Source organism: Procambarus clarkii, chromosome 2 (genome assembly GCF_040958095.1).
Source record: "Procambarus clarkii isolate CNS0578487 chromosome 2, FALCON_Pclarkii_2.0, whole genome shotgun sequence".
In the NCBI taxonomy this organism is placed as follows: domain Eukaryota; kingdom Metazoa; phylum Arthropoda; class Malacostraca; order Decapoda; family Cambaridae; genus Procambarus; species Procambarus clarkii.
In genome coordinates, this window is record NC_091151.1 from 60828058 (window position 1) to 60900146 (window position 72089).

At 39.1% G+C, this 72089-nt stretch overlaps 1 non-coding gene across 1 annotated transcript; it reads right to left on the minus strand.

Annotated features, from left to right (window-relative positions):
- Positions 1-30379: 30379 nt before the first annotated feature.
- On the minus strand, positions 30380-30498 carry LOC138367357 (5S ribosomal RNA). Its single transcript, XR_011229324.1, has one exon. It is a non-coding gene; the product is annotated as a 5S ribosomal RNA (ribosomal RNA).
- Positions 30499-72089: the final 41591 nt, after the last annotated feature.

Sequence of the window (72089 nt, forward strand, 5' to 3'; positions counted from 1 at the left end):
GTAAACAACGTCAAACAGTACGTAAAACAGTGTCATACATGTCAGATGGCAGGCAAACCGAACGTCTCCATTCCCAGAGCACCACTGATTCCCATACAGGTGCCTGCGGAACCTTTCCACAGACTCATAATAGACTGTGTTGGTCCTTTACCTCGGACCAGTTCAGGTAACGCCTACATCCTAACCATCCTGTGTCCTACCACCAGATTTCCCATAGCAGTTCCAGTGAAGAACATCACGGCTGCTACGGTTATCAAACATCTATTGAAGATCTTCACTCAATACGGATTTCCCAGGGAGATTCAAAGTGACTGTGGCACCAACTTCACCAGTGATCTCTTCAAAAGGACACTGGAGGAGTTCAACATCAAACAGGTATTGTCCAGCCCCTATCATCCTGCTTCACAGGGTTCTCTTGAACGTAGTCATCAGACCATCAAAGCACTCTTGAAAAAGTTTTGTAGTGAAACCTCAAAGGATTGGGATAAGCAGATTGACCTAATAATGTGTATTTTCAGAAGTCTCCCCAATGAGTCCCTAGGAGTATCTCCTTATGAGATGCTCTACGGCCGTAAGTGCCGTACTCCCCTTAAGGCTTTCAAAGACTCTCTCAGAGATGCCACCTTCAGTGAGCATCAGAATGTGCCCCAGTTTCTTCAAAACCTTCAACACATTCTAGAGAGAGTCCACCGCTTTGCCCATGATAATCTATTGAAAGCCCAGGTGAGAATGAAGACTCATTACGACCAGACCAGCAAAGTAAGAAAATTCAAGCCGGGAGACTTCATCCTTGCCTATTTTCCTATCCCAGGTTCACCTTTACAAAACAGATTTTCAGGACCCTACTGCGTCAAAGAGTGCAGGAATAATAATAATTATGTGATAGAGACTCCTGATAGGCGGCGGAAGACCCAGCTGTGCCACGTCAACCTCCTGAAGCAATATAATGGTACTCCTCCCACTGTCTTGACTAATTATTCCACATTCACAGAACCCTACATCCACAGTGAGACCTTCCCAGCTTCTCCTCCCGAAAGCACTGACAAGGAGTCAGCGCTTTCTAATTCCGAAATCCTTAATGATCTTCCCAAATACTTTCAGGATAATCATAGTGCACCTCTCGTCAAGATCTTCAGAGAACATCAAGAGTTGTTCAGAGATGATCCCCAAGAGTGTAATGTTACCCAGCACGACATCCAACTGCTCCCCGACACCCGGCCGATTCGTCAACCCTTCTACCGAATCAGCCCGAGCAAGAAGGAAGTCATGCGTGCTGAGGTGCAATACCTCTTGGATCATGGACTGGCTACACCTTGTGAGTCCCCCTGGGCCTCACCCTGTATCTTGGTGCCCAAACCCCAAGGTAAGGTGCGGTTGTGCACCGACTATCGTAAACTGAACTCTGTCACTGTCAAGGATGCTTACCCCTTGCCAAGGATAGATGACATCCTTGATGCCATTGGTAGTGCCCAGTACTTGTCCCAAGTGGACTTGCTTAAGGGGTACTATCAAGTGTGTCTAACGGAGCGCGCTAAAGAGATATCTGCCTTCATCACTCCTTTTGGACTTTTCAGATATGAACGCCTTCCTTTCGGACTATGTAATGCCCCGGCCACCTTTCAAAGAGCTGTCAACCGTGTCATCCAGGGCTTGGATAACACATACGCCTACCTGGACGATATCGTCGTAGCCTCCAACTCCTGGAGTGAACATCTGCTCCAGCTGCGACGTCTGTTCTCCAAGCTCCTGACAGCCGGCCTCACCATCAACCTGGGCAAGTCCACTTTCGCGAAAGGTAAAGTGCGTTATCTGGGTCATGTTATTGGGAGTGGCAGCATAGCTCCGTTAGACTCACACACTCAAGCCATCCTACAGTATCCACAGCCTACCACCAGGAAGCAGCTCCTGCGCTTCCTTGGTCTTGCCTCTTACTACCGTAGGTTTGTGAGGAATTTCAGTACAGTCGCCACACCTCTAATTCTATTAACCAGTCCCAAGCAACGGTATAATTGGACCATGCAGCAAACCGTTGCTTTCGAACAACTCAAATTCCTCCTCTGTTCTAACCCCATTCTCGCCTCTCCAGATATCACCAAGCCTTTCGTCCTTCATGTCGACGCCAGTGGTACCGGCGTTGGTGGTGTCCTGATGCAACTACGAGGCGAGGAGGTTCTACCTGTCAGCTACTACAGCTACAAACTGAAACCACACCAGAGGAACTACAGCACTATTGAAAAGGAGCTACTATCCATCATCCTGAAGCTTCAGCACTTCACTCCACACCTAAAAAGTGCTCGGTCCACCATCAATACGGACCACACCACCCTACACCTCCTGCAGCACGCCCACTTCTCATCTCAACGTCTTCTACTATGGGCTTGCTACCTGCAGAAATTCAACCTGGAGACACGCTATACCAAGAGTCTGACAACATCTTAGCCCATGATCTCTCCAGAGTTTATGAAGTAGAAGCGACTCCATCCATTACTCCACCACATAACGACGTACTTCTTCCAGAACCGCAGGCTTCGGGGGAGAGTTGTGACGATAATCTCCTTCAAGAGATTGAGCCTGCTCTTCCCTCCATAATTACGTCTTCACAATTAGATAAAAAGACAATGGAAGAAATGTTGGCTACTAGGTACGACAAATATATATATATATATATATATATATATATATATATATATATATATATATATATATATATATATATATATATATATATATATATATATATATATATATATATATATATATATATATATATATATATATATATATATATATATTATTAAATATGACCGAAAAAGTAAGATTAATAATTCTAACACGAATTTTCTCAATCTTTCGTACATTACGCTTCACTGTTGGAGGTAAATCAAAAATCACTTCTCCAAAATTCATTTTTATTTCTAGTCTGACGCGACACGGGCGCGTTTCGTAAAACTTATTACATTTTCAAAGACTTCACAAATACACAACTGATTAGAACTTGCATATCTCTGGTTTTATATCTACATTTGAGTGAGGTGGGAGGGGTGATGTGGCATTAACACATGACAGAACAATAGGGGATATTAATAGGGTATTAAAAGTATCAACACAAGACAGAACAGAAACAATGGGTATTGAATAGAAGTGTTTGTAGAAAGCCTATTGGTCCATATTTCTTGATGCTTCTATATTGGAGCGGAGTCTTGAGGTGGGTAGAATATAGTTGTGCAATAATTGGCTGTTGATTGCTGGTGTTGACTTCTTGATGTGTAGTGCCTCGCAAACGTCAAGCCGCCTGCTATCGCTGTATCTATCGATGATTTCTGTGTTGTTTACTAGGATTTCTCTGGCGATGGTTTGGTTATGGGAAGAGATTATATGTTCCTTAATGGAGCCCTGTTGCTTATGCATCGTTAAACGCCTAGAAAGAGATGTTGTTGTCTTGCCTATATACTGGGTTTTTTGGAGCTTACAGTCCCCAAGTGGGCATTTGAAGGCATAGACGACGTTAGTCTCTTTTAAAGCGTTCTGTTTTGTGTCTGGAGAGTTTCTCATGAGTAGGCTGGCCGTTTTTCTGGTTTTATAGTAAATCGTCAGTTGTATCCTCTGATTTTTGTCTGTAGGGATAACGTTTCTATTAACAATATCTTTCAGGACCCTTTCCTCCGTTTTATGAGCTGTGGAAAAGAAGTTCCTGTAAAATAGTCTAATAGGGGGTATAGGTGTTGTGTTAGTTGTCTCTTCGGAGGTTGCATGGCTTTTCACTTTCCTTCTTATGATGTCTTCGATGAAACCATTGGAGAAGCCGTTATTGACTAGGACCTGCCTTACCCTACAGAGTTCTTCGTCGACTTGCTTCCATTCTGAGCTGTGGCTGAGAGCACGGTCGACGTATGCGTTAACAACACTCCTCTTGTACCTGTCAGGGCAGTCGCTGTTGGCATTTAGGCACATTCCTATGTTTGTTTCCTTAGTGTAGACTGCAGTGTGGAAACCTTCGCCCATTTCCATGACTGTTACATCTAAAAAAGGCAGCTTCCCATCCTTTTCCGTCTCGTAAGTGAAACGCAGCACGGAACTCTGCTCAAACGCCTCCTTCAGCTCCTGCAGATGTCTGACATCCGGTACCTGTGTAAAAATGTCGTCAACATACCTGCAGTATATGGCCGGTTTCAAGTTCATGTCGACTAAGACTTTTTGCTCGACGGTACCCATGTAGAAGTTTGCAAACAGGACACCTAGGGGAGAACCCATGGCGACCCCATCTACTTGCTTATACATGTGCCCATCCGGGCTCAAGAAGGGTGCCTCTTTAGTACAAGCTTGGAGTAGTTTCCTCAGAATACTTTCTGGCATGTCAAGAGGAGTACAGGCTGGATCACGATACACTCTGTCGGCTATCATTCCGATTGTCTCGTCCACAGGTACGTTGGTAAACAGCGATTCTACGTCCAACGAGGCTCTTATCCCTGTGGCCCGTGCGCCCCGCAGTAAGTCCACAAATTCCTTTGGAGACTTCAGGCTGAAGGCGCAAGGAACATAAGGAGTCAGCAGGCCGTTGAGTCGCTTCGCCAGTCTGTACGTGGGTGTGGGTATCTGGCTAATGATTAGCCGAAGTGGGTTTCCAGGCTTGTGCGTCTTGACATTTCCATACGCATATCCAGGTTTATATTCCCCAATGATCTTTGGCAGGTGGAGTCCGGATTTCTTGGCGTTCACAGTTTCGATCAGTTTGTTGACCTTTGCTTTTAATTCGGCTGTAGTGTCCTTCGTTACCCTTTGGAACTTAGTTTGGTCAGAGAGTATGATGTTCATTTTCGCCAGATATTCGTCTTTTTTAAGAATGACATATATTGGCGACTTGTCACCTCTCCTGACAACTATCTCCTTGTTCTCACGAAGGCTTTTAGCTGCCGCTTTAAGCTCGGGGGACAGTATGGTGCTTCTGTAGTTGCCTCGATTCTTTCCTCCTTCTGCAATAAGTTCTGCTTGTAAGGTATCTTTGGTAGTGACCTTCTTTTGTGTCTCGAGGTCGAATATGTCGTCCAACAGAATTTCCAACTCTACTTTCCGGGCCATTTCACTCGGTCTGGACATAACATGACAGTTTATGCCCAGATTTAGGAGAGTGACTTGGTCCTCAGTGAGGTTAATTCCTGCAAGGTTCAGGAAGCCATCTCTTGGTCGTGGAATTGCCATAGGTCCTCCATATAATGTTGTTAGTTTCTTGATAATCCTTGTTTCAGTGCTGAGGTGATGTTGGTCTGTGAGGATGTCGAGGTGTTGTTCAATGCGGGTACGGATACTATGGTCGATGTTGCTATTTCTCCACTCGTTTGTAGCATGAAGTAGTTGCGTTTTGTTGTCTTTGATTTCATTCTCTGCCTTGTATATCTGATCACGAATCAGATCCTGGCGATATTTTATCGTGAAGGCTTGATTCCTTGCTGCTGGGTCGTGCACTTTAACATTAGTATATTTTGGTAGCAGTCTTTCCTGTAGACATATATTATTAAATATGACCGAAAAAGTAAGATTAATAATTCTAACACGAATTTTCTCAATCTTTCGTACATTACGCTTCACTGTTGGAGGTAAATCAAAAATCACTTCTCCAAAATTCATTTTTATTTCTAGTCTGACGCGACACGGGCGCGTTTCGTAAAACTTATTACATTTTCAAAGACTTCACAAATACACAACTGATTAGAACTTGCGTATCTCTGGTTTTATATCTACATTTGAGTGAGGTGGGAGGGGTGATGTGGCATTAACACATGACAGAACAATAGGGGATATTAATAGGGTATTAAAAGTATCAACACAAGACAGAACAGAAACAATGGGTATTGAATAGAAGTGTTTGTAGAAAGCCTATTGGTCCATATTTCTTGATGCTTCTATATTGGAGCGGAGTCTTGAGGTGGGTAGAATATAGTTGTGCAATAATTGGCTGTTGATTGCTGGTGTTGACTTCTTGATGTGTAGTGCCTCGCAAACGTCAAGCCGCCTGCTATCGCTGTATCTATCGATGATTTCTGTGTTGTTTACTAGGATTTCTCTGGCGATGGTTTGGTTATGGGAAGAGATTATATGTTCCTTAATGGAGCCCTGTTGCTTATGCATCGTTAAACGCCTAGAAAGAGATGTTGTTGTCTTGCCTATATACTGGGTTTTTTGGAGCTTACAGTCCCCAAGTGGGCATTTGAAGGCATAGACGACGTTAGTCTCTTTTAAAGCGTTCTGTTTTGTGTCTGGAGAGTTTCTCATGAGTAGGCTGGCCGTTTTTCTGGTTTTATAGTAAATCGTCAGTTGTATCCTCTGATTTTTGTCTGTAGGGATAACGTTTCTATTAACAATATCTTTCAGGACCCTTTCCTCCGTTTTATGAGCTGTGGAAAAGAAGTTCCTGTAAAATAGTCTAATAGGGGGTATAGGTGTTGTGTTAGTTGTCTCTTCGGAGGTTGCATGGCTTTTCACTTTCCTTCTTATGATGTCTTCGATGAAACCATTGGAGAAGCCGTTATTGACTAGGACCTGCCTTACCCTACAGAGTTCTTCGTCGACTTGCTTCCATTCTGAGCTGTGGCTGAGAGCACGGTCGACGTATGCGTTAACAACACTCCTCTTGTACCTGTCAGGGCAGTCGCTGTTGGCATTTAGGCACATTCCTATGTTTGTTTCCTTAGTGTAGACTGCAGTGTGGAAACCTCCGCCCTTTTCCATGACTGTTACATCTAAAAAAGGCAGCTTCCCATCCTTTTCCGTCTCGTAAGTGAAACGCAGCACGGAACTCTGCTCAAACGCCTCCTTCAGCTCCTGCAGATGTCTGACATCCGGTACCTGTGTAAAAATGTCGTCAACATACCTGCAGTATATGGCCGGTTTCAAGTTCATGTCGACTAAGACTTTTTGCTCGACGGTACCCATGTAGAAGTTTGCAAACAGGACACCTAGGGGAGAACCCATGGCGACCCCATCTACTTGCTTATACATGTGCCCATCCGGGCTCAAGAAGGGTGCCTCTTTAGTACAAGCTTGGAGTAGTTTCCTCAGAATACTTTCTGGCATGTCAAGAGGAGTACAGGCTGGATCACGATACACTCTGTCGGCTATCATTCCGATTGTCTCGTCCACAGGTACGTTGGTAAACAGCGATTCTACGTCCAACGAGGCTCTTATCCCTGTGGCCCGTGCGCCCCGCAGTAAGTCCACAAATTCCTTTGGAGACTTCAGGCTGAAGGCGCAAGGAACATAAGGAGTCAGCAGGCCGTTGAGTCGCTTCGCCAGTCTGTATGTGGGTGTGGGTATCTGGCTAATGATTGGCCGAAGTGGGTTTCCAGGCTTGTGCGTCTTGACATTTCCATACGCATATCCAGGTTTATATTCCCCAATGATCTTTGGCAGGTGGAGTCCGGATTTCTTGGCGTTCACAGTTTCGATCAGTTTGTTGACCTTTGCTTTTAATTCGGCTGTAGTGTCCTTCGTTACCCTTTGGAACTTAGTTTGGTCAGAGAGTATGATGTTCATTTTCGCCAGATATTCGTCTTTTTTAAGAATGACATATATTGGCGACTTGTCACCTCTCCTGACAACTATCTCCTTGTTCTCACGAAGGCTTTTAGCTGCCGCTTTAAGCTCGGGGGACAGTATGGTGCTTCTGTAGTTGCCTCGATTCTTTCCTCCTTCTGCAATAAGTTCTGCTTGTAAGGTATCTTTGGTAGTGACCTTCTTTTGTGTCTCGAGGTCGAATATGTCGTCCAACAGAATTTCCAACTCTACTTTCCGGGCCATTTCACTCGGTCTGGACATAACATGACAGTTTATGCCCAGATTTAGGAGAGTGACTTGGTCCTCAGTGAGGTTAATTCCTGCAAGGTTCAGGAAGCCATCTCTTGGTCGTGGAATTGCCATAGGTCCTCCATATAATGTTGTTAGTTTCTTGATAATCCTTGTTTCAGTGCTGAGGTGATGTTGGTCTGTGAGGATGTCGAGGTGTTGTTCAATGCGGGTACGGATACTATGGTCGATGTTGCTATTTCTCCACTCGTTTGTAGCATGAAGTAGTTGCGTTTTGTTGTCTTTGATTTCATTCTCTGCCTTGTATATCTGATCACGAATCAGATCCTGGCGATATTTTATCGTGAAGGCTTGATTCCTTGCTGCTGGGTCGTGCACTTTAACATTAGTATATTTTGGTAGCAGTCTTTCCTGTAGACATATATTATTAAATATGACCGAAAAAGTAAGATTAATAATTCTAACACGAATTTTCTCAATCTTTCGTACATTACGCTTCACTGTTGGAGGTAAATCAAAAATCACTTCTCCAAAATTCATTTTTATTTCTAGTCTGACGCGACACGGGCGCGTTTCGTAAAACTTATTACATTTTCAAAGACTTCACAAATACACAACTGATTAGAACTTGCGTATCTCTGGTTTTATATCTACATTTGAGTGAGGTGGGAGGGGTGATGTGGCATTAACACATGACAGAACAATAGGGGATATTAATAGGGTATTAAAAGTATCAACACAAGACAGAACAGAAACAATGGGTATTGAATAGAAGTGTTTGTAGAAAGCCTATTGGTCCATATTTCTTGATGCTTCTATATTGGAGCGGAGTCTTGAGGTGGGTAGAATATAGTTGTGCAATAATTGGCTGTTGATTGCTGGTGTTGACTTCTTGATGTGTAGTGCCTCGCAAACGTCAAGCCGCCTGCTATCGCTGTATCTATCGATGATTTCTGTGTTGTTTACTAGGATTTCTCTGGCGATGGTTTGGTTGTGGGAAGAGATTATGCCAACAGTGACTGCCCGGACAGGTACAAGAGGAGTGTTGTTAACGCTTATGTCGACCGTGCTCTCAGCCACAGCTCAGAATGGAAGCAAGTCGACGAAGAACTATGTAGGGTAAGGCAGATCCTAGTCAATAACGGCTTCTCCAATGGTTTCATTGAAGACATCATAAGATGGAAAGTGAAACGCAATGCAACCTCTGAAGATACAACTAACAAAACACCTATACCCCCTATTAGACTATTTTACAGGAACTTCTTTTCAACAGCTCATAAAACGGAGGTAAGGGTCCTGAAAGATATTGTTAATTGAAACGTTATCCATACAGACAAAAATCTGAAGATACAAATGACGATTTACTATAGACCCAAGAAAACGGCCAGCCTACTCATGAGAATCTCTCCAGACACAAAACAGAACGCTTTAAAAAGATACCTACGTCGTCTATGCCTTCAAATGCCCTCTTGTGGACTGTAATCCTCAAAAAAACTAGTATGTAGGCAAGACAACAACATCTCTTTCCAGGCATTTAACGATGCATAAGCAACAGGGCTCCATTAAGGAACATATAATCTCTTCCCACAACAAAATCATCACCAGAGAAATCTTCGCAAACAACACGGAAATCATCGATAGATACAGCGATAGCAGGCGGCTTGACATCGTCGAGGCACAACACATCAAGAAGTCAAAACAAGCAATCAACAGCCAATTAATGCACAACTATATTCTACCCACTTTAAGACTCTGCTCCAATATACAAGCATCAAGAAATATGGGCCAATAGGCCCTCTGAAATTACTTCCATTCTTACCTTCAATACCCATTGTTTCGTGTTCTGGCTTGTGTTGAAAGCTTATTTTCACCTCATCCAAAACTGTTGTAATATATATATATATATATATATATATATATATATATATATATATATATATATATATATATTTATATATATATATATATATATATATATATATATATATATATATATATATTTATATATATATATATATATATATATATATATATATATGTATATATATATATATATATATATATATATATATATATATATATATATATATATATATATATATGTATATATATATATATATATATATATATATATATATATATATATATATATATATATATGTCGTACCTAGTAGCCAGAACGCACTTCTCAGCCTACTATGCAAGGCCCGATTTGCCCAATAAGCCAAGTTTTCCTGAATTAATTGTTTTTCGACTACCTAACCTACCTAACCTAACCTAACTTTTTCAGCTACCTAACCTAACCTAACCTATAAAGATAGGTTAGGTTAGGTTAGGTAGGGTTGGTTAGGTTCGGTCTTATATCTACGTTAATTTTATCTCCAATAAAAAAAATTGACCTCATGCATAATGAAATCAGTAGCTTTATCATTTCATAAGAAAAAAATTAGAGAAAATATATTAATTCAGGAAAACTTGGCTTATTAGGCAAATCGGGCCTTGCATAGTAGGCTGAAAAGTGCGTTATATATATATATATATATATATATATATATATATATATATATATATATATATATATATATATATATATATATATATATATGTCGTACCTAGTAGCCAGAACGCACTTCTCAGCCTACTATTCAAGGCCCGATTTGCCTAATAAGCCAAGTTTTTCTGAATTAATATATTTTCTCTAATTTTTTTCTTATCAAATGATAAAGCTACCCATTTCATTACGTATGAGGTCAATTTTTTTTTATTGGAGTTAAAATTAACGTAGATATATGACCGAACCTAACCAACCCTACCTAACCTAACCTATCTTTATAGGTTAGGTTAGGTTAGGTAGCCGAAAAAGTTAGGTTAGGTTAGGTTAGGTAGGTTAGGTAGTCGAAAAACAACTAATTCATGAAAACTTGGCTTATTAAGCAAATTGGGCCTTGCATAGTAGGCATAGAAGTGCGTTCTGGCTGCTAGGTACGACATATATATATATATATATATATATATATATATATATATATATATATATATATATATATATATATATATATATATATATATATATATATATATATATATATATATATATATATATATATATATATATATATATGTCGTACCTAGTAGCCAGAACGTACTTCTCAGCCTACTATGCAATGCCCGATTTGCCTAATAAGCCAAGTTTTCCTGAATTAATATATTTTCTCTAATTTTTTTCTCATGAAATGATAAAGCTACCCATTTCAATATGTATGATGTCATTTTTTTTATTGGAGGTAAAACTAACGTAGATATATGACCGAACCTAACCAACCATACCTAACCTAACCTATCTTTATAGCTAGGGTTAGGTTAGGTAGCCGAAAAAGTTAGGTTAGGTTAGGTTAGGTAGGTTAGGTAGTCGAAAAACAATTAATTCGTGAAAACTTGGCTTTTTAGGCAAATCAGGCCTTGCATAGTAGGCTGAGAAGTGCGTTCTGGCTACTAGGTACGACATATATATATATATATATATATATATATATATATATATATATATATATATATATATATATATATATATATATATATATATATATATATATATATATATATATATATATATATATATATATATATATATAACATAACCAAAACACCTAACTTTCGCCAAACTATACATACTATTTTAATGTTTAAGAGTATCAATTTATATGTGAAGAAACAAATTTTTATACACAGTATCTTGAAATTGATGAATGTGTCTAGGGAAGTCGGCCGCTGCTCTAAACAGCCTAGTGTGAGAACTGGTTGGAGAACGGGTCGTCCATACACACACTCGTGGACGTTCAATTCGCAATCAATAGATTGCTCAGTCAATAAACGGTGAAGTATATTGTAAATACCGCAATCTATTCTACAGTTTATGAAGAAATTATACATAGTTGCAGCCCGGGCACCCAATACTACTTCTTGTTATAACTTATTTTTGAAACGTCTTATCTTCAGCAATGAGCAACCTCATATAGAAATCTAAATGTTTTGTTCCAGGAGATATTCAGAAAACTGTTGACTTACAAAGAGATTGGTAATTTTCTTATGATAACCTATTAGTCATTGATAACATTTATTTTGATCTGCATTTGTTTTTAATATATATTATTACATATGCTATTATAAATTTTGAAACATAAAATTTAAAATTTTGTTAATATTTTTTAGTATGTGTTGTGAGACATAATTTTTTTTCCAGATAAAACAGCAATTGATCTCCTTTCGGTCAATGGGTCCTCAAGAAAAATTGAAGAACCAGTAAAGGAACTGATGTTGCAACTGTTTGCCGGTTAGTAGATAGTAAGGAGTAAAATTAACAAGTTGCTATATATGTAAACAATGACGTTACGGAACTTTGTAAACACACAAAAGACTCCAACCACACGCAAGAGACTTGAACCTAGAAGGCCCATGGTTATGTCTGGGTTAACAAACACCTGGGCCTTATAGATTCGAGTCTTTTGCGGGGGTGGAGTCCTTTGTGTGTTTACCTAAGACTTGGGAGATTATGCAAGTATCCGTGTATACATGTAGCTCGCGTTGTACCTAGTAAATGCAATTGACTGATGAAAAACGAATTCTGATCTCTTACCATTGCTGGCGTTGATGGGAGATCGAGATGTTAGGTAAAAACTCCAGAGTTTCGATCTCTTTTAAGGATCTATGTAGTGGAGAGGTCAGAGTACTGATTTTATCTGGGTGGCAAACACCTGGACCTTCTAGGTTCTGCAGTTCTCATATAAAATTTATACCCATTGTTCCCTGTTCTGTCTTGTGTTTGTCATAAGTTTGTTCGCCTCATCCAAAACTTTGTACCATGTCACCTCACCCAAAATGAATATAAGTTCGATGAATCTGTGTGTAAATTAAGTCTTTGGCAATGTAAGAAGCATTACGCAATGCCTTCAGGCGTCAGACAATTACAAAATTAATTTTGGAGAATTGAGAAAATTATTGTCACCGACAGTGAAGAAAAACATTAGATATATTGAGAAAATTCGTGTTAGAATTATTAATCTTACCTTTTCGGTCATATTCAACAACATTATATATATATATATATATATATATATATATATATATATATATATATATATATATATATATATATATATATATATATATATATATATATATATATATATATATATATATATATATATATATATATATATATATATATATATGTATATATATATATATATATATATATATATATATATATATATATATATTCATTAAATATATATATATTAGGATATTTTAGTAGCAGTCTTTCCTGTAGACATATATTATTAAATATGACCGAAAAAGTAAGATTAATAATTCTAACACGAATTTTCTCAATCTTTCGTACATTTCTTTTCACTGTTGGTGGTAATTCAAAAATCAATTCTCCAAAATTCATTTTTATTTTTAGTCTGACGCGACACTTGAGCGCGTTTCGTAAAACTTATTACATTTTCAAAGATTTTAGTTAACACATACACAACTGAATAGAACTTACACATCTCCGATTTTGTTTATATCTACATTTGAGTTAGGTGGATGGGGTGAGGTGGTATTTAATAAGGTATTAATTTCATCAACACAAGCCAGAACATGAAACAATGGGTATTGAATACAAGTGATTGTAGAAAGCCTATTGGTCCATATTTCTTGATGCTTCTATATTGGAGCGGAGTCTTGAGGTGGGTAGAATATAGTTGTGCATTAATTGGCTGCTGATTGCTAGTGTTGACTTCTTGATGTGTAATGCCTCGCAAACGTCAAGCCGCCTGCTATCGCTGTATCTATCGATGATTTCTGTGTTGTTTACTAGGATTTCTCTGGCGATGGTTTGGTTGTGGGAAAAGATTATATGTTCCTTAATGGAGCCCTGTTGCTTATGCATCGTTAAACGCCTAGAAAGAGATGTTGTTGTCTTGCCTATATACTGGGTTTTTGGAGCTTACAGTCCCCAAGAGGGCATATGAAGACATAGACGACGTTAGTCTCTTTTAAAGCGTTCTGTTTTGTGTCTGGAGAGTTTCTCATGAGTAGGCTGGCCGTTTTTCTGGTTTTATAGTAAATCGTCAGTTGTATCCTCTGATTTTTGTCTGTAGGGATAACGTTTCTATTAACAATATCTTTCAGGACCCTTTCCTCCATTTTATGAGCTGTGGAAAAGAAGTTCCTGTAAAATAGTCTAATAGGGGGTATAGGTGTTGTGTTGGTTTTCTCTTCAGAGGTTGCATGGCGTTTCACTTTCCTTCTTATGATGTCTTCGACGAAACCATTGGAGAAGCCGTTGTTGACTAGGACCTGCCATACCCTACAGAGTTCTTCGTCGACTTGCTTCCATTCTGACCTGTGGCTGAGAGCACGGTCGACATATGCGTTAACAACACTCCTCTTGTACCTATCTGGGCAGTCGCTTTTGGCATTTAGGCACATTCCTATGTTCGTTTCCTTAGTGTAGACTGCAGTGTGGAAACCTCCGCTCTTTTCCATGACTGTTACATCTAAAAAGGGCAGCTTCCCATCCTTTTCCATCTCGTAAGTGAAACGCAGCACGGAACTCCGCTCAAATGCCTCCTTCAGCTCCTGCAGATGTCTGACATCAGGTACCTGTGTGAAATTGTCGTCTACATACCTGCAGTATATGGCCGGTTTCAAGTTCATGTCGACTAAGACTTTTTGCTAGATGGTACCCATGTAGAAGTTTGCAAACAGGACACCTAGGGGAGAACCCATGGCGACCCCATCTACCCCATATATATATATATATATATATATATATATATATATATATATATATATATATATATATATATATATATATATATATATATATATATATATATATATATATATATATATATATATGTCGTACCTAGTAGCCAGAACGTACTTCTCAGCCTATTATGCAAGGCCCGATTTGCCTAATAAGCCAAGTTTTCCTGAATTAATATATTTTCTCTAATTTTTTTCTTGTGAAATGATAAAGCTACCCATTTCATTATGTTTGAGGTCAATTTTTTTTTTATTGGAGTTAAAATTAACGTAGATATATCACCGAACCTAACCAACCCTACCTAACCTAACCTAACCTATCTTTATAGGTTAGGTTAGGTTAGGTAACCGAAAAAGTTAGGTTAGGTTAGGTAGGTTAGGTAATCGAAAAACAATTATTTCATGAAAACTTGGCTTATTAGGCAAATCGGGCCTTGCATAGTAGGCTGAGAAGTGCGTTCTGGCTACTAGGTACGACATATATATATATATATGTATATATATATATATATATATATATATATATATATATATATATATATATATATATATATATATATATATATATATAATATATATATATATATATATATATATATAATATATATATATATATATATATAATATATATATATATATATATATATATATATATATATATATATATATATATATATATATATATATATATATATATATATATATATATTGTGTTCCTCACGTGTGCCCCTAAGAATGAGGTGATTTGGTAAAATGCTATGCCCAAGATAACTATCCGAGTGCCGGCGGTGGGGTGGTTCAAATAGCCTCGGCTATCACCTCATTATGTCCGGTCGTGATGGTCAAGTGGATTAAGGCGTCTTGTACATACCAGTTGCGTTGCTTCTGGGAGTATGGGTTCGAGTCACTTCTGGGGTGTGAGTTTTCAGTTGCATATTGTCCAGGGGACCATTCTGGCTTGTTCGCATATATATATATATATATATATATATGTATATATATATATATATATATATATATATATATATATATATATATATATATATATATATATATATATATATATATATATATATATATATATAATATAATACCTGACCTAATGCGGGTATAAAATCAACTAGTATTGTAAGATCTGTTCACTTGAGAATGAACCATGGAGGTTCGAAACGTCGTGCAAATTATACAAATAAGTGTAATACACTCTATAGTAAATCACTTCTTTTCTTCACCTTAAAAGTACGAAAATGAGTTTTGGAGAACTCCTATTTCAATTAAGCCCTGATGCTAAGAAAATAGTTAGAGGGATAGAAGCCCTTAACCAGAAAATAATAAATACAGAATATGCGGTCATATTCAATGAAACATGTTTGAAAGAAAACCTGCTGCCAGTATACACCAATATATATATATATATATATATATATATATATATATATATATATATATATATATATATATATATATATATATATGTATATATATATATATATATATGTCGTACCTAGTAGCCAGAACGCACTTCTCTGCCTACTATGCAAGGCCCGATTTGCCTAATAAGCCAAGTTTTCCTGAATTAATATATTTTCTCTAATTTTTTTCTTATGAAATGATAAAGCTACCCATTTCATTATGTATGAGTTGAAGGAAAAGAAAGGGAGTTGTATATAGGTGATAAGTGTGAGAGGAGGATGATACAAGCATGGAGGAATAGAAAAAAGCCGAGGACTCGATGGAAGTCAAACAGGATGAGGTCTCGGATAAATAAGGAGACGAGAGGGAGGATCGTCGGTGCAGACGAGGGAATGAAGTATGATGACAGGAGACAGAAGTATAATGGCAGTAGATGGAGGTGTGAAGACGACAGAGGAGGTACAGACAGTGGATGTCTGACTCTGGACGTGAAGAGAAGAAGACGAGGAAACGGAGGGTGGAAATAATAAGTAGAGTGGACTGATGGAGTGAAGGCGTCCAAGGAGGACAGCCTAACCAAGATAGCGGAGCGTCTGGATCATTTGGAGGATGACCAACGCCAGGAACTAGTGGAGATCCTATGGAGGAATAAGTCGCTATTCACGGACGTGCCCAGAAGACACTGCAGAACGGTGCACGAAGTAAATGTAGGGAGTGTTGACCCCATCAAGCAGCACATTACAGAGTTTACCCGGAGAAAGCAGCGGCGATGAGAGCAGAAGTAAAGTATCTGCTAGATAACGACTTGGCAGAGGTTAGCAACAGTGACTGGAGTTCGCCATGCCTCCTTGTGAAGAAGAGTGAAGGCACGTACCAGTTCTGCACCGATTATAGGAAAGTGAATGCAGTCACAATCACTGACTTGTTCCCGATACCACGCATAGATCGGATTGGGAGTGCACGGTATGTCTCGAAAATAGACCTGCTGAAGGGATATTACCAGATTCCCCTGTCCGAGGAGGCCAAGAGAATCTCAGCGTTCGTGACACCCGACGGCTTGTACCAATATAAAGTGGTGCCGTTCGGAATGAAGAATAGTGGTAGTTGTTTCCAACGAGTAATGAATCAGGTATTACAAGGCGCGACTGGATGTGCAGTGTACATCGATGATATTGTAGTGGTCGCTGATTCCTGGAAGGATCACGTGGATCGACTTTTAGATTTTTTTGATCGATTGGAGAAGACCAACATGACGATCAACTTAGCAAAAACCGAGTTTGGGAGAGCCTGCCTGGAGTACCTTGGGTATATAGTTGGGCAAGGTGAGGTTGCTCAGGTAAGAACAAAGGTGGAGGCCATTGACAACTTACCGGTGCCCAGGAGTAAAAAAGAATTGTTGAGATACCTCGGTATGATTGCACATTACCGGAAGTTTTGCTGAAATTTCTCCACCACAGCCGCTCCAATGACGAGTTTGCTATCAAAGAGCAAGAAGTCCGAGTGGAATGAAACAGCACAAGACACATTTGAAAAGACCAAAAAACTGTTGACCGAGGCGCCTGTACTAGTGTCGCCAGATTTTGGAGCGCCGGTTACGTTATTTGTAGATGCCAGTGATATAGGGGCTGGAGCTGTATTGACGCAGCAGATGGAATTTACAGCCCCGTGTCCTTCTTCTCGAAGAAGTTCGTTAAGCACCAGAGGTCGTACAGTACGGTCGAGAAAGAGACTTTGGCCCTGGTGATGGCATTGAAACATTTTGAAGTGTATGTGAGTGGAAAAGGACACCCAGCAACAGTGTATACAGACCATAATCCCCTAGTTTTCCTGAGGAAAATGAAGCATGCAAACCAGTGGTGAACAAGATGGTTTTTGTTGCTCCAAGAGTATGACCGGGTGATAACTTACATAAGAGGGCGAGACAAGTAGTAGCTGATGCATTATCTCGTGCCTAGCCACTAGAATAATTCTCAAAAAACAAGGGGGAGGAAGTGTTATGATCCCAGGCAGCCGAAAAACGAGTCTCCCCTTTGAGAATTATTCTATCAAGCCTTACCTGACTAGAAGGTCTAGGAAATATAGAGGTGAACATACAGATGTAAAATAGTTGGTTGGATTTGATAAACAATTTGAGATAATGGGCAGTGAATAAGAAATTGGATAAATGACTGGTTATGAGATGTGGATAATTTGCTGGAGGCGTGAGGCTTGCTTCTGGAGGGCTTTGACCCCACTTGAGTACCAGACATCATGAGGGGAAGCTGTGCTGTGTGAGCTCCTGTCAGAAAGGAACCCGTAGTGATATATCTCCAAGAGAAAGGAAGTCTTCAGACGTGCCAGCTGTGGAATCGAGCTGGGAACGTTGTGGTCTCAAGTCCTGGACGGTGAGGAGTGTTTATTAAGCCGCCCAGAGACATTATCGTGGGCCGCTGGAGCGCCCTGATCAGACTCCGTCAGAGGGTAGAGCGCCCTCGACTAGAAATCTGTGGTAAGCACGATTTAAGCCAGTTTATAGTGATTACTTGTAGTTGGTCGTGTGCCAAGCGACAGTAGCGAATGTTTATTGATAAGTTAGCATGTTTTGGTAAGGCAGGAAGCCAAAATTAGAGGACGGAGATGAGAGAGACAGCTGGAGGGACGAGCAGCGCGTCCTCTCCCGTCGACCACCTGAAGCCAACTGACTGATGGGCGGCGGAGGACCCTCCCAGAGTGAGGAGGACCGCCTGGCCGGGCGGAGCATGGACCAGCCCAAACGGGGGAGTCCACTCTCACAGTATGTAGAGAGCAGATAGATGTTGGATGCAAAAATATTTTGTGGATTATTTCGTCTATGTGTTTATAAGGAAACATTTTATTGGCGTGTCAATGGGTTGCAGGTTTGTCTTTGAGAAAGAAGTTGCTGAAAACTTCGAAGCCAGCACAGAGGGAGTAGTTGATGAGACTCCAAGGCAGTGGAAAAAACTGAGCTTTGTGGGAGAGCAGTGTTACAGTGAGGAAGAGGATCTCAAGCTGTGAGAAGAGGAGTAGTGGAATGAAGTTTCACAAGTCTTTGTGACACCAGTGGTGAGGCACCATAGTTGCTCGAGGAAACTTCATGGTGTAGCAGCCTGGAAGAGCTGCCGAGGATCCTAGTAGTTAAACCCAGAAGAACCTTTAGATGTCAGGGTAGTGAACTTCCAGATGTGGAAGGGAAGTTCTGGTTGATTACTGGTAGGGAGTTGGTAGAGTGTTTGGTTGTCATTAGCGTGCAAGACGCAGTGAAAGGTGAGTGATTGTTTGCCATTTTTGAGCCAAGGAGTACTTATACTGAACTATAGGGTTACAGTCGTAGGTTGGATTACCTACAGAGACATACATATGTGTGTTCTAGGACTGATAGGGTGATCGATTGATCATTGTTGTATATTTAGGAACATTTATACTAATATTTATGTTATTGCATTCATACGCTGATTTCTCTTGCACATGTTTGTAGATATATATATATATATATATATATATATATTCTCTTGCTGATAGTGCAACATTGTGTTATAAGACTTGAAATACTTGGGGAGGTTGGTAGTATTAGGTGGTGAATCAGGAGATAGGATACCACTTGATAAGTAGATGATAGAGTTCTGATGGTGTTGGAGTGCAACCTGACTGAAATAGTATAGAGTGTAGGATTCATTATTATTATTATTATATGTGTGTATGTATTGTGTATGTGCCTTGTCCAGTAAATGTATTCAAATTTGCTGGTGTTTGCCCTTGTCCTAGTGAGGCTTCCAAGGAAGTAGAAAAGAAGGAGAGAGAGAGAAAGAATCAAGAACCACAGCTGTAGGTAGGGTAGACTGGAATACTAATAAGTCAAAGGAGATTGAGGAGATCATATCACATAAGGAGAGAGTGGGAGTCACAGCGGCTCAATTGGGTGTGTGCACGTGACAACGAGGCTAAGTATTGGAGCCGCATCCCCTAAGGGTGTGATGTTGAGCCCCTCTCCAAGAGCCAGAAGCGCCTAGGGTGATCTTGTAAAGTATAAGCACTCTATCGAGTTTTGGGTTGGGTTGTCCATGAAGAAGGATCATCAACGACAACACCACCAACACCCAACCTACAATATAATACCTTTCATGTTCAACTCACCAAGTGTCTGCCTATAGCTGGATAGAGAGACGGGGGAGGGTCTGTAGTTGACCGAGACAGTCCTGCCCCTTTTGGCTGACAGCCTCCCTGCCTATGCTGTTCTCTGTTCTGCTCTGCTGGCTGTTCTCCTGTCTTATCCTCTCGAATCTACAGCTCCCTCAGTATTTAATGGGAAACCTAGTAGCGAACTCCGCCCACAAGTAGATAGCCCCAGGCACTCTACCCAGCCACACCTAAAACTGGCGGCTTGTTTGTAGATCATCAGGCTACAATTATCAGATTAGCAGAAGCAAGGTGAAATTCGCATGAGCAGACCTCAGGTCAACTTGAGGTCATTAACGCTTAGAGGTGTGAGTTCAGGCCAACAGAATGGCGCTTCTCAAATCCTGGTCTGTGACTCATGAACTATATATATATTAAATAAAACTAAACAAAACACCTTTACGGTGTTATATCTACCCTAACTATTTCCTACGAGAGGCAAAGTACTGAATGAGGCGCTTTAGTTCAAGAGAGCAGTACTTACTCGTATGGTGTTCCACAGTTCTCCTGGAGATGATGTTCCCTCCCTGAGTCCACTCACACCGTCCAACTGGGCTTCACCCACTCTACTGTTCTCGTCTAGGATCTCCTGCTCCCTAGCTGAACATGAGGGTTTGAATTTGATGTGGAAGAGTTAATCCTAGTAGATTATCATGACGGCATCAGCTCTGACCTCCTCGTGACTCGGTGACCGTTGACCTGTCCCCTTGATTAACATGTATAGAGGTGTAAATTTTTCCATTGTCTGGAGCCGCGCCTGTGGGTTGTTCATGCTCCACGTGGCTTGTTCATACTGTTATGATGTTCATGTTGTACTACTATGTACTGCTCACTAGTTACATGTTCACCAGTACCTGAGTTATTCTTTCAAACTCTCTACTTATATTGCTCCATTCGTAGCAGTGTGTAAGTGCTCGACCAATATATAATGAGTCACAACATGGTTTCTCCGCCTACTATGCAAGGCTTGATATGCCTAATAGATCGAGTGATTTTCTTTATTTTCAAAATATTGTTTTCAGTTGGTTTACTTGAAATATTATTATTATATTATATTAAGTACATAAATTATTGACTTAGTTATGTTAGTCTAGGTTAGTTTAATATAGGTTAGGTTAGAGTAGGTAGGGTTGGTTAGGTTCGGACATATATCTACGTTAGTTTTAACTCAAAGTAAAAAAAAATTAAGTCATACATAATGAAATGGATAGCTTTACCATTTCATAAGAAAAAAAATTGAAAAATAATTAAATTCAGGAAAACTTTGCTTGCTAGGCAAATCAGGCTTTGCATAGTAGGACGAGTACTGCGTTCTGGGTAATAGGTAAATATATATAAATATATATATATATATATATATATATATATATATATATATATATATATATATATATATATATATATATATATATATATATATATGACAATGTCAATGACATCATTAAAAGAAGCCTTGCCTCTGCTCAGTGTCCAGCGGAGAGAGAGCCCCGCAACCTACTGAACCGTGACTCTGTTAGCTTTGCCGGCCGACCAGACGGAATCACACTGCGACCGTGGAAGGGTGGCAGACAGTTGGCATGGGACTATACTTGTGTATCCACCCTGGCAACCACATACATCAACCTCTCTGCCGGCACAGCAGGAGCCGCGGCGACACGCAGAGAAAGAGACAAGTCAGCCAAGTCCAGGCAATTAGATCATCGGTACAACTTCGTTCCAATAGGGTCTGAGACCCTAGGCCCATGGGAAGAGAGTGCAAGAAGGTTTCTTAAGGATCTTGGTTCCAAGCTCATTGACACCACAAGAGACCCTAGAGCAGCAAGTTTTCTCTTTCAGCACCTCAGTGTTCCGATCCAGAGGGGGAATGCTCGCTGCATCCTCGGTTCATGCCTGGCGTCGGAGGAGTTCGAGGAAATCTACGGCCTCTAGGAAGCGAACTTTTTTGTGTCCTCTTAATGTCAATTTTTTGTAAAAAATCAGATATGTAACTGTATAACCTTGCATAATAAAGTATACACCATAAAAAAGGGGGGTGGTAGGAGAAGCGAACACTCTTACGTATTCAGAGTTAAATGGCAAGTTTTTCCCTGAATGCTCTGTGTTCCCTTCTCTGAGGCTGTGGGTCCCTATAATTGCACCAGTGGTGGTACCCCCCTATATATATATATATATATATATATATATATATATATATATATATATATATATATATATATATATATATATATATATATATATATATAAATATGCGAACAAGCCTGAATGGTCCCCAGGACATATGCAACTGAAAACTCACACCCCAGAAGTGACTCGAACCCATACTCCCAGAAGCAACGCAACTGGTATGTACAAGACGCCTTAATCCACTTGACCATCACGACCGGACATAATGAGGTGATAGCCGAGGCTATATGAACCACCCCACCGCCGGCACTCGGATAGTTATCTTGGGCATAGCATTTTACCAAATCACCTCATTCTTTGGGGCACACGTGAGGAACACAAATGCGAACAAGCCTGAATGGTCCCCAGGACATATGCAACCAAATTTGTTGCATATGTCCTGGGGACCATTCAGGCTTGTTCGCATTTGTGTTCCTCACGTGTGCCCCAAAGAGTTGCATATGTCCTGGGGACCATTCAGGCTTGTTCGCATTTGTGTTCCTCACGTGTGCCCCAAAGAATGAGGTGATTTGGTAAAATGCTATGCCCAAGATAACTATCCGAGTGCCGGCGGTGGGGTGGTTCATATAGCCTCGGCTATCACCTCATTATGTCCGGTCGTGATGGTCAAGTGGATTAAGGCGTCTTGTACATACCAGTTGCGTTGCTTCTGGGAGTATGGGTTCGAGTCACTTCTGGGGTGTGAGTTTTCAGTTGCATATTGTCCTGGGGACCATTCAGGCTTGTTCGCATTTGTGTTCCTCACGTGTGCCCCAAAGAATGAGGTGATTTGGTAAAATGCTATGCCCAAGATTACTATCCGAGTGCCGGCGGTGGGGTGGTTCAAATAGCCTCGGCTATCACCTCATTTTGTCCGGTCGTGATGGTCAAGTGGATTAAGGCGTCTTGTACATACCAGTTGCGTTGCTTCTGGGAGTATGGGTTCGAGTCACTTCTGGGGTGTGAGTTTTCAGTTGCATATTGTCCTGGGGACCATTCAGGCTTGTTCGCATTTGTGTTCCTCACGTGTGCCCCAAAGAATGAGGTGATTTGGTAAAATGCTATGCCCAAGATTACTATCCGAGTGCCGGCGGTGGGGTGGTTCAAATAGCCTCGGCTATCACCTCATTTTGTCCGGTCGTGATGGTCAAGTGGATTAAGGCGTCTTGTACATACCAGTTGCGTTGCTTCTGGGAGTATGGGTTCGAGTCACTTCTGGGGTGTGAGTTTTTATATATATATATATATATATATATATATATATATATATATATATATATATATATATATATATATATATATATATATATATATATATATATATATATATATATATATGAACTTGAAACCGGCCATATACTGCAGGTATGTTGACGACATTTTTACACAGGTACCTGATGTCAGACATCTGCAGGAGCTGAAGGAGGCATTTGAGCAGAGTTCCGTGCTGCGTTTCACTTACGAGATGGAAAAGGATGGGAAGCTGCCCTTTCTAGATGTAACAGTCATGGAAAAGGGTGGAGGTTTCCACACTGCAGTCTACACTAATGAAACAAACATAGGAATGTGCCTAAATGCCAACAGCGACTGCCCAGACAGGTACAAAAGGAGTGTTGTTAACGCATATGTCGACTGTGCTCTCAGCCACAGCTCAGAATGGAAGCAAGTCGACGAAGAACTCTGTAGGGTAAGGCAGGTCCTAGTCAATAACGGCTTCTCCAATGGTTTCGTCGAAGACATCATAAGAAGGAAAGTGAAAAGCCATGCAACCTCTGAAGAGACAACTAACACAACACCTATACCCCCTATTAGACTATTTTACAGGAACTTCTTTTCCACAGCTCATAAAACGGAGGAAAGGGTCCTGAAAGATATTGTTAATAGAAACGTTATCCCTAGAGACAAAAATCAGAGGATACAACTGACGATTTACTATAAAACCAGAAAAACGGCCAGCCTACTCATGAGAAACTCTCCAGACACAAAACAGAACGCTTTAAAAGAGACTAACGTCGTCTATGCCTTCAAATGCCCACTTGGGGACTGTAAGCTCCAAAAAACCCAGTATATAGGCAAGACAACAACATCTCTTTCTAGGCGTTTAACGATGCATAAGCAACAGGGCTCCATTAAGGAACATATAATCTCTTCCCACAACCAAACCATCGCCAGAGAAATCCTAGTAAACAACACAGAAATCATCGATAGATACAGCGATAGCAGGCGGCTTGACATCTGCGAGGCACTACACATCAAGAAGTCAACACCAGCAATCAACAGCCAATTAATACACAACTATATTCTACCCACGTCAAGACTCCGCTCCAATATAGAAGCATCAAGAAATATGGACCAATAGGCTTTCTACAAACACTTCTATTCAATATCCATTGCTTCGTGTTCTGTCTTGTGTTGATGAAATTAATACCCTATTAATACTCTTGTTCTGTCTTGTGTTGATGAAATTAATACCCTATTAATACCACATTTTGTTCTGTCTTGTGTTAATGCCACATCACCCCTTCCACCTCACTCAAATGTAGATATAAAATCGGAGATACGTAAGTTCTATTCAGTTGTGTATTTGTGAACTAAAGTCTTTGAAAATGTAATAAATTTTACGAAGCGCGCCCGTGTCGCGTCAGACTAGAGATAAAAATGAATTTTGGAGAATTGATTTTTTATTTACCTCCAACAGTGAAGCGTAATGTACGAAAGATTGAGAAAATTCGTGTTAGAATTATTAATCTTACTTTTTCGGTCATATTTAATAATATATGTCTACAGGAAAGACTGCTACCAATATATATATATATATATATATATATATATATATATATATATATATGTATATATATATATATATATATATATATATATATATATATATATATATGTCGTACCTAATAGCCAGAACGCACTTCTCAGCCAACTATGCATGGCCCAATTTGCCTAATAAGCCAAGTTTTCATGAATTAATGTTTTTTCGACTACCTAACCTACCTAACCTAACTTTTTAGGCTACCTAACATAACCTAACCTATAGAGATAGGTTAGGTTAGGTTAGGTAGGGTTGGTTACGTTTGGTCATATATCTACGTAAATTTTAACTACAATAAAAAAAAATTGACCTCATATATAATGAAATGGGTAGCTTTATCATTTCATAAGAAAAAAATTAGAGAAAATATATTAATTCAGGAAAACTTGGCTTATTAGGCAAATCGGGCCATGCATAGTAGGCTGAGAAGTGCGTTCTGGCTACTAGGTACGACATATATATATAGGAATGAACGGACCAGTGGAAGCAGAAGCGGGCCAGTTGGAAGCAGCGTATGAGCAAACTTCATGTCATCAGATGACCTCCTGGGGGCCATCAAAGCATCCACCACCAGAACTCTTTTTCACATTCCTAAAGTTGCGCGCACATTTGCAGCAGGGAAGTATACAGACCTTCAAAGGAAAGTGGATAAACGGTCTGAAAATCTTAATGTCGCGGCCACCATCAAAGCATGGCATAATATGCTCCTGTTTGGCAATATTTGCTTAGGCGTACCAGTAAGAGGAGGTAAGTCACTAGCCTCATCAGTCACTAGGGCAATAAATAATTTCCCCAGAGCTGACAACTTGATCCCCATCCCTCCTCAACGCAAAAACCGTCGTGGCAGACCCAAGAGTTCCAATGACAATTTTAAACTAGGAACACAAGTGACCCAAAAATTTCACAGGGCAACACAGTAGGAGCAATTAGGTTACTTACCAACGAAGACACAATCGCCCCTAGAAATCCTGCTGCCGCCAACTCACTGAGAGAGAAGAACCCTCCTAGAGTACCGTGGGAACCCACTGCTCAGGACACAAATGTCCCAGACATGGGACCTCTATTCCTCCAAGCGTCAGAGGTATACAAAGCCATCATGTCATTTCCGCCAGGTTCGGCAGGGAGATACACTGGAGTAAGACCTTAGCACCTCAAGGAGATGGTAAACCCAGTTCTCGGAGAAGTTGCCGACACACTATTGTCAGAGGTCACGAAGTTTGTCAACGACTGCCTCTCTGGGCTGATCCCAGATACAAAAAAAAAACTTTTTCTTTGTAGCATCCCTTTGTGGCCTTAAGAAGAAGGATGGTGGAGTCAGACCCATTGCCGTGGGTAACACATTTCGGCGCCTTGTTGCATGGGCAGCTCTAAGAAAAATTAGCATAGACGCTGCAACGATGCTTCGACCCCATCAACTAGGTTTTGGTATCCCCCATGGCTGTGAAGCAGCAGCTCATGCAGCACGAGCCTATATCAAACACCTCCCAGAAAATAAGGCATTAATTAAATTAGACTTTAAAAATGCCTTCAACTTGGTAAAAAGTGATGTGGTACTGGAAGCAGTTCGAACAAGCTTTCCTTCTCTACTCCCCTTCGTCTCAGCAGGGTACAGTAGGGAATCGACGCTGCTGTTTGGGGAACATGAAGTTGTTTCTGCAGAAGGTGTCCAGCAGGGAGACCCACTTTCCCCTTTTCTTTTTTGCATGGCTGTTAAAGAGGTCACAAGCAGGTTGACCAGCGAACTCAACATCTGGTTCCTGGGCGATGGCACCCTGGCAGGGACACAGGAGTCCCTGCTAGAAGATCTACAGCTGGTGAAATCTAAGGGAGAGGAGTTAGGACTCACCCTTAACCCAATAAAGTGTGAAATCATCTCATCTAGCCAACCAACCATAGATGCAGTGCGAACCATATTGCCAGGAGCCACAGTGATCGCTCCCACCGACAGTGTGCTAATAGGGGCACCTCTGGGCTCGAGCGCCATTGAGGTAGTCCTCGGAGAAAAGCTGAACGACCTGAGGAGGATGGAGGGAAGAATAGGGGCTTTGGACGCCCACGATGCTTTGTACCTTCTCACAAGGTGCCTGACTTTGCCCAGACTGACCTATTTCCTAAGGTGTGCTCCTTCCTTCGACAGCCCAAAATTAACAGAATATGACACACTCCTAAGGTCAATAACCGTGAAATTGTTAAACCTCTCCCTGTAAGATGACTAATGGGACCAAGAAACGCTGCCAGTTAGACTCGGGGGGGATAGGTATTCGCAAGGCGACACAGTTAACATTGCCGGTATTCTTATCCTCGACCAGTGCAACAGGTGAATTAGTTAAGGAAATACTACCGGAATACCTAAGAGACTCCATTGCGCTTCCTGATCCCAAATTCGCGGAAGGAGCCAGTCAGTGGGACACTCATGTCAACTCTCATCCTCGACCGACTTCTCCAAATGACTGCAAACAGTCCAAATGGGATAGCCCCATAGTGGAAAACATCGCCACATCATTGCTGGAGGCAGCTTCCAGGAAGGACAAAATGCGTCTTCTAGCTGTGCAAGCGCCCCATGCCGGGGACTTCCTGTTGGCAGTCCCTAATTCCGCCTTGGGCACCCGCCTGGACCATCGGACCCTAAGTATTGGTGTTGCTCTGCGCCTTGCTGCCCCTATCTCCACCGAGCACTGGTGTATTTGCGGAAAAGCACGGGCAGACCAATACGGCAGCCATGGTCTCATCTGTCGTAAGACACAGGGAAAGATTGCCAGACATGAAGCAGTCAATGACATCATCAAGAGAAGTTTGGCTTCAGCTGGGTGCCCAGCACAAAGGAAACCTCACTTGTCCAGGCCTGACATCAGCCAAAAACGCCCAGATGGAGTCACCCTGCAGCCGTGGAGGGAAGGTAAACAGGTCGTGTGGGACTACACGTGTGCATCTACATTGGCTGATACCTATCTACCTTACAGCACAGCTTGGTGCTCGGCCACCTTCAGGGTAAGGTGGCCGCCCAGCCACCTTACCCTGAAGGTGGCTGGGCGGCCACCTTCAGGGAGACCCAGAAAACTAACAAGTACAGGGACCTAGAACGTTGTTACAGGTTCGTGCCAATAGGCTCTGAGACTCTGGGCGCCTGGGGTAAATGTGCACTTAAGTTCTGAAGGAGCTGGGCGAGGAACTCATTGAGAAGACTAGAGACCCAAGAGCGGCCAGTTTCATGTTCCAGCGCCTCAGTGTCGCTGTTCAGAGGGGAAATGCGTGCTGTATCTTGGGTACGCACCCAACCCCCGAAGATGTAACACGGTGGGGGGGGGGGGGGTTCTCGAATGATCTTCCCTGCTTTTTCTCCCTCTACCCGTATTCTTACTTTACTTTTGTTCTCTGTACCAAGGGACCCCAAAACTTTCACTTGAGCCGACCCCCTGCCACGTGGTCTCAAGACGATACCGATCTGAGATTCTACGACCCATATGACGTGGACTAGGCTTCTAGCAAAACCCTAGGGTCGCCTTTACGCTGCCACCACCAGACCAGTAACACTGAGCCATGATCGAGGTCTGGATCAATCATGCTAATCAATAACTTTGGGCCTTGATCCCCACTAGTAACATATACCCTTGGGTCTTACTCGTGGAATTAAAAATCAATGGGAATGATGAATTCAGACTCGATGTTAGAATCGGCGCCCAATTCAACTCTGCCTCGTGGGGACCACGTGACAAGGACCAACTCACATAAATAGAACACACACATGGAAATTAATAACAAGACAAATTACTAACTAATTAATTTATTAAAAGAAAAACTAAAACAAAATCTAAAGATGTGCACTCCCTATCAATTTAACACTCCCTACTTGGCAATGAATTGGCTATCCCTATAAATAACCATAGCAACTATACCTCTATGTTGACCAGCTTGGGTGGAGTGCTGGTCTTGGGGGGAGAGGTGAGATGGTTGACCTCCCCTAGTTGATCTCGATCCCACACTAATCTTTCTTCATCTGGTCTTCCCCAGACTAGAGCATTGTATCCTTCCGCATAGTCTAAGTTTTACCAAGTTACTAGCAAGGCTTAAGTTTAACAATTAACCTCAGTTGCACTGAATTGATCCAGATTGGTTGAAATATTTTACTGAAGGTAAATTACACAAGTCTCTTAAGGAAGGGCTATTCCCGATCCCAAAATGGCTATTTGACCTTTAAGAATTACTGAACATGGAAACTGTTGACCTATGACCGCCAGGTCACTCCGCAATAAAGAGTAGTCCTGATTCGTGACGTCACTGATGGTGACTTAACTCAATATCCTAATAATTAGAATACTCATGATATTATAAACAGTAATATTACACAATACAATTTGAATGCAAAATTAATAAAGGCTAATTTCTCTAAATAAGTGAATACTATAGAATGGTTCATTATATGAAACTATGAACAAAGACGTCAGCCATTTTGTGACTTCAGACTTGCTAATCCCCAGAGGAATGCGCGTTGTGAGGCCAGGTCCCTACACGACTTCTGGAACCTTCTGGATAATTCTTACAACATGCTTAGTTTGTTACAACCCCCCCCCCCCCCACACAAGCACTTAGTAAACCTTGTTAATTTGTTAAAAATAACGAGGTTTAGTATCCAAACCCACAATTCAACTCATGCCACAAACAAAAGCTAACCTAACTAATAAAATTCGACAGTTATTTGAGTGTCCAACATCATCAACATGTTTAAATTCATAAATTTCTCAGCTGTCAACTGACAGCAATCCTCCAACATCAGGAAACATACATCCTACCCTTACTGACATAGCTAAATAACATGTCCCTACTCTCCCATCAAAGACTAGCTATTAAAATCTCATGGCTCTTCACTAGCCAAGTTCATGTGTCCTCTAGAGCCGGCCACACCGTGCTCAAATATAAAACATAAAGTTATATCTTCAGACTGAACTTTCAGTCATCCGGGAGCGTACTACGGAACTATCAAGCTCACATCCGTGTACTGACCACTCCCCAATCAATGTCAACCTTGACATGCTAAGGAACACACCTAACGTTTATTACATGTATTCAGATTCAGATGTTTATTCAGGTAAGGTATATACATACAAGTGATGTTACATTAATGGATTGATATATAGATAGAGCTAGTACATACAATGCCTAAAGCCACTATTACGCTATGCGTTTCGGGCAAAACATTATTGCCAACAGCATTTGGTGTTCCCAGGCGGTCACCCATCCAAGTACTAACCAAACCCAACGTTGCTTAACTTCGCTGATCGGACGAGAAGCGGTGTTCTCAACGTGGTATGGCCGTTGGCAAATCGCAAATCTCGTTGGTATCTAAAAATATAAAAAAAATCCTATACTATATCACAGGTTTCAGCTGACTGTACAGCCAAGTGTTCGCACTCACTAGAAGTGTCAATGTTTCTATTGGTCCGCCTCTCCTGTGTTCAAACATTCTGAAAAAAATAGCACACAACATAATTTTCCATAACCGTTTGTTCTGGGCTTACACAATTACACAGGGGCTTCGATTTTAATCAATGACCAATATATAGAGTAACATTTTCATATATCATTATACCAGAATAATTATTTTAAATCTGTTTTTCAACATTTATAAAGTATTGTGATTCTAAATCTGTTTTTCAACATTTAAACAAAAGTATCCATTTATTCTTTACACAGATGTTCAGAGCCAACTGTATCGTTTGTATCAATTGTTCATATTGAGTAATCGAGAAAAAAAATCGATGATGATGGATGCTGAATGTAGTCGCTGACGATGACGGTGTCGATCTTGCTTCTTCCCATGTGTAGACATCAATACCTGGTCCTCTTGTACTCCCATCCGGTAGTCTTGAATGACGACAGAGTGTAGTAGAGCTGAGTGCCAAGTGACAGCTGTAGAATAATGTTACTTCGGCCATTGATCTGGCTCCCGACAGTCCACACGCCTTCATATCAATCACAGTTCACACGGCAGTCTTGATCTAAACTTGACGGCGCAGATAACCACAGCAGAGCAGGACTGGATGTACCAACAGTGTCTCGTAACAGGAGTGGTGTCAGAGGGTCGTAGAGGCGGGTTGCTTGATTGCAGAACAGGTGAATCTCGTCTTCCATCATTGCTCACGACATCTCAGGCGTTTCTTGATGTCACCAGGTAACTAGGCCGTAAACACCAACTGTGTATACCCTCGTACCGCCGACTTTAGGCCAAAGGAGACAATTTTGCGACCTTCTATTAGCGAGTCTCGGTACTCTGTAGGGAAACCGTGCCTTCCACCTGTGACCGCCTTAGTTCTGCTTTCTTGTTACTTCAGATGCCGTAATCATTAATCTTCCGGCGAAATTCTTGAGTACTGCTACGTGCTTTCCATTTCTTTACCACTCCTCCAACACTGCTGGAATGGCTGCAGTCTTGATGACGCAGCAGGTGGGTATTGGTGATCTTGAGACAGCTACCCCGGCGTTGTATGGCACCTCCGGTAACTGCTATAATGTGGACAGCTCGCTGGCCCTGACAACCTCGTTAGTGACGTGAGGCGTCGGCCGGGTGACTCTTGGACAGTCACTCATCCCCAAAGTAACTGATGTATGGGTTACTGGGACTGGTGGGGGGAGGGCTTTGTGTAACGTGCCTCCCCCCTCGGTCTTTACAGACAAGGGTTCACGTGTGGCTGGAACAACTGGGTCGGTGTACCAATCAGACCTGGGAACAGACAGACACAACACAGCTGAAGGATAGATATACTCTGGGTTTGGTGGAGGTGGAACCCCAGAGCACGGTAAAAGTTGCTACCTGAGTCAAGTATAGAGATAGTACACCTCATTGCCTTTACAGGAAAATCTAATGAATACTAAATTATACTAACCAAGGAAGTTACTTTACTGTACAGCGCGAGATCTCGTCACCATAGGGTGGCGAGACTGCACCTGACTACTGATGAGCGATGACAGAGGGTCATCCTCGTCCTCTGACTCGTCGATGAAGCCATGAGTCAGCACTGCTGAGTCAGGAACTAGATCCCCCTGAAGGCAGTTCTAATTCCTCTCTAGCATGATATTGTCTCAATTTATTTACATGAATTGTCCTTTCCACCTGGTCCTCGAATACTCCTTTTATAACAAGATTAACCGGCCCCGCCCTTTTCATTACTCTATATGGCCCTCGCCACCTTGGAGCTAGTTTCCTGCTCTGATTGGCGGGCGCAGCGTCATTCACTCTCAATACGAGGCTTCCTTCCTTCAACTCAAGAGGGCGCACTTTCTTGTCATAAAAGTGAGCATACCGATTCCGTGCCTTCTTGGACGCTTCAGCTGCAATATTCCATGCATTTCTCATTTTTCCAAGGACCTCTGAAGGATAGTCCTCCCCGTATGCAACATTATGTCTGTTAAGCAGACCTGAGGGGAAATTGCATGAATTACCAGTAAACAAATGAAGTGGTTGGGTGTTAATTGATTGGTGGATGGCAGTATTCAAGGCTAATTTAACATAGGGAAGGTGTTCATCCCAAGAGTTTGCGTCATGTTCAGCTAGGATTGCAAGCATATCCTTGACTGAACGATTAGTCCGTTCCGTCATTCCGTTTGCTTGTGGGTGGTAGGCTGTTGTAAAAGCCGAAGTTGTCTCTAAAATCTTACAAACTTCTCTAAATATATTCCCATTGAATTCTTGACCCCGGTCAGAGACTAAAACTTTAGGAGGTCCGAATACAGCAACGAACTTACGCAAGAACGCATCTGCAACCGTACGAGAATCCTTCTGAGGTAATGCAACTAGTGTAGTGTACCTAGACAGATGGTCAACACGTGTCTGTTACCTGAATGACTGTGATGTAAATCAATCATATCAGCCCCCACACGATCTAACGGTTCACGAATTTCAGGAAATTCCTGAAATGGGGCTTGTACCTTAAGGGTGCCTTTCCTCCTCTGGCAACAATTGCACGACTTCACGAAATTGATTACTTCAGAAAGTAATCCTGGAAATAAAATAGAGACTTTGCTTTTAAGTGCGTTTTAAAGACCCCCGGATGCCCTGCAATTTTAGAAGCATGCGCAAGCTTTAACGCTGATGACCGCAACGCGTCCGGAATAACTAGTTGAAATACTGCCCTATCATTCTGGCTATTAACATAATACAGGACGCCCTGTTTCATTTCAAAATCATGAATAGGTAAATTCTTTTTCTTTTTCGGGTATTTTCCTCCCTCTAAATACTCAATAATTTCTTTCCATCTAGGCTCACTCATCTGGTATTCTCTCATTTTATCTGATGGAATGGTTTCAATATTTTCATTAACTTGAACTGTCGCTATGTTCCTACTTAGCGTATCTGGCACAACATGTGCTGGACCAGGCTTGTACAAAATCTGGAATGAGTGGGCCGAAAGTTCGTGAGACCAGCGTGACATTCGTGGGCATTTTGTTCGCTTTTTAAATATGTGTGTCAAGGCTCGATGGTCTGTGTAGATTACAAAGTGCCTCTGAAATAGGTAAGACTCGAAATACCTAACTGATTCTACTACTGCCAGTGCCTCCCGATCCGTAGCTGAATAACGAACTTCATGTCCTTTGACCTTCCTACTGAAATAGGCTACTGGATGGGGTAAATTATCCGCATCTCGCTGAATTAAGCACCCGCCAATAGCAATACCGCTGGCGTCAGTGTGCACCTCCCACTCTTTCTCAAAATCAGAAATAGCCAATACCGGTGTCGTGATTAGTTGGTCTTTCAGTTTGCGATAGGCCTCGTCATGCTCAGATTTCCATACAAACTTCACATTTTTCTTTGTCAGATCAGTCAGGGGTGCTGAAATGCCAGCGAAACCTTCAATATGACGACGAAAATATCCGGCCGCCCCCAAAAACCTACGCACGTCCTTTGCTGTCCTAGGAGTAGGCATGTTAGCAATGGCGCGGCAAGAATCTGGGTCAGGTCGGATACCGTCTGGGCACACCTGGAACCCCAGAAATTTAAATTTCTGAGCCGCCGGGGTGCTTTTCTGAACGTTAAGCTTGAATCCTGCCTGGTCTAACAACGTCAAAGTCTCAGTCAAGTCCCGTAGGTGTTCCTCAAACGTCCTGGAATATATCACAACATCATCCAGGTACGCTAAAGAATGCCTACCCAGTACCGGACTAAGGATGAAATTGATGGCCCTCTGAAACGACGAAGGCGCTGTCTTTAAACCAAACGGCATCCTACGGAATTGATAAGTGTGCCTACCATCCGAGAATGCTGTTTTTTCCCTATCCTGTTCTGCCAACGGAATCGCCCAATACGCCGATTTCGCGTCAAGAGTTGAGAAGTACTTAGCCGCACCAAATTGATCTATTATCTCCTGTATTCGGGGCAACGGATACACATCACCCTTAGTTAATTCATTCACCTTCCGGTAGTCAACACAGAAACGATAACTACCGTCCGGTTTCCGAACTAGCACAACAGGAGAGAGCCACGGTGACGTACTAGGCTCTATTACGCCCTGTCTCAACATTTTCTGGCACTCCTCCCTGATAAAGTTCTTTGCCTGTTCCGGCAACCTCCACTGTCTCGTGTACACAGGCAAATGGTCACCAGTTGGAATGGTGTGCTCGATCTTATCAAGGAGACCAATCTGGTCATCCTCTGTCGCAAATAATTTCGTGAATTTTCGTAAAACTCCTCTCAGTGCCTTCCTATCTGCCTGTGCAACATGTTGCAAATCAAGTGCTGAAATAAATTTTTCTACTTCTTCTACATTCTGTGCAACATTTCTCGTCTCGTATTGTACTATGGATGGAGTTTTCGTATCTATCATGTGCAATGCACTACATTGTGCAGTGACGGCTGGCGTCTCAGCTGACTCATGGTGAAAGATTTCTGTGTCCTCCACCATGGTTCCCTGAGATACCCTATCACCTGCCCTGAAGCGAAAAGTCTTATGTGAAAGATTGACAACTGGAATGAGTGCACCTTTATCGAGCACTACGATTAAGTGATGAGGAATTAATAAGCTATCACATCTCCCAGCCACCTGAAGGGTGGTACCTGGTTGGATGTGACGTCCCACGGCTACTTTAATAAATTTTACAGAATGTGGTGGGCAACTCTGTTTGGTCAATGCATGCAATGCGCATGGCCTCTTAACTGTGTCTGGAAGAGACTTAAAAATCAATTTTGGATAGTGCGCATTATATTTCTGCTTCCTCTTAATTGAAGCTGCAACTGGGGGATGGTCGATCATCTCCACTGGGTGGGAAGTCTGTCCCAACTGCAACCTGCAGTTCCTAGCCCCTTTTTGAGCAGACAAGGAATAATCAAATCGCGACAGAAAATCAGTTCCCATTAAGATGTGACCAGGAAAATCAAGGTTCTCTACGGTTGTACATGTGTGAGGCTGCAATGCCCCATCAATCTCAAAATTAACTGTACCTTGACCTACGATCTCAATCTTTTCCCCATTGACCGCTGTTAATGTCTTTGCGCAACGTTTAAGAAGTGCATACTTAAAATTGCTGAAGGCTGACTTTTTAATTACCATTGCCTGGCTTCCTGTATCAACAAAAGGTGTCAATCTTACACCTTCCACTTTCACCTCAAAAGTAGGCCTACCATCACTAGGAGCCTGCTTTCATGCTTTCGTAGTAGTGACTTTACAGTCCCTCTGTATATGTCCGCGCTTCCCGCGGGAGTAACACCTCCGCGGATCCCTGTTGTTACCCCGCGCAGGGTAGCTCGAACTTGCAGCTGAGGGCTGCTTCCCGCCTGATGAACCTGCGCTACAGTTACCCGGCTTGGCTCCCTCGCCTCTACGTATGGCGACAACTGAGTGCCCGATGTCCCTGTGCGCGTCTGCCTGTCCAAGGCTGTGGCGGCCTGTGGGACTAGGTCTTTATAACTCACAACCGCTCCCTCCGCAAATAAAAATGGCCCCATAGCAGAAGGTAACGTTATGCAGAACAATTGGGGTGTGGATGGAGGTTGAGGTTGAGGTACAGTGTGGGTGGCCTGGGGTTGGGGTTGAGGTATGGTGTGGGTGGCCTGGGGTTGGGGTGTGGATGGAAGCTGGGGTTGAGGTATGGTGTGGGTGGCCTCGGGTTGGGGTGTGGATTGAGGTTGGGGTTCAGGTTCAGTGTGGGTGGCCTAGGGTTGGGGTGGGTATGGGGTGGCCTGTTGGAAGGGATATGGGGTGGCCTGGGGTTGGGGGAAGGGTGGGTATAGGAATGGAGGTTGGGGCTGGTATAGGAAGTGAGGATGGGGTTGGTATGGGAGGTGGGGTTGGGGTTGTTGTAGTGACGGATGAGGTGTACCTAGGTGTTGTGGTATTGGTGTTATGTGGGGTAGTTCCTGCTATTGGTGTGGTTGTCCCTGTTCCCGTTGAACAGGTTGCTGGTGAAGTTCTCTACTGACCGAAGTGGGAGGTCCTACCATACTAACTGAAGCCCCCATGTCCAGCTCCCTGTCTGCCCTGTTGGCATGGCGTCGATGTTATTTGTTGGGGAACCCAAGACGACACCCCCCACTCTTGGGACGAATCCTCGCAAGACTCCCCACTCATGTCAATAATCGTATCTGTACTGGGATGGAAAGATACCCTCGACTGCCCAGTCCCATGCGGAACCCGTGAACTCGTCGTTTCAGTCCCACTGACCCCACCTGTGACGTCAGCTGAGCTACCTGAGCGGTCCCCCGTGGTGTCGGAAGAGATGCTGTCCTCTACACTTTCACTCCCACTGGTCCCCACTGTCTGGTCACTCTCTGGGTTAAACATTCCCTGTGATACCCTGTGTGCCATGTCTCTTGTAACTATCCTTTAGTACACCCTCGACCCGGACTCACTACAACCGTGATCTTATACTAAAAAAAAAAAAATCACAACTCTTTTCCAAGAGAAAACTACTAAATTCCCAAAATAGGAAATACAACGATTAATCGAGAGAATCGCTGAAGTGAATTCAATGAATGAGCGTCTGCCCCACACTTGCGTCTGACCGTGAAATAACCCGCAGTTCTATTACCTAAGTCCTTTACGTTAAAAGAAATTAAAGAATCTATTTTATATAAAACAATTTGAATGATAACGCAACTACCGCGCAGCACTCGTGATGTATTAATAAAGAATATTTACTGTACTTGAATACTAAACGCACTTGAAGTAAGCAGCGTGGCCACTGATGACTGGTGGAGCGGGACCAGCCGCGCTGAAAAAAAAACTAAGTCCCGCGCTTTTTCGCTTAAACGCTGAAATATCAAAATTTTTGTTCTGAAGGAAAATAACTAGTTTTACGTTAATAAACCGCTCTAGCGATTAATATAGACACCCAGGACATATATTTGCTTGCCAAAATTGATTTTTTTTTATCGAAAACTGCATTTTTTTACTCAATGCTGGACTCTGCCAATTTTTCTGACAACGAGGAAAAATATTCTATCACCCCAAATATCGCAAACTCCCTTAATTCACAAAAAATGGGTTTGTCGTTCACAGATATAAATACGCTGTTATTTAACACTGACGCTGTATACAGAATACTACTGACACATCAGGCGGTTTCAACACTCATTAATTCGAATTTTTGTCAAAATCCGAGGTTTTCACCTCAAGTGGACTCTGACAAAATTACAACACGATTTTCTCGAAAAATAACTAAATTCGGCAAAAATGTAATTATCACTGTTTAATGCTTAAGAACAGAATTACATCCCTTGCGCGCACTAGAGGGTAATACTGACCCTAGAATATACAGGAAACATGAAAATTCGAATTTTCGCCAAAATGTATGATTCTAGCCCAAAGCTGGACTTTGAAAAATTTCCACCTACTTTTCCAGAAAAAAAAGTTCTAAGTCTAAAAAACACAATTCTACCGTCTTACTGGTAAACACTAGAATAATATCATCCGCATCGACTGGGGAATCCAAATGATACCCAGATCATACACGTGACCCACGAATACAAATTAGTTATAGTTAACGACTTTCCGACGTTGACTTAGCCGAAAACTTATCCCAAAATACTTAGAAATATTTCCACGTGCTCTCTCAAACCTTTACAACGAAAATTACTATCCCTTAACATAAACTCCTTCACTAACTATAGTGACCAATATACAGCCCTAAGTCCCAAGGATTAACTACACTCTAGAACCAACGCCTCTGACTTAGACTAATATAATAGGGAATAGCAAAGCTTAATGTACGCACCTAGCCTAATATACAAGAAAATACTAACACTTGGGAAAAACATTTAACCGGGGATTGAATTTAGGGAAAAAAATTAATCTCTAGAACAACGCAAATAAACGGAATTACTTTATAAATTTAAGTATACTTAATTCAAAGATACACTCGACTTAATCCTATAATCGCTCCTACCGGCTCGCCGTACCGCACCTAGCCTAGGGGACTCGACCATCTAGGTTATAACAGAGCGACACGCAGCTTTCAGCAACAATTAAGACTAGGGACGACTCAACCTCCACTAAGTGTGCGATCACTTAGTTGTTGAATCGCTGCTAGGTAGGTTACTAGTCCGTCCCTCGGCGGCCGCAACGCCCTTCACGGATTTACGTTTTTCCTAGCGTTTTGGGTCGTCTAATAACACCCTCGGACCTATCTCCTGGCGTCCCACAGATAAATCCACCCAGACAGCCCACAAGGAACTGCTGTTGAGAGTATGGCGGCTCCAAACACCTCTGAATTAATTGCCATGGGTCGAGTATGGTACCCAGTCCAATCAACTCGGAGCGGTCTCCTTAGCCAATAAATCTTAACATCCTAATCTTACTAACTAAACCTTTATCGTATCAGCCCGCATGAACCCAAGATTCGCCAATCCCCACTCAAACGCACTGTTGTGAGGCACACGACTAATCCTGGCCCGCGGCTGTCCTCCCTAGCATCCACGCACGTGTCTGAATGGCGAGACGCGTGAGCCTTTCAACAATTTCAAACAAAATTGTTGAAACCACCGCTGTGCACCATTGTAACACGGAGGGGGGGGGGTTCTCGAATGATCTTCCCTGCTTTTTCTCCCTCTATCCGTATTCTTACTTTACTTTTGTTCTCTGTACCAAGGGACCCCAAAACTTTCACTTGAGCCGACCCCACGCCACGTGGTCTCAAGACGATACCGACCTGAGATTCTACAACCCGTATGACGTGGACTAGGCTTCTAGCAAAACCCTAGGGTCGCCTTTACGCTGCCACCACCAGACCAGTAACACTGAGCCATGTTCGAGGTCTGGATCGATCATGCTAACTTTGGGGCTTGATCCCCACTAGTAACATATGCCCTTGGGTCTTACTCGTGGAATTAAAAATCAATGGGAATAATGAATTCAGACTTGATGTTAGAATCGGCGCCCAATTCAACTCTGCCTCATGGGGACCACGTGACAAGGACCATCTCACATAAATAGAACTCACACATGGAAATTAATAACAAGACAAATTACTAACTAATTAATTTATTAAAAGAAAAACTAAAACAAAATCTAAAGATGTGCACTCCCTATCAATTTAACACTCCCTACTTGGCAATGAATTGGCTATCCCTATAAATAACCATAGCAACTATACCTCTATGTTGACCAGCTTGGGTGGAGTGCTGGTCTTGGGGGGAGAGGTGAGATGGTTGACCTCCCCTAGTTGATCTCGATCCCACACTAATCTCTCTTCGTCTGGTCTTCCCCAGACTAGAGCATTGTATCCTTCCGCATAGTCTAAGTTTTACCAAGTTACTAGCAAGGCTTAAGTTTAATAATTAACCTCAGTTGCACTGAATTGATCCAGATTGGTTGAAATCTGGATTCACAGTCTCCGTGGTGTAGTGGTAAGACACTCGCCTGGCGTTCCGCGAGCGCTATGTCATGGGTTCGTATCCTGGCCGGGGAGGATTTACTGGGCGCAATTCCTTAACTGTAGCCTCTGTTTAACGCAACAGTAAAATGTGTACTTGGATGAAAAAACGATTCTTCGCGGCAGGGGATCGTATTCCAGGGACCATAGGATTAAGGACTTGCCCGAAACGCTACACGTACTAGTGGCTGTACAAGAATGTAACAACTCTTGTATATATCTCAAAAAAAAAAAAAAAAAAAAAAAAATATTTTACTGAAGGTAAATTACACAAGTCTCTTAAGGAAGGGCTATTCCCGATCCCAAAATGGCTATTTGACCTTTGAGAATTACTGAATGTGGAAACTGTTGACCTATGACCGCCAGGTCACTCCGCAATAAAGAGTAGTCCTGATTCGTGACGTCACTGATGGTGACTTAACTCAATATCCTAATAATTAGAATACTCATGATATTATAAACAGTAATATTACACAATACAATTTGAATGCAAAATGAATAAAGGCTAATTTCTCTAAATAAGTGAATACTATAGAATGGTTCATTATACGAAACTATGAACAAAGACGTCAGCCATTTTGTGACTTCAGACTTGCTAATCCCCAGACGAATGCACGTTGTGAGGTCAGGTCCCTACACGACTTCTGGAAAATTCTGGATAATTCTTACAACAAGCTTAGTTTGTTACAAAGAGCTGGACGAGGTCTTCGAACACTGATTTGTATATTGTTATATAAGTGTGTATTTTCTGTAAACTGTAGCATTGTAATACAAAATATTAATAGATGTGGTAGGAAATGAAAAGATTAAAGTATTCAGTGAGAATATAAGGTCTTCTCTGAACACTATTTATATTCTTCTTCGAGGATGTGGGTCCCTTTAATTAAACCAGTGCTGGTACCCCTAAATATATATATATATAAATATATGCAATTGACGATCACAAAACACTGATCATTTTATGCGGAAAATCCACAGAGAAATATGAAATGAGGTGAACGTTTCGGCTTTGTTAAAGCCTTTGTCAACACCAGACTGACTCAAATGTCAGTGTCAGTCTGGTGTTGACAAAGGCTTTAACAAAGCCGAAACGTTCACCTCATTTCATATTTCTCTGTGGATTTTCCGCAAATAAATATATATATATATATATATATATATATATATATATATATATATATATATATATATATATATATATATATATATATATATATATATATATATATACATATATATATATATATATATATATATATATATATATATATATATATATATATATATATATATATATATATATATATATATATATATATATATTTATATATATATATATATATATATATATATATATATTTATATATATACATATATATATATATATATATATATATATATATATATATATATATATATATATATATATATATATATATATATATGTGTGTGTATATCACGAAAATAAACACGTGATTAAGAATGTGACAATGTCAGACCACGGAGGAAAAATGAAACAGGAAATTTCCTTAAGTACTTTCGTATATTAAATACATCTTCAGAAGGTCATTTTACAGATCGAGTGATGGGTATAAATAGGCAGGAAGGAGTGGTGAAGTAAGGTGAGGTACAATACTTGGACAACGCAGAAGGCCCATTGGCCCATCAGATGCACCCAATTGGCACATCCGATGTAGCACAATGGCCCATCTGATACAGCAGACATACAAGCATAATATATAGGTGATTATAACATAAAGAAGTAAATATATACAATAAATTAGTGAGACAAATGTTTTTCAATGATTCTACTTAAATCGCCCTTTAGCTGATCTATTAGAAATGGATCTAAGTAGATCAGGCAGGGGTGCATGATCCCAGCTTCACAGACTGCACAACCAAATGGGTCTCTCTCGCAGGACCAGCACCCCAACCACCGCCTTCTGAAGCCCATAAGCAATCCAGCTGGGATCGCCCCATTGCCGACCAAGAAGCTGCAACTTTGCTAGAAGCTGCGACAACACCACATGACACTGCCCGACTTAGAGCTGTATCAGCTCCCCATGCAGGTAATTTCCTATTAGCAACCCCAATGTCAGCAACCGGCACCCGTCTCACACCACAGGCCCTCCGAATAGCCGTGGCTCTCCGCCTCGCTGCCCCAATCCACACCGAATACAGGTGTATTTGCGGCGAGGCAGAGGCCGACAGAAATGGACGGCATGGCCTTCTTTGCCAAAGGACGGGAGGATGGCATGCAAGACACGGTGAGGTTAATGACATTATTAAGAGAAGCCTTACCACAGCCGGCTGTCCAGCAGAGAGAGAGCCCCGTTACCTAATGTCCCGCAACTCTGATGAGCCTGTCGGTCGCCCAGATGGAATTACGGTGAACCCCTGGAAGAATGGTAGACAGTTGGTGTGGGACTACACTTGCGTTTCAACTTTAGCCAATACCTATGTTGACTTCAGTGCTACACAAGCAGGAGGAGCTGCCAATCACCGGGAAGCAGCCAAGTCACGTAAATACAGAGACCTTGAGCACCACTACAATTTTGTCCCCATTGCCTCAGAGACACTTGGTGCCTGGGGTAAAAGTGCTGCTAGCTTTTTGAAAGAGTTGGGGTCTAAGCTAATCGAAACAACTAGAGACCCTAGAGCTGCCAGTTTTCTTTTTCAGCGCCTTAGTGTGGCAATCCAGAGAGGAAATGCTCACTGCATCCACGGTTCCTGCCCGCCATCTGAGGAGCTGGAGGAGTTTTTCAACTTCTGACAAGCGCCTTGTACCCTGTATGTAATCAATATTGTAACTTTTTTTGTGTAATGACATTTTCAAATAAAGTTAGATAAATATACACACTTAACAAAAGAATAGGGGTGGTAGGAGAAGAAAATATCAAAGTGTTCAGTGAGGATCCACAAGGTCTTCTCTGAGTACTCTTTATTTTCTTCTCCGAGGCTATGGGTCCCTACACTTGCACCAGACGTGGTACCCCTTCTATAAAAAAAAAAAAAAAAAAAAAAAAAAAATATATATATATATATATATATATATATATATATATATATATATATATATATATATATATATATATATATATATATATATATATATATATATATATATATATATATATATATATATATATATATATATATATATATATATAACTGAAAACTCACACCCCAGAAGTGACTCGAACCCATACTCCCAGAAGCAACGCAACTGGTATGTACAAGACGCCTTAATCCACTTGACCATCACGACCGGACAAAATGAGGTGATAGCCGAGGCTATTTGAACCACCCCACCGCCGGCACTCGGATAGTTATCTTGGGCATAGCATTTTACCAAATCACCTCATTCTTTGGGGCACACGTGAGGAACACAAATGCGAACAAGCCTGAATGGTCCCCAGGACATATGCAACTGAAAACTCACACCCCAGAAGTGACTCGAACCCATACTCCCAGAAGCAACGCAACTGGTATGTACAAGACGCCTTAATCCACTTGACCATCACGACCGGACAAAATGAGGTGATAGCCGAGGCTATTTGAACCACCCCACCGCCGGCACTCGGATAGTTATCTTGGGCATAGCATTTTACCAAATCACCTCATTCTTTGGGGCACACGTGAGGAACACAAATGCGAACAAGCCTGAATGGTCCCCAGGACATATGCAACTGAAAACTCACACCCCAGAAGTGACTCGAACCCATACTCCCAGAAGCAACGCAACTGGTATGTACAAGACGCCTTAATCCACTTGACCATCACGACCGGACAAAATGAGGTGATAGCCGAGGCTATTTGAACCACCCCACCGCCGGCACTCGGATAGTTATCTTGGGCATAGCATTTTACCAAATCACCTCATTCTTTGGGGCACACGTGAGGAACACAAATGCGAACAAGCCTGAATGGTCCCCAGGACATATGCAACTGAAAACTCACACCCCAGAAGTGACTCGAACCCATACTCCCAGAAGCAACGCAACTGGTATGTACAAGACGCCTTAATCCACTTGACCATCACGACCGGACAAAATGAGGTGATAGCCGAGGCTATTTGAACCACCCCACCGCCGGCACTCGGATAGTTATCTTGGGCATAGCATTTTACCAAATCACCTCATTCTTTGGGGCACACGTGAGGAACACAAATGCGAACAAGCCTGAATGGTCCGGTCGTGATGGTCAAGTGGATTCAGGCGTCTTGTACATACCAGTTGCGTTGCTTCTGGGAGTATGGGTTCGAGTCACTTCTGGGGTGTGAGTTTTCAGTTGCATATGTCCTGGGGACCATTCAGGCTTGTTCGCATTTGTGTTCCTCACGTGTGCCCCAAAGAATGAGGTGATTTGGTAAAATGCTATGCCCAAGATAACTATCCGAGTGCCGGCGGTGGGGTGGTTCAAATAGCCTCGGCTATCACCTCATTTTGTCCGGTCGTGATGGTCAAGTGGATTAAGGCGTCTTGTACATACCAGTTGCGTTGCTTCTGGGAGTATGGGTTCGAGTCACTTCTGGGGTGTGAGTTTTCAGTTGCATATGTCCTGGGGACCATTCAGGCTTGTTCGCATTTGTGTTCCTCACGTGTGCCCCAAAGAATGAGGTGATTTGGTAAAATGCTATGCCCAAGATAACTATCCGAGTGCCGGCGGTGGGGTGGTTCAAATAGCCTAGGCTATCACCTCATTTTGTCCGGTCGTGATGGTCAAGTGGATTAAGGCGTCTTGTACATACCAGTTGCGTTGCTTCTGGGAGTATGGGTTCGAGTCACTTCTGGGGTGTGAGTTTTCAGTTGCATATGTCCTGGGGACCATTCAGGCTTGTTCGCATTTGTGTTCCTCACGTGTGCCCCAAAGAATGAGGTGATTTGGTAAAATGCTATGCCCAAGATAACTATCCGAGTGCCGGCGGTGGGGTGGTTCAAATAGCCTCGGCTATCACCTCATTTTGTCCGGTCGTGATGGTCAAGTGGATTAAGGCGTCTTGTACATACCAGTTGCGTTGCTTCTGGGAGTATGGGTTCGAGTCACTTCTGGGGTGTGAGTTTTCAGTTGCATATGTCCTGGGGACCATTCAGGCTTGTTCGCATTTGTGTTCCTCACGTGTGCCCCAAAGAATGAGGTGATTTGGTAAAATGCTATGCCCAAGATAACTATCCGAGTGCCGGCGGTGGGGTGGTTCAAATAGCCTCGGCTATCACCTCATTTTGTCCGGTCGTGATGGTCAAGTGGATTAAGGCGTCTTGTACATACCAGTTGCGTTGCTTCTGGGAGTATGGGTTCGAGTCACTTCTGGGGTGTGAGTTTTCAGTTGCATATGTCCTGGGGACCATTCAGGCTTGTTCGCATATATATATATATATATATATATATATATATATATATATATATATATATATATATATGTGTGTGTGTGTGTGTATTTCACGAAAATAAACACGTGATTAAAAATGTGACAATGTCAGACCAAGGAGGAAAAATGAAACAGGAATTTCCTTAAGTACTTTCGTATATTAATACATCTTCAGAAGGAGTGCAAAATATACGAAAGTACTTAAGGAAATTCCTGTTTCATTTTTCCTCCGTGGTCTGACATTGTCATATATATATATATATATATATATATATATATATATATATATATATATATATATATATATATATATATATATATATATATATATATATACATATATATATATATATATATATATATATATATATATATACATATATATACATATATATATATATATATATATATATATATATATATATATATATATATATATATATATATATAGATAGATAGATAAATATATACATATACATATATATATATATATAGATATATATATACATATACATATATATATATATATATATATATATATATATATATATATATATAAATATATATATATATATATATATATATATATATATATATATATATATATATATATATATATATATATATATACATATATAGACATGTCGTTTCACTTGTCTTCTTATGATGTCTTCCACGAAACCACTGGAGAAGCCGTTGTTGACTAGGACCAGCCTTACCCTACAGAGAGAAGAACTCTGTAGGGTAAGGCGTGTCCTAGTCAACAACGGCTTCTCCAATGATTTCGTGGAAGACATCATAAAAAGGAAAGTGAAACGCCATGCAACCTCTGAAGAGACAACTAACACAACACCTATACCCCCTATTAGACTATTTTACAGGAACTTCTTTTCCACAGCTCATAAAACGGAGGAAAGGGTCCTGAAAGATATTGTTAATAGAAACGTTATCCCCTACAGACAAAAATCAGAGGATACAACTGACGATTTACTATAAAACCAGAAAAACGGCCAACCTACTCATGAGAAACTCTCCAAACACTAAGCAGAACGCTTTAAAAGAGACCAACGTCGTCTATGCCTTCAAATGCCCACTTGGGGACTGTAAGCTCCAAAAAACCCAGTATATAGGCAAGACAACAACATCTCTTTCTAGGCGTTTAACGATGCATAAGCAACAGGGCTCCATTAAGGAACATATAATCTCTTCCCACAACCAAACTATCGCCAGAGAAATCCTAGTAAACAACACAGAAATCATCGATAGATACAGCGATAGCAGGCGGCTTGACGTTTGCGAGGCACTACACATCAAGTAGTCAACACCAGCAATCAACAGCCAATTATTGCACAACTATATTCTACCCACCTCAAGACTCCGCTCCAATATAGAAGCATCAAGAAATATGGACCAATAGGCTTTCTACAAACACTTCTATTCAATATCCATTGTTTCGTGTTCTGTCTTGTGTTGATGAAATTAATACCCTATTAATACCACCTTTTGTTCTGTCTTGTGTTGATGAAATTAATACCCTATGAATACCACATCTTGTTCTGTCTTGTGTTAATGCCACATCACCCCTTCCACCTCACTCAAATGTAGATATAAAATCGGAGATGCGTAAGTTCTATTCAGTTGTGTATTTGTGAACTAAAGTCTTTGAAAATGTAATAAGTTTTACGAAACGCGCTCGTGTCGCGTCAGACTAGAAATAAAAATGAATTTTGGAGAATTGATTTTTGATTTACCTCCAACAGTGAAAAGAAATGTACGAAAGATTGAGAAAATTCGTGTTAGAATTATTAATCTTACTTTTTCGGTCATATTTAATAATATATATATATATATATATATATATATATATATATATATATATATATATATATATATATATATATATATAATATATATATATATATATATATATATATATATATATATATATATATATATATATATATATATATATATATATATATATATATATATGACAATGTCAGACCACGGAGGAAAAATGAAACAGGAATTTCCTTAAGTACTTTCGTATATTTCGCACTCCTTCTGAAGATGTATTAATATACGAAAGTACTTAAGGAAATTCCTGTTTCATTTTTCCTCCGTGGTCTGACATTGTCACATTTTTAATCACGTTTTTATTTTCGTGAAATACACACACACACACACACACACACATATATATATATATATATATATATATATATATATATATATATATATATATATATATATATATATATATATAGACATGTCGTTTCACTTTCCTTCTTATGATGTCATCCACGAAACCATTGGAGAAGCCGTTGTTGACTAGGACCAGCCTTACCCTACAGAGAGACCTGCCTTACCCTACAGAGAGAAGAACTCTGTAGGGTAAGGCGTGTCCTAGTCAACAACGGCTTCTCCAATGATTTCGTGGAAGACATCATAAGAAGGAAAGTGAAACGCCATGCAACCTCTGAAGAGACAACTAACACAACACCTATACCCCCTATTAGACTATTTTACAGGAACTTCTTTTCCACAGCTCATAAAACGGAGGAAAGGGTCCTGAAAGATATTGTTAATAGAAACGTTATCCCCTACAGACAAAAATCAGAGGATACAACTGACGATTTACTATAAAACCAGAAAAACGGCCAACCTACTCATGAGAAACTCTCCAAACACAAAGCAGAACGCTTTAAAAGAGACCAACGTCGTCTATGCCTTCAAATGCCCACTTGGGGACTGTAAGCTCCAAAAAACCCAGTATATAGGCAAGACAACAACATCTCTTTCTAGGCGTTTAACGATGCATAAGCAACAGGGCTCCATTAAGGAACATATAATCTCTTACCACAACCAAACCATCGCCAGAGAAATCCTAGTAAACAACACAGAAATCATCGATAGATACAGCGATAGCAGGCGGCTTGACGTTTGCGAGGCACTACACATCAAGAAGTCAACACCAGCAATCAACAGCCAATTATTGCACAACTATATTCTACCCACCTCAAGACTCCGCTCCAATATAGAAGCATCAAGAAATATGGACCAATAGGCTTTCTACAAACACTTCTATTCAATATCCATTGTTTCGTGTTCTGTCTTGTGTTGATGAAATTAATACCCTATTAATACCACCTTTTGTTCTGTCTTGTGTTGATGAAATTAATACCCTATTAATACCACATCTTGTTCTGTCTTGTGTTAATGCCACATCACCCCTTCCACCTCATTCAAATGTAGATATAAAATCGGAGATGCGTAAGTTCTATTCAGTTGTGTATTTGTGAACTAAAGTCTTTGAAAATGTAATAAGTTTTACGAAACGCGCTCGTGTCGCGTCAGACTAGAAATAAAAATGAATTTTGGAGAATTGATTTTTGATTTACCTCCAACAGTGAAAAGAAATGTACGAAAGATTGAGAAAATTCGTGTTAGAATTATTAATCTTACTTTTTCGGTCATATTTAATAATATATATATATATATATATATATATATATATATATATATATATATATATATATATATATATATATATATATATATATATATATATATATATATATATATATATATATATATATATATATATATATATATATATATATATATATATATATATATATATATATATATATATATATATATATATATATATATATATATATATATATATATATATATATATATATATATATATATATATATATATATATATATATATATATATATATATATATATATATATATATATATATATATATATATATATATATATATATATATATATATGACAATGTCAGACCACGGAGGAAAAATGAAACAGGAATTTCCTTAAGTACTTTCGTATATTTCGCACTCCTTCTGAAGATGTATTAATATACGAAAGTACTTAAGGAAATTCCTGTTTCATTTTTCCTCCGTGGTCTGACATTGTCACATTTTTAATCACGTTTTTATTTTCGTGAAATACACACACACACACACACATATATATATATATATATATATATATATATATATATATATATATATATATATATATATATATATATATATATATATATATATATATATATATATGTCGTACCTAATAGCCAGAACTCACTTCTCAGCCTACTATGCAAGGCCCGATTTGCCTAATAAGCCAAGTTTTCATGAATTAATTGTTTTTCGGCAACCTAACCTACCTAACCTAACCTAACCTAACTTTTTCGGCTACCTAACCGAACCTAACCTATAAAGATTGGTTAGTTTAGGTTAGGTAGGGTTGGTTAGGTTCAGTCATATATCTACGTTAATTTTAACTCCAATAAAAAAAAATTGACCTCATACATAATGAAATGGGTAGCTTTATCCTTTCATAAGAAAAAAATTAGAGAAAATATATTAATTAAGGAAAACTTGGTTTATTAGGCAAATCGAGCCTTGCATAGTAGGCTGAGAAGTGCGTTCTGGCTACTAGGTACGACATATATATATATATATATATATATATGTCGTACCTAATAGCCAGAACGCACTTCTCAGCCTACTATTCAAGGCCCGATTTGCCTAATAAGCCAAGTTTTCATGAATTAATGTTTTTTCGTCTACCTAACCTACCTAACCTAACCTAACCTAGCTTTTTTTGGCTACCTAACCTAACCTTACCTATAAATATAGGTTAGGTTAGGTTAGGTAGGGTTGGTTAGGTTCGGTCATATATCTACGTTAATTTTAACTCCAATAAAAAGAAATTGACCTCATACATAGAGAAAAGGGTTGCTTTATCATTTCATAAGAAAAAAATTATAGTAAATATATTAATTCAGGAAAACTTGGCTTATTAGGCAAATCGGGCCTTGAATAGTAGGCTGAGAAGTGAGTTCTGGCTACTAGGTACGACATATATATATATATATATATATATATATATATATATATATATATATATAGACATGTCGTTTCACTTTCCTTCTTATGATGTCTTCCACGAAACCATTGGAGAAGCCGTTGTTGACTAGGACCAGCCTTACCCTACAGAGAGATCTGCCTTACCCTACAGAGAGAAGAACTCTGTAGGGTAAGGCGTGTCCTAGTCAACAACGGCTTCTCCAATGATTTCGTGGAAGACATCATAAGAAGGAAAGTGAAACGCCATGCAACCTCTGAAGAGACAACTAACACAACACCTATACCCCCTATTAGACTATTTTACAGGAACTTCTTTTCCACAGCTCATAAAACGGAGGAAAGGGTCCTGAAAGATATTGTTAATAGAAACGTTATCCCCTACAGACAAAAATCAGAGGATACAACTGACGATTTACTATAAAACCAGAAAAACGGCCAACCTACTCATGAGAAACTCTCCAAACACAAAGCAGAACGCTTTAAAAGAGACCAACGTCGTCTATGCCTTCAAATGCCCACTTGGGTACTGTAAGCTCCAAAAAACCCAGTATATAGGCAGGACAACAACATCTCTTTCTAGGCGTTTAACGATGCATAAGCAACAGGGCTCCATTAAGGAACATATAATCTCTTCCCACAACCAAACCATCGCCAGAGAAATCCTAGTAAACAACACAGAAATCATCGATAGAAACAGCGATAGCAGGCGGCTTGACGTTTGCGAGGCACTACACATCAAGAAGTCAACACCAGCAATCAACAGCCAATTATTGCACAACTATATTCTACCCACCTCAAGACTCCGCTCCAATATAGAAGCATCAAGAAATATGGACCAATAGGCTTTCTACAAACACTTCTATTCAATATCCATTGTTTCGTGTTCTGTCTTGTGTTGATGAAATTAATACCCTATTAATACCACCTTTTGTTCTGTCTTGTGTTGATGAAATTAATACCCTATTAATACCACATCTTGTTCTGTCTTGTGTTAATGCCACATCACCCCTTCCACCTCACTCAAATGTAGATATAAAATCGGAGATGCGTAAGTTCTATTCAGTTGTGTATTTATGAACTAAAGTCTTTGAAAATGTAATAAGTTTTACGAAACGCGCTCGTGTCGCGTCAGACTAGAAATAAAAATGAATTTTGGAGAATTGATTTTTGATTTACCTCCAACAGTGAAAAGAAATGTACGAAAGATTGAGAAAATTCGTGTTAGAATTATTAATCTTACTTTTTCGGTCATATTTAATAATATATATATATATATATATATATATATATATATATATATATATATATATATATATATATATATATATATATATATATATATATATATATATATATATATATATATATATATATATATATGACAATGTCAGACCACGGAGGAAAAATGAAACAGGAATTTCCTTAAGTACTTTCGTATATTTCGCACTCCTTCTGAAGATGTATTAATATACGAAAGTACTTAAGGAAATTCCTGTTTCATTTTTCCTCCGTGGTCTGACATTGTCACATTTTTAATCACGTTTTTATTTTCGTGAAATACACACACACACACACACACATATATATATATATATATATATATATATATATATATATATATATATATATATATATATATATATATATATATATATATATATATATATATATATACATATATATATATATATATATATATATATATATATATATATATATATATATATATATATATAGACATGTCGTTTCACTTTCCTTCTTATGATGTCTTCCACGAAACCATTGGAGAAGCCGTTGTTGACTAGGACCAGCCTTACCCTACAGAGAGATCTGCCTTACCCTACAGAGAGAAGAACTCTGTAGGGTAAGGCGTGTCCTAGTCAACAACGGCTTCTCCAATGATTTCGTGGAAGACATCATAAGAAGGAAAGTGAAACGCCATGCAACCTCTGAAGAGACAACTAACACAACACCTATACCCCCTATTAGACTATTTTACAGGAACTTCTTTTCCACAGCTCATAAAACGGAGGAAAGGGTCCTGAAAGATATTGTTAATAGAAACGTTATCCCCTACAGACAAAAATCAGAGGATACAACTGACGATTTACTATAAAACCAGAAAAACGGCCAACCTACTCATGAGAAACTCTCCAAACACAAAGCAGAACGCTTTAAAAGAGACCAACGTCGTCTATGCCTTCAAATGCCCACTTGGGGACTGTAAGCTCCAAAAAACCCAGTATATAGGCAAGACAACAACATCTCTTTCTAGGCGTTTAACGATGCATAAACAACAGGGCTCCATTAAGGAACATATAATCTCTTCCCACAACCAAACCATCGCCAGAGAAATCCTAGTAAACAACACAGAAATCACCGATAGATACAGCGATAGCAGGCGGCTTGACGTTTGCGAGGCACTACACATCAAGAAGTCAACACCAGCAATCAACAGCCAATTATTGCACAACTATATTCTACCCACCTCAAGACTCCGCTCCAATATAGAAGCATCAAGAAATATGGACCAATAGGCTTTCTACAAACACTTCTATTCAATATCCATTGTTTCGTGTTCTGTCTTGTGTTGATGAAATTAATACCCTATTAATACCACCTTTTGTTCTGTCTTGTGTTGATGAAATTAATACCCTATTAATACCACATCTTGTTCTGTCTTGTGTTAATGCCACATCACCCCTTCCACCTCACTCAAATGTAGATATAAAATCGGAGATGCGTAAGTTCTATTCAGTTGTGTATTTGTGAACTAAAGTCTTTGAAAATGTAATAAGTTTTACGAAACGCGCTCGTGTCGCGTCAGACTAGAAATAAAAATGAATTTTGGAGAATTGATTTTTGATTTACCTCCAACAGTGAAAAGAAATGTACGAAAGATTGAGAAAATTCGTGTTAGAATTAATAATCTTACTTTTTCGGTCATATTTAATAATATATATATATATATATATATATATATATATATATATATATATATATATATATATATATATATATATATATATATATATATATATATATATATATATATATATATATATATATGACAATGTCAGACCACGGAGGAAAAATGAAACAGGAATTTCCTTAAGTACTTTCGTATATTTCGCACTCCTTCTGAAGATGTATTAATATACGAAAGTACTTAAGGAAATTCCTGTTTCATTTTTCCTCCGTGGTCTGACATTGTCACATTTTTAATCACGTTTTTATTTTCGTGAAATACACACACACACACACACACATATATATATATATATATATATATATATATATATATATATATATATATATATATATATATATATATATATATATATATATATACATGTCGTTTCACTTTCCTTCTTATGATGTCTTCCACGAAACCATTGGAGAAGCCGTTGTTGACTAGGACCAGCCTTACCCTACAGAGAGACCTGCCTTACCCTACAGAGAGAAGAACTCTGTAGGGTAAGGCGTGTCCTAGTCAACAACGGCTTCTCCAATGATTTCGTGGAAGACATCATAAGAAGGAAAGTGAAACGCCATGCAACCTCTGAAGAGACAACTAACACAACACCTATACCCCCTATTAGACTATTTTACAGGAACTTCTTTTCCACAGCTCATAAAACGGAGGAAAGGGTCCTGAAAGATATTGTTAATAGAAACGTTATCCCCTACAGACAAAAATCAGAGGATACAACTGACGATTTACTATAAAACCAGAAAAACGGCCAACCTACTCATGAGAAACTCTCCAAACACAAAGCAGAATGCTTTAAAAGAGACCAACGTCGTCTATGCCTTCAAATGCCCACTTGGGGACTGTAAGCTCCAAAAAACCCAGTATATAGGCAAGACAACAACATCTCTTTCTAGGCGTTTAACGATGCATAAACAACAGGGCTCCATTAAGGAACATATAATCTCTTCCCACAACCAAACCATCGCCAGAGAAATCCTAGTAAACAACACAGAAATCACCGATAGATACAGCGATAGCAGGCGGCTTGACGTTTGCGAGGCACTACACATCAAGAAGTCAACACCAGCAATCAACAGCCAATTATTGCACAACTATATTCTACCCACCTCAAGACTCCGCTCCAATATAGAAGCATCAAGAAATATGGACCAATAGGCTTTCTACAAACACTTCTATTCAATATTCATTGTTTCGTGTTCTGTCTTGTGTTGATGAAATTAATACCCTATTAATACCACCTTTTGTTCTGTCTTGTGTTGATGAAATTAATACCCTATTAATACCACATCTTGTTCTGTCTTGTGTTAATGCCACATCACCCCTTCCACCTCACTCAAATGTAGATATAAAATCGGAGATGCGTAAGTTCTATTCAGTTGTGTATTTGTGAACTAAAGTCTTTGAAAATGTAATAAGTTTTACGAAACGTGCTCGTGTCGCGTCAGACTAGAAATAAAAATGAATTTTGGAGAATTGATTTTGATTTACCTCCAACAGTGAAAAGAAATGTACGAAAGATTGAGAAAATTCGTGTTAGAATTATTAATCTTACTTTTTCGGTCATATTTAATAATATATATATATATATATATATATATATATATATATATATATATATATATATATATATATATATATATATATATATATATATATCTTCGCACTCCTTCTGAAGATGTATTAATATACGAAAGTACTTAAGGAAATTCCTGTTTCATTTTTCCTCCGTGGTCTGACATTGTCACATTTTTAATCACGTGTTTATTTTCGTGAAATACACACACACACATATATATATATATATATATATATATATATATATATATATATATATATATATATATATATATATATATATATATATATATATATAGACATGTCGTTTCACTTTCCTTCTTATGATGTCTTCCACGAAACCATTGGAGAAGCCGTTGTTGACTAGGACCAGCCTTACCCTACAGAGAGACCTGCCTTACCCTACAGAGAGAAGAACTCTGTAGGGTAAGGCGTGTCCTAGTCAACAACGGCTTCTCCAATGATTTCGTGGAAGACATCATAAGAAGGAAAGTGAAACGCCATGCAACCTCTGAAGAGACAACTAACACAACACCTATACCCCCTATTAGACTATTTTACAGGAACTTCTTTTCCACAGCTCATAAAACGGAGGAAAGGGTCCTGAAAGATATTGTTAATAGAAACGTTATCCCCTACAGACAAAAATCAGAGGATACAACTGACGATTTACTATAAAACCAGAAAAACGGCCAACCTACTCATGAGAAACTCTCCAAACACAAAGCAGAATGCTTTAAAAGAGACCAACGTCGTCTATGCCTTCAAATGCCCACTTGGGGACTGTAAGCTCCAAAAAACCCAGTATATAGGCAAGACAACAACATCTCTTTCTAGGCGTTTAACGATGCATAAACAACAGGGCTCCATTAAGGAACATATAATCTCTTCCCACAACCAAACCATCGCCAGAGAAATCCTAGTAAACAACACAGAAATCACCGATAGATACAGCGATAGCAGGCGGCTTGACGTTTGCGAGGCACTACACATCAAGAAGTCAACACCAGCAATCAACAGCCAATTATTGCACAACTATATTCTACCCACCTCAAGACTCCGCTCCAATATAGAAGCATCAAGAAATATGGACCAATAGGCTTTCTACAAACACTTCTATTCAATATCCATTGTTTCGTGTTCTGTCTTGTGTTGATGAAATTAATACCCTATTAATACCACCTTTTGTTCTGTCTTGTGTTGATGAAATTAATACCCTATTAATACCACATCTTGTTCTGTCTTGTGTTAATGCCACATCACCCCTTCCACCTCACTCAAATGTAGATATAAAATCGGAGATGCGTAAGTTCTATTCAGTTGTGTATTTGTGAACTAAAGTCTTTGAAAATGTAATAAGTTTTACGAAACGTGCTCGTGTCGCGTCAGACTAGAAATAAAAATGAATTTTGGAGAATTGATTTTGATTTACCTCCAACAGTGAAAAGAAATGTACGAAAGATTGAGAAAATTCGTGTTAGAATTATTAATCTTACTTTTTCGGTCATATTTAATAATATATATATATATATATATATATATATATATATATATATATATATATATATATATATATATATATATATATATCTTCGCACTCCTTCTGAAGATGTATTAATATACGAAAGTACTTAAGGAAATTCCTGTTTCATTTTTCCTCCGTGGTCTGACATTGTCACATTTTTAATCACGTGTTTATTTTCGTGAAATACACACACACACATATATATATATATATATATATATATATATATATATATATATATATATATATATATATATATATATATATATATATATATATATATATATATATATATATATATATATATATAGACATGTCGTTTCACTTTCCTTCTTATGATGTCTTCCACGAAACCATTGGAGAAGCCGTTGTTGACTAGGACCAGCCTTACCCTACAGAGAGACCTGCCTTACCCTACAGAGAGAAGAACTCTGTAGGGTAAGGCGTGTCCTAGTCAACAACGGCTTCTCCAATGATTTCGTGGAAGACATCATAAGAAGGAAAGTGAAACGCCATGCAACCTCTGAAGAGACAACTAACACAACACCTATACCCCCTATTAGACTATTTTACAGGAACTTCTTTTCCACAGCTCATAAAACGGAGGAAAGGGTCCTGAATGATATTGTTAATAGAAACGTTATCCCCTACAGACAAAAATCAGAGGATACAACTGACGATTTACTATAAAACCAGAAAAACGGCCAACCTACTCATGAGAAACTCTCCAAACACAAAGCAGAACGCTTTAAAAGAGACCAACGTCGTCTATGCCTTCAAATGCCCACTTGGGGACTGTAAGCTCCAAAAAACCCAGTATATAGGCAAGACAACAACATCTCTTTCTAGGCGTTTAACGATGCATAAGCAACAGGGCTCCATTAAGGAACATATAATCTCTTCCCACAACCAAACCATCGCCAGAGAAATCCTAGTAAACAACACAGAAATCATCGATAGATACAGCGATAGCAGGCGGCTTGACGTTTGCGAGGCACTACACATCAAGAAGTCAACACCAGCAATCAACAGCCAATTATTGCACAACTATATTCTACCCACCTCAAGACTCCGCTCCAATATAGAAGCATCAAGAAATATGGACCAATAGGCTTTCTACAAACACTTCTATTCAATATCCATTGTTTCGTGTTCTGTCTTGTGTTGATGAAATTAATACCCTATTAATACCACCTTTTGTTCTGTCTTGTGTTGATGAAATTAATACCCTATTAATACCACATCTTGTTCTGTCTTGTGTTAATGCCACATCACCCCTTCCACCTCACTCAAATGTAGATATAAAATCGGAGATGCGTAAGTTCTATTCAGTTGTGTATTTATGAACTAAAGTCTTTGAAAATGTAATAAGTTTTACGAAACGCGCTCGTGTCGCGTCAGACTAGAAATAAAAATGAATTTTGGAGAATTGATTTTTGATTTACCTCCAACAGTGAAAAGAAATGTACGAAAGATTGAGAAAATTCGTGTTAGAATTATTAATCTTACTTTTTCGGTCATATTTAATAATATATATATATATATATATATATATATATATATATATATATATATATATATATATATATATATATATATATATGACAATGTCAGACCACGGAGGAAAAATGAAACAGGAATTTCCTTAAGTACTTTCGTATATTTCGCACTCCTTCTGAAGATGTATTAATATACGAAAGTACTTAAGGAAATTCCTGTTTCATTTTTCCTCCGTGGTCTGACATTGTCACATTTTTAATCACGTTTTTATTTTCGTGAAATACACACACACACACACATATATATATATATATATATATATATATATATATATATATATATATATGTATATATATATATATATATATATATATATATATATATATATATATATATATATATATATATATATATATATATATATATATATATATATATATATATATATATATACATGTCGTTTCACTTTCCTTCTTATGATGTCTTCCACGAAACCATTGGAGAAGCCGTTGTTGACTAGGACCAGCCTTACCCTACAGAGAGACCTGCCTTACCCTACAGAGAGAAGAACTCTGTAGGGTAAGGCGTGTCCTAGTCAACAACGGCTTCTCCAATGATTTCGTGGAAGACATCATAAGAAGGAAAGTGAAACGCCATGCAACCTCTGAAGAGACAACTAACACAACACCTATACCCCCTATTAGACTATTTTACAGGAACTTCTTTTCCACAGCTCATAAAACGGAGGAAAGGGTCCTGAAAGATATTGTTAATAGAAACGTTATCCCCCTACAGACAAAAATCATAGGATACAACTGACGATTTACTATAAAACCAGAAAAACGGCCAACCTACTCATGAGAAACTCTCCAAACACAAAGCAGAACGCTTTAAAAGAGACCAACGTCGTCTATGCCTTCAAATGCCCACTTGGGTACTGTAAGCTCCAAAAAACCCAGTATATAGGCAAGACAACAACATCTCTTTCTAGGCGTTTAACGATGCATAAGCAACAGGGCTCCATTAAGGAACATATAATCTCTTCCCACAACCAAACCATCGCCAGAGAAATCCTAGTAAACAACACAGAAATCATCGATAGATACAGCGATAGCAGGCGGCTTGACGTTTGCGAGGCACTACACATCAAGAAGTCAACACCAGCAATCAACAGCCAATTATTGCACAACTATATTCTACCCACCTCAAGACTCCGCTCCAATATAGAAGCATCAAGAAATATGGACCAATAGGCTTTCTACAAACACTTCTATTCAATATCCATTGTTTCGTGTTCTGTCTTGTGTTGATGAAATTAATACCCTATTAATACCACCTTTTGTTCTGTCTTGTGTTGATGAAATTAATACCCTATTAATACCACATCTTGTTCTGTCTTGTGTTAATGCCACATCACCCCTTCCACCTCACTCAAATGTAGATATAAAATCGGAGATGCGTAAGTTCTATTCAGTTGTGTATTTGTGAACTAAAGTCTTTGAAAATGTAATAAGTTTTACGAAACGCGCTCGTGTCGCGTCAGACTAGAAATAAAAATGAATTTTGGAGAATTGATTTTTGATTTACCTCCAACAGTGAAAAGAAATGTACGAAAGATTGAGAAAATTCGTGTTAGAATTATTAATCTTACTTTTTCGGTCATATTTAATAACATATATATATATATATATATATATATATATATATATATATATATATATATATATATATATATATATATATATATATATATATATATATATATATATATATATATATATATATATATATATATATATATATATATATATATATATATATATATGACAATGTCAGACCACGGAGGAAAAATGAAACAGGAATTTCCTTAAGTACTTTCGTATATTTCGCACTCCTTCTGAAGATGTATTAATATACGAAAGTACTTAAGGAAATTCCTGTTTCATTTTTCCTCCGTGGTCTGACATTGTCACATTTTTAATCACGTTTTTATTTTCGTGAAATACACACACACACACACATATATATATATATATATATATATATATATATATATATATATATATATATATATATATATATATATATATATATATATAGACATGTCGTCTCACTTTCCTTCTTATGATGTCTTCCACGAAACCATTGGAGAAGCCGTTGTTGACTAGGACCAGCCTTACCCTACAGAGAGACCTGCCTTACCCTACAGAGAGAAGAACTCTGTAGGGTAAGGCGTGTCCTAGTCAACAACGGCTTCTCCAATGATTTCGTGGAAGACATCATAAGAAGGAAAGTGAAACGCCATGCAACCTCTGAAGAGACAACTAACACAACACCTGTACCCCCTATTAGACTATTTTACAGGAACTTCTTTTCCACAGCTCATAAAACGGAGGAAAGGGTCCTGAAAGATATTGTTAATAGAAACGTTATCCCCTACAGACAAAAATCAGAGGATACAACTGACGATTTACTATAAAACCAGAAAAACGGCCAACCTACTCATGAGAAACTCTCCAAACACAAAGCAGAACGCTTTAAAAGAGACCAACGTCGTCTATGCCTTCAAATGCCCACTTGGGGACTGTAAGCTCTAAAAAAACCAGTATATAGGCAAGACAACAACATCTCTTTCTAGGCGTTTAACGATGCATAAACAACAGGGCTCCATTAAGGAACATATAATCTCATCCCACAACCAAACCATCGCCAGAGAAATCCTAGTAAACAACACAGAAATCACCGATAGATACAGCGATAGCAGGCGGCTTGACGTTTGCGAGGCACTACACATCAAGAAGTCAACACCAGCAATCAACAGCCAATTATTGCACAACTATATTCTACCCACCTCAAGACTCCGCTCCAATATAGAAGCATCAAGAAATATGGACCAATAGGCTTTCTACAAACACTTCTATTCAATATCCATTGTTTCGTGTTCTGTCTTGTGTTGATGGAATTAATACCCTATTAATACCACCTTTTGTTCTGTCTTGTGTTGATGAAATTAATACCCTATTAATACCACATCTTGTTCTGTCTTGTGTTAATGCCACATCACCCCTTCCACCTCACTCAAATGTAGATATAAAATCGGAGATGCGTAAGTTCTATTCAGTTGTGTATTTGTGAACTAAAGTCTTTGAAAATGTAATAAGTTTTACGAAACGCGCTCGTGTCGCGTCAGACTAGAAATAAAAATGAATTTTGGAGAATTGATTTTTGATTTACCTCCAACAGTGAAAAGAAATGTACGAAAGATTGAGAAAATTCGTGTTAGAATTATTAATCTTACTTTTTCGGTCATATTTAATAATATATATACATATATATATATATATATATATATATATATATATATATATATATATATATATATATATATATATATATATATATATATATATATATATATATATATATATATATATATATATATATATATATATATATATATATATATATATATATATATATATATATATATATATATATATATCTTCGCACTCCTTCTGAAGATGTATTAATATACGAAAGTACTTAAGGAAATTCCTGTTTCATTTTTCCTCCGTGGTCTGACATTGTCACATTTTTAATCACGTGTTTATTTTCGTGAAATACACATATATATATATATATATATAGACATGTCGTTTCACTTTCCTTCTTATGATGTCTTCCACGAAACCATTGGAGAAGCCGTTGTTGACTAGGACCAGCCTTACCCTACAGAGAGACCTGCCTTACCCTACAGAGAGAAGAACTCTGTAGGGTAAGGCGTGTCCTAGTCAACAACGGCTTCTCCAATGATTTCGTGGAAGACATCATAAGGAAAGTGAAACGCCATGCAACCTCTGAAGAGACAACTAACACAACACCTATATCCCCTATTAGACTATTTTACAGGAACTTCTTTTCCACAGCTCATAAAACGGAGGAAAGGGTCCTGAAAGATATTGTTAATAGAAACGTTATCCCCTACAGACAAAAATCAGAGGATACAACTGACGATTTACTATAAAACCAGTAAAACGGCCAACCTACTCATGAGAAACTCTCCAAACACAAAGCAGAACGCTTTAAAAGAGACCAACGTCGTCTATGCCTTCAAATGCCCACTTGGGGACTGTAAGCTCCAAAAAACCCAGTATATAGGCAAGACAACAACATCTCTTTCTAGGCGTTTAACGATGCATAAGCAACAGGGCTCCATTAAGGAACATATAATCTCTTCCCACAACCAAACCATCGCCAGAGAAATCCTAGTAAACAACACAGAAATCATCGATAGATACAGCGATAGCAGGCGGCTTGACGTTTGCGAGGCACTACACATCAAGAAGTCAACACCAGCAATCAACAGCCAATTATTGCACAACTATATTCTACCCACCTCAAGACTCCGCTCCAATATAGAAGCATCAAGAAATATAGACCAATAGGCTTTCTACAAACACTTCTATTCAATATCCATTGTTTCGTGTTCTGTCTTGTGTTGATGAAATTAATACCCTATTAATACCACCTTTTGTTCTGTCTTGTGTTGATGAAAATAATACCCTATTAATACCACATCTTGTTCTGTCTTGTGTTAATGCCACATCACCCCTTCCACCTCACTCAAATGTAGATATAAAATCGGAGATGCGTAAGTTCTATTCAGTTGTGTATTTGTGAACTAAAGTCTTTGAAAATGTAATAAGTTTTACGAAACGCGCTCGTGTCGCGTTAGACTAGAAATAAAAATGAATTTTGGAGAATTGATTTTTTATTTACCTCCAACAGTGAAAAGAAATGTACGAAAGATTGAGAAAATTCGTGTTAGAATTATTAATCTTACTTTTTCGGTCATATTTAATAATATATATATATATATATATATATATATATATATATATATATATATATATATATATATATATATATATATATATATATATATATACATATATATATATATATATATATATATATATATATATATATATATATATATATATATATATATATATATATATATATATATATATATATATATTGTGAGGAGGTGGTTCACCAGCTCACTTACAATAGTGCTCTTATGCCTGTGGGAGCCAGTACACTTGTTAAGTGCACTTGTTAAGTGGGCGGACTTAAGTTTTGTACCAGCAACCGAAACATCTAGTGTTTGGGCTCATGTGAGAGCCCCAGTCATCAGCAGTCCATAAATGTTACCCTGGCCGGGGTGGCATGTCTGTGGACAGTGCTAGAGCTGATAGCATCATCTCATTGTATGGCATGGAGCCAGACAACTTTGCGCGCGAACGCCTAGGCCGCAGGCGTGGGGTGAAACATGTGGGGCCCCCGCGCTGGCTGCCCACTTGAGTGGTTGTCTTGGAAACCAGCCACCATCTTAGTAAACATCTTGAGCCGCCATGTTGGTCGGCCATCTTGGAGCTGCCCTAGGGGCTATGCTACACCGTCGCTGATTGGATGAGAGGGGTAGGCCGCTGTATGCCTTCCTCTCATTGGTTATTTCGAGAAGGACGCGGGAATAGCCGTTGTGTAGCATCATTCTGAACTCAGCCGCCACCTTGTCAAGACGCCACTGTACTCAATTCGGCCAAATTGATGTATAGGGCGTCGTGGTGGCTGGACTACAACTGCTGATGCTTCCTGCTTCACCTACGACATCGGTCGTCACAGAATCCGGCCGAAGTCGTCGCTTGGAGGGGTTTAAGACATTATTGTATGCAGGGGGTAGAGGTACAGTGATCTGGGATCGTGGGGGAATGTGCATACGAGCAGCAACAGACTCGTAGATCCCATACCAGTGATGATTAGACTTGCTAGTGCTCTGTAGCAGTCGATGGGAACGGGGAAATTCGTGTCAGTGTTAAGGCAATTTCCCATGTTGGTGTGAGACGCTATCGTTGTGCGTGTCACCTGGGTATGAACGCTTCACTTCACCGGGGAGTCGAGGGTGCGAACTCAGCCGTATTGAGTGGGAGGGGTTCGAGTGTGCGCCAATTTTCCGTATAAGTACTACGGTCAGGAACTACCGCCGCCTACGCCACCCGGAGCGAGCCAGCCACCTATAGCGGGGTGCCTGATGTATGGGAATGGTGTGTAAAGCCGGCAGTGTGAATGAGTAAGTACCTATGTGTGTATTTCGGTGATTAGTAGTCTCTAAAGCTTGAATTCGAGGTCAAGTGTTCCGTCACATTGTCACGCAGCACCTGTTCAGGTGGAGTGAATTGTGGGCGAGGAGATTAATCACCTGTGTTGTCATCTTGTCAGTCCAGAGGGACTTAAGTGTACACAGACGTACAGTGTGTGTGTGTGTGTGTGGGTACACACGGGAACACAGAATATACATAGATTAGCCAAGGACGGAGAGGATGTCCATGTAATAAATTCTTTTATTTCATTGTGGTAATCATTTTTGATCGTCCGTGGGACGGAGTGATATCATTTCCATGTGTGGTCTTGCAGGTGTGGAATTCCAACACTGAGCGCTCAGGTATGTGTAACGCCAGTGATTCCTGGCAATGATTATTGTGGAGTGCGCCACAGTGTGGCTTAAATTTCTTGTAGTGTTCCCAGGGCCGTGACAAGTGTGATTTATATAAATATATATATTGTGGTTGCAGTATTAATTAACGTAATTTTGGTGAGGTTTGGTGAGTGACGAGGCCGTCTAGAGAGACCGCCCCCGCTCTGTCGAGTAACGTAACTCTCGAGTGTTTATCGGCATGCGTGACCGATAAATCACTCACCCATGTGACTTAAGGAGTGTGAGATTCTCCTTAGTGTTCCCAATAACGTTTGATAGCTGTAGGCTACATGTGTCAGCGGTAATTATATATATATATATATATATATATAATCGTAGTGTCACGGTGCCCAGTGTTAATGTGTTATTTACTGTGTGGTGATTGCAATATATTGACCTATGTTCTAGGGGTCATTTGCAGCAGTAAGTAAGTGTGTGCAGTATCCTAATATTTGGAAATTGGAGTACTTGCCGTGTGTGTTATTGAAAAGGGGGTTGTTATTTGATAGTGATTGTTGCTAGTGTTGAGCAATCACCGGATGTGATTGCAGTCCAGTAAAACCATTGTGGGGCAGTGTTCTAGAGGGTTCATGTCCTGTATGTTATTTTGCTAGATTCTGCAGTATTGTCATAGCAACCGGATTGTAACGTAAATCACTGTGATTTGTTAGTGTGATTTGTCATTGTCGTGGGGGAACTCGGCTGTAGACGAGTACTTGGATACACATATATTCTCCTGGTTATCTGGTAGGACATCGAAGTCCAGTATTCAGTGAGGTGATTGCGAGGCAATTAATATAACGTAACCAAGGGAACGCCCATTGCTTTAAGAGAATTTGTTCTTTGACAATTTGAGTAACGTAGAATGCGTTTGGGTTAATTTACTTTCCTGTAAGCAGCTACGGTAGTCTCGAGGAGCCTAGCCATCAGCCAGATAAGAATTAGAGTATTGTCTGTCGTAATTAACGGTCAGTGGGCCGGGTAATTGACGTGTTTCAGGAAGTCAAAGTAATTAATCTCGATCCTTGTTTGATCGACTCACACGAAGGCTGCATTGTTCCATTAACGTAACGTCGTTATCTGCCCGGAAGTACCGGCATTGGATTGACTCGTGAGAGGAGTAACGTCATTTAGAATAACGTAAACGTGGGGCTAATTACTGTTATTAGTCGCCTGAATTGGTCTGAGTATGGAAGGCTCAGACGGAATTCGTACCTTAATGTAAATTGCTGAGCCAGTGTGAAAGGTTGCGTATTTTAATTGTTTAATTATTGATCTTGAGGATAGTAATTAATTACTCTAAAGGTAATCACGAGTGATTACCGTTCTCTTAGCACTTTGGACATTGTAAATCAGAATTTACCATCGCTGAGTGATTAGTAACCGATTAACGTAAATTAACGTAACTAGTAGAGATTAATCAGCTGTCTGGAAATACAGGGATTAATGGGATTTTCTCACTGAATGCTCGACGGGTAGAGTGTTGTTGATTTTCGCGTTACTACTGACAGTTGTAAGAGTTATTAAATTAACGTAAATGTTACCTTATTATTAACGTAAATGTTATTGTGTTATTAACGTAAATCAATTGTTATTGATTGTTGATCGTCCGTGGGACGGAGTGTTAACGTAAGGATTAATTTGAGGAAGGGTGCTGGAGTTGCCAGCGAACCCATTAGTTATTGTTGTCATTGAAAGACTACTGATTTGATTGCATTGCAACCGCTGTTGCAGGAGTAGACTGCACTGAGGCGTAGAACAGTTAGGAGGTTACTGGAGACGTGTTTCAGAACCTACTGTGTCATTTGTTGTAATTGTGATTATAGATCTATTAGTTCTTGCTTGCTTGTTGATTCCTCTGTGGTCACGCTTATGTTCGAGTTAGTTCATTATGCAGTCCGAGGGGCTGGTGTCTAGCTGTCATTGATAGTGTCACAGGAAGGATTTCGAGTAACGTCATTGACATTTCTTTTGTTTTGTTGTAGTAGTTAGTACTTTATTGAATAAACTAAGTTGTTATGGTTAACACTGTCTTTTCGTTACACCCCCACACATTATTATTGTTATGCAAATGTTCTTCACACTCGACTAAAATTGAGACTAATTTTCTGAGCTTTGGATCAAATATACGGCACCACACAACAATAAATTATTGTTGTGAGAGCCCGTGACCTACTCGTTAGATTCGCTTCGGCGATTGGCGAAGGTCGGCGGCCTAAGTGGGGGGGATTTCAATTTTCATTGGGGTCTCGGCGTTTGCTCGCGCCTAGTCAATTGTTCATACATGGTCCCAAAGTGAGGAATGAGCTGGTTACTACACTGGTGTGTTAGCTAAGCAAGTCCTTCCTCAGGCGACCTAGTTGAATATCACGACAGGAATAAAGGTTAAAGAATAAAGAAAGTTCTTAGAAATTTTCCGAGCTAAAATTCCTTATACCAATTTTAATTTATTCCACAAAGTCTCAACTCAAAACTCTCACATATATATATATATATATATATATATATATATATATATATATATATATATATATATATATATATATATATATATATATATATATATATATATATATATGACAATTTCAGACCACGGAGGAAAAATGAAACAGGAAATTCCTTAAGTACTTTCGTATATTTCGCACTCCTTCTGAAGATGTATTAATATACGAAAGTACTTAAGGAAATTCCTGTTTCATTTTTCCTCCGTGGTCTGACATTGTCACATTTTTAATCACGTGTTTATTTTCGTGAAATACACACACACACACACACACATATATATATATATATATATATATATATATATATATATATATATATATATATATATATATATATATATATATATATATATATATATATATATATATATATATATATATAGACATGTCGTTTCACTTTCCTTCTTATGATGTCTTCCACGAAACCATTGGAGAAGCCGTTGTTGACTAGGACCAGCCTTACCCTACAGAGAGACCTGCCTTACCCTACAGAGAGAAGAACTCTGTAGGGTAAGGCGTGTCCTAGTCAACAACGGCTTCTCCAATGATTTCGTGGAAGACATCATAAGAAGGAAAGTGAAACGCCATGCAACCTCTGAAGAGACAACTAACACAACACCTATACCCCCTGTTAGACTATTTTACAGGAACTTCTTTTCCACAGCTCATAAAACGGAGGAAAGGGTCCTGAAAGATATTGTTAATAGAAACGTTATCCCCTACAGACAAAAATCAGAGGATACAACTGACGATTTACTATAAAACCAGAAAAACGGCCAACCTACTCATGAGAAACTCTCCAGACACAAAGCAGAACGCTTTAAAAGAGACCAACGTCGTCTATGCCTTCAAATGCCCACTTGGGGACTGTAAGCTCCAAAAAACCCAGTATATAGGCAAGACAACAACATCTCTTTCTAGGCGTTTAACGATGCATAAGCAACAGGGCTCCATTAAGGAACATATAATCTCTTCCCACAACCAAACCATCGCCAGAGAAATCCTAGTAAACAACACAGAACTCATCGATAGATACAGCGATAGCAGGCGGCTTGACGTTTGCGAGGCACTACACATCAAGAAGTCAACACCAGCAATCAACAGCCAATTATTGCACAACTATATTCTACCCACCTCAAGACTCCGCTCCAATATAGAAGCATCAAGAAATATGGACCAATAGGCTTTCTACAAACACTTCTATTCAATATCCATTGTTTCGTGTTCTGTCTTGTGTTGATGAAATTAATACCCTATTAATACCACCTTTTGTTCTGTCTTGTGTTGATGAAATTAATACCCTATTAATACCACATCTTGTTCTGTCCTGTGTTAATGCCACATCACCCCTTCCACCTCACTCAAATGTAGATATAAAATCGGAGATGCGTAAGTTCTATTCAGTTGTGTATTTGTGAACTAAAGTCTTTGAAAATGTAATAAGTTTTACGAAACGCGCTCGTGTCGCGTCAGACTAGAAATAAAAATGAATTTTGGAGAATTGATTTTTGATTTAGCTTCAACAGTGAAAAGAAATGTACGAAAGATTGAGAATATTCGTGTTAGAATTATTAATCTTACTTTTTCGGTCATATTTAATAATATATATATATATATATATATATATATATATATATATATATATATATATATATATATATATATATATATATATATATATATATATATATATATATATATATATATATATATATGACAATTTCAGACCACCGTGGAAAAATTGAAACAGGAATTTCCTTAAGTACTTTCGTATATTTCGCACTCCTTCTGAAGATGTATTAATATACGAAAGTACTTAAGGAAATTCCTGTTTCATTTTTCCTCCGTGGTCTGACATTGTCACATTTTTAATCACGTGTTTATTTTCGTGAAATACACACACACACACACACACACATATATATATATATATATATATATATATATATATATATATATATATATATATATATATATATATATATATATATATATATATATATATATATATATATATATATATACATATATATATATATATATATATATATATATATATATATATATATATATATATATATATATATATATATATAGACATGTCGTTTCACTTTCCTTCTTATGATGTCTTCCACGAAACCATTGGAGAAGCCGTTGTTGACTAGGACCAGCCTTACCCTACAGAGAGACCTGCCTTACCCTACAGAGAGAAGAACTCTGTAGGGTAAGGCGTGTCCTAGTCAACAACGGCTTCTCCAATGATTTCGTGGAAGACATCATAAGAAGGAAAGTGAAACGCCATGCAACCTCTGAAGAGACAACTAACACAACACCTATACCCCCTATTAGACTATTTTACAGGAACTTCTTTTCCACAGCTCATAAAACGGAGGAAAGGGTCCTGAAATATATTGTTAATAGAAACGTTATCCCCTACAGACAAAAATCAGAGGATACAACTGACGATTTACTATAAAACCAGAAAAACGGCCAACCTACTCATGAGAAACTCTCCAGACACAAAGCAGAACGCTTTAAAAGAGACCAACGTCGTCTATGCCTTCAAATGCCCACTTGGGGACTGTAAGCTCCAAAAAACCCAGTATATAGGCAAGACAACAACATCTCTTTCTAGGCGTTTAACGATGCATAAGCAACAGGGCTCCATTAAGGAACATATAATCTCTTCCCACAACCAAACCATCGCCAGAGAAATCCTAGTAAACAACACAGAAATCATCGATAGATTCAGCGATAGCAGGCGGCTTGACGTTTGCGAGGCACTACACATCAAGAAGTCAACACCAGCAATCAACAGCCAATTATTGCACAACTATATTCTACCCACCTCAAGACTCCGCTCCAATATAGAAGCATCAAGAAATATGGACCAATAGGCTTTCTACAAACACTTCTATTCAATATCCATTGTTTCGTGTTCTGTCTTGTGTTGATGAAATTAATACCCTATTAATACCACCTTTTGTTCTGTCTTGTGTTGATGAAATTAATACCCTATTAATACCACATCTTGTTCTGTCCTGTGTTAATGCCACATCACCCCTTCCACCTCACTCAAAAGTAGATATAAAATCGGAGATGCGTAAGTTCTATTCAGTTGTGTATTTGTGAACTAAAGTCTTTGAAAATGTAATAAGTTTTACGAAACGCGCTCGTGTCGCGTCAGACTAGAAATAAAAATGAATTTTGGAGAATTGATTTTTGATTTACCTCCAACAGTGAAAAGAAATGTACGAAAGATTGAGAAAATTCGTGTTAGAATTATTAATCTTACTTTTTCGGTCATATTTAATAATATATATATATATATATATATATATATATATATATATATATATATATATATATATATATATATGTCGTACCTAGTAGCCAGAACTCACTTCTCAGCCTACTATGCATGGCCCGATTTGCCTAATAAGCCAAGTTTTCCTGAATTAATATATTTTCTCTAAATTTTTTCTTATGAAATGATAAAGCTACCCATTTCATTATGTATGAGGTCAATTTTTTTTAATTGGAGTTAAAATCAACGTAGATATATGACCGAACCTAACCAACCTTACCTAACCTAACCTAACCTATCTCTATAGGTTAGGTTGGGTTATGTAGCCGAAAAAGTTAGGTTAGGTTAGGTTAGGTAGGTTAGGTAGTCGAAAAACAATTAATTCATGAAAACTTGGCTTATTAGGCAAATCGGGCCTTGCATAGTAGGCTGAGAAGTGCGTTCTGGCTATTAGGTACGACATATATATATATATATATATATATATATATATATATATATATATATATATATATATATATATATATATATATATATATATATATATATATATATATATATATATATATATATATATATATATATATATATATATATATATATATATATATATATATATATGACAATTTCAGACCACCGTGGAAAAATTGAAACAGGAATTTCCTTAAGTACTTTCGTATATTTCGCACTCCTTCTGAAGATGTATTAATATACGAAAGTACTTAAGGAAATTCCTGTTTCATTTTTCCTCCGTGGTCTGACATTGTCACATTTTTAATCACGTGTTTATTTTCGTGAAATACACACACACACACACACACACATATATATATATATATATATATATATATATATATATATATATATATATATATATATATATATATATATATATATATATATATATATATATAGACATGTCGTTTCACTTTCCTTCTTATGATGTCTTCCACGAAACCATTGGAGAAGCCGTTGTTGACTAGGACCAGCCTTACCCTACAGAGAGACCTGCCTTACCCTACAGAGAGAAGAACTCTGTAGGGTAAGGCGTGTCCTAGTCAACAACGGCTTCTCCAATGATTTCGTGGAAGACATCATAAGAAGTAAAGTGAAACGCCATGCAACCTCTGAAGAGACAACTAACACAACACCTATATCCCCTATTAGACTATTTTACAGGAACTTCTTTTCCACAGCTCATAAAACGGAGGAAAGGGTCCTGAAATATATTGTTAATAGAAACGTTATCCCCTACAGACAAAAATCAGAGGATACAACTGACGATTTACTATAAAACCAGAAAAACGGCCAACCTACTCATGAGAAACTCTCCAGACACAAAGCAGAACGCTTTAAAAGAGACCAACGTCGTCTATGCCTTCAAATGCCCACTAGGGGACTGTAAGCTCCAAAAAACCCAGTATATAGGCAAGACAACAACATCTCTTTCTAGGCGTTTAACGATGCATAAGCAACAGGGCTCCATTAAGGAACATATAATCTCTTCCCACAACCAAACCATCGCCAGAGAAATCCTAGTAAACAACACAGAAATCATCGATAGATTCAGCGATAGCAGGCGGCTTGACGTTTGCGAGGCACTACACATCAAGAAGTCAACACCAGCAATCAACAGCCAATTATTGCACAACTATATTCTACCCACCTCAAGACTCCGCTCCAATATAGAAGCATCAAGAAATATGGACCAATAGGCTTTCTACAAACACTTCTATTCAATATCCATTGTTTCGTGTTCTGTCTTGTGTTGATGAAATTAATACCCTATTAATACCACCTTTTGTTCTGTCTTGTGTTGATGAAATTAAT